Source organism: Prionailurus bengalensis, chromosome A2 (genome assembly GCF_016509475.1).
Source record: "Prionailurus bengalensis isolate Pbe53 chromosome A2, Fcat_Pben_1.1_paternal_pri, whole genome shotgun sequence".
NCBI lineage: Eukaryota > Metazoa > Chordata > Mammalia > Carnivora > Felidae > Prionailurus > Prionailurus bengalensis.
The window spans coordinates 162,621,557-162,672,678 of NC_057348.1; the positions used below are offsets into that span (position 1 = coordinate 162,621,557).

General features: G+C 58.3%; 1 protein-coding gene across 4 annotated transcripts; it reads right to left on the minus strand.

Annotated features, from left to right (window-relative positions):
* Window positions 1–6,889: 6,889 nt before the first annotated feature.
* Window positions 6,890–39,058, minus strand: KCNH2 (potassium voltage-gated channel subfamily H member 2). Of its 4 annotated transcripts, none has more exons than XM_043589914.1 (15): window positions 38,764–39,053; window positions 35,775–36,005; window positions 21,216–21,380; window positions 19,674–20,129; window positions 18,900–19,111; window positions 14,112–14,540; window positions 13,269–13,656; window positions 12,770–12,969; window positions 12,077–12,329; window positions 10,754–10,947; window positions 10,377–10,476; window positions 9,499–9,771; window positions 9,238–9,424; window positions 8,746–8,839; window positions 6,890–7,448 (listed from the first exon to the last, which is right to left on the minus strand). In XM_043589914.1, the coding sequence occupies exons 1-15, from the start codon at window positions 38,837–38,839 to the stop codon at window positions 7,299–7,301; spliced, it is 3,408 nt and encodes a 1,135-aa protein (XP_043445849.1). In that variant the 5' UTR covers window positions 38,840–39,053; the 3' UTR covers window positions 6,890–7,298. The 4 variants fall into 4 exon arrangements, with proteins under 4 accessions (XP_043445849.1, XP_043445848.1, XP_043445850.1 ...); XM_043589913.1 differs by having other exon boundaries at window positions 8,746–8,923; window positions 38,764–39,050; XM_043589915.1 differs by lacking the exons at window positions 12,077–12,329; window positions 12,770–12,969 and having other exon boundaries at window positions 8,746–8,923; window positions 38,764–39,058.
* Window positions 39,059–51,122: the final 12,064 nt, after the last annotated feature.

Genomic DNA, 51,122 nt, shown 5'->3' on the forward strand with positions numbered 1-51,122 from the left:
GAAGCGGGTGGAGGGAGTGTCCAGCTTGAGTCAGGGTGGCACGGAGGAGAGATGACAGCAGGCATTGGGGTCTACACCATGCTCACGAGACAGGTGCCTGCAGAGACACAAGTCACAGGGGGCTTAACCCAGAGCAGAAGCCTCACCCCTTGGACATCCACGGGGATGTGGCGAGGCATTGAGAAGGGTATCCTTCTCTCCATGGGATGCAGCATGACCCATTTCTCATCATTTTAAGGCCAGGGCTCCCCAAGGGCTGGAGAACAGAGGGCAGCTGGGTCGTGTCACTAAATTGTTGCTTAACCAATCCTCATTTCCCCACGCTCCCTGTGCCGGCCCTGAGAATAACTCTTCTTTATGGACACTCAGTGCCCCACATAAAACCAACTTCCCTCCCCGCAGGTTGGTCACAATTCCGAGACGCCTAGGGCAGTTTGACATTAAAATAAAGCACTCCACGGTCATTTTCCCATCTGCTAAGAGTTTTATTCCACTGAGGCTGCTTAAGACCACGAGAACAGCCTCATTTGACCTTCCTCGTGTCCCTAATCATCAAGTTCCCTCTGATTCTCCGGCTGTCAGCTGCTGGTGGGGCAGAAAGAGGAAACAAAGCCATTACATATGGTGGCTGGTTGCGGGAGCCCTCTCCAGACTGTTTCCCTAATGACTGATTTTCTTGCCAGTTAGCATCTAAGTCTTTTGCAGCCAGACCTTATGCTATTGCTAATTTTAAAATAATGGTAAGACAGTTGTGCTAAATTCTTCTGCTCTGGTTTCTTAGCAATGGCTCTTACAGACTTCCAACTCACTTATAAGGTATGATTATAAAATAATGAAGCTGATTATTTAAACAAATGCCTCAGAATATGTGCTCTTCTTTTTTTTTTTTTTTTGGAAGACAAAAGTTAACAACGACAACAACAACAAACACTTGAACTGCACTTGGATCAGAAAATAAAGTATCAAGTCTCGCTGTATTTGCCATGCTCCTGCGCTGATACATTGGGATAAACCGAGTTCTTGTTGGGTTTAATATCATGCACCATGCACCCTTAAGAAAACTATTACTATTCCATCTTTTACTAAAGCATTAATTTTCACACCAACCACTCACTTATGACATACAATTATCTAAAAGTGTCTCAAAATACCCATCTTAGAAGTGTCTGTGCTTCGAATTTGTTTCAGTGTGTTTGAGTACTTGAGATAGACTGACCCGCCATGTGTCCTGCTTACGGTCCCCATGGTGAGACCAGCAGGACGCCGATGAGGAAGTCACCTCATACCATACGAGCAGGGTGAAGTCTCACCTGAGCGGCCCAGCAGAGTACCTTTCAGTTCCCACTGGACTGTCCAGCCCCTGGGGGATATGTCCCACAGACCTGAAGCTGGAACTGAACAGCCCTAGGAGGACTCTCTCTCAGCCTTGACCATCACAAGACAAACGAACAGAAGGCAGTAGTGGGAACCCTCTATGCAGAGGCCAGGTGGAAACTGGACAGTGGGAAGCTGGAGACAGGCAGCAAGGCACGCTCCCAAAGTGCCTGCAAAGTCCCCCCAGGGCCACAGTGAAGGGCTCTTGGAGGAGAGGTAAAGATGACCAATACTCAGCCAGCACCCTTTCCGAAGACAGAGAAAACAACAGGTGGGGTGTGGCAGGGGTACTAACAAAGGTTTAAGGAGCGGGGTGCCTGGGGGGCTCAGTTGGTTGAGTATCTGACTCTTGACTTGGGCTCAAGTCATGATCTCACAGTTCATGGGCTCTGTGCTGATAGCGAGGAGTCTGCTTGGGGTTCTCTCTCTCTCTCTCTCTCTCTCTCTCCCCTCTCTCTGCCCCTCCCCAGCTTCCTCTCTCTCTCAGAATAAAAAAATAAAAATAAAAACTTAAAGCAAAAAAAGATCTGGGGAGAGTGGTATAAGGAGGTTTAGATCAACAGAGAAGCCCGGAGAGGTCCGACTCCATCTGAGCTAGGACTTGAAGGATAGATGGATTTCTCCAGACGAGGAATGACAGAGTTTGAACTCCAAGAAGAGGGGAAAATGGAGCAGATACAGGGAGAACACAAGCGCAGTTAACAGAACACGATCTCATGTGGCTGGCGTGTCGGGCACGTGGCAGAAGAAGTATAAACGCAGGCGAGTCCAAAAAGGAGGAAGAGAACCTTCCCTGTCACTCACACTGACACAAAGGGCTTTGTCCTGCAGGCAAAGAGAAGGCCGTCTCTCCCTTTAGGACGTGCTTATGCAGTGCGGGCAGGTGAATAGCAGAAAAGCCCTGGCACCAGACCTCCTTCCCCCGCACTGCAGAGACCAGAACCCAGAAAAGGCCAGGCTGAAGGGCTGCCTCTCAAATTTTGGCCCGGCTGGGGACATGGCATTTGAGAGGGTGGTGCTGGGAAGCAGGGCAGGGGTTCCTCAAAGCTCAGGTGAGCTGTGGCCACCACAGAATGTCCAGCTGTGCCCAGAGATGCCCACCAGCAGGGATTCCAGCCCCAGAGGGCACCAGACAAGGTCCCTAACTGTAACTCAGAGCGGGGACCCATCCCTATGTGCTGAGCTGAGCCAAGAGAATGGTATGGAAGATGTAAAGAATGTGGGCCCTTGGGGGCCATCTCCAAGGTACCAGACCCATGTCTACTAATCATCAAGAGAGACTCAGGGAGTGCCAGAAAGCCCGAGCTGCTTGCTCAACCCTCATGCCTCAAGCCTGGCTGCACAGGAAGACACAACCCCCAAAGTCAAGCACGCAGTCCCTTTTGATGTAAGAATTTTACTGCTAATCACTACCCAAATGCAGAAATGTTCCTTTAGTAAATTGCTGAGTGCCTACTCTGGGGGAACTGCTGTGCTTGGGGCTAGGGGACACAGACAGGGACACAGTGTGGCACAGAGGCAGTAAACCCCCATATCTGGCAATCCAGGGCAGGGAAAGCAGAGGGAGCACAAGGGGCTCCCAGCCCCCAGAGAGGGGGTGTTCCAAGTGTTTCCTGGAAACAAGAATCACCTGAGGACCAATAGGAATTCACCAAGCGAAGGGTCCTCCAGTCAAAGGAGCAGAAGGTACAAACGTCTGCAAGGCAGGGAAGGTTCTCGAAACCCAGACCCTTGCAAAGGTCTCCTAGTCACTGTCCCTAGAGCAAGGGCAGCAGTGTGCCCAAAAGTTAAGCCAGCAGCTGGAGGCTTGGCCCATCTGGATTTATACTCCCTGGAGCTGCGGATGTCTGGCAAGTTAATTCAGCCTCTTGGGCTTTGGTTTCAGGCAGTGGGAATAATGGTCACCACAGAGGATGTGCTGAATGAGTATCAGTTACTCTTATGTGTCGATGAAATGTGAGAGCGGCCCCTGTCTGCACTGAGCAGGGGTGAGAGTCCACGAAGGAACAGGTGCACCAGGACCGAGAACAGTGATTGAGTCACTAGGTGGGGACCAGAGAGGGCCTCACTCCGCTCCTGGACTGTCAGGTGCAGAGGTCAAGGTGGGGCGGGCCGCCTGGTTCTGTCCTGTCATGGGGTCCTATCCCCAAGCCCTGACCCAGCTCCGGGCTCAGCTCCCTGTCTTCCTGGGTGTCGGCAACTGCTCGGATCATTTTCCTTTTGCCCACCACAGCCTCCTCAGCCCCCGCCCCACCCTTCTGGCCCTCTGGGTTTGGGAGAACCCTCAACTCTGGACAACAAATCCCCAACACGTGAGTGCCCAGCTTGCAGGAGAGGAGGGGACCGCATCCTCACTTTTGCCTCCCCCTCCACCAAAGTCCTTGTGGCTCTGGGAGCCCAGGTGACAGGAGCGGCCAGGGAGCAGGTCTGGGGCAGTGAGCAATTGCCACAGAGCTGTGTAGAGCAGACATGAGGACTGGCATGGAGGAGAACTTGGTGACGGGGATGGGGGGGAGAGGGTGCGGCCAGGGAGAGGGGCTGAACCCTGGGAAGACGTCCTCTTTCTGCTTCCACCAGCCACATGAGACCTTCCCTGGCCCCTGCCTGTCCAACCCCAGGGTCTTTGTCCCAGCAGGGAGGGCAGTGTTTGTATCCATCCATCCGTCCGTCCGTCCAGGAAACACACCACATCCCAATGCCGGGCATTGTTCTAGGTCCCACAGAAACACCCCCATGGGGCCGTTACTCTCTTTTTTTTCTTAATTTTTGAGAGAGGGGAAGGGCAGAGAGAGAGAGGGACAGAGAATCCAAAGTGGGTTCTGTGCTGACAGCAGAGAGCCCGATGCAGGGCTCGAACTCACGAACCGTGAGATCATGACCTGAGCCAAAGTCAGACTCTTAACCGACCGAACCGCCTGGGTACCCCTGTTGCTCTGTATCTTACTGCCTCAAGCCAGTGAAGGAAACCCCATCAGGTGCAGGCACCCTGGGGCCTAGGGCCCACTATGAGTGTTCATGGCAGACTTGACCTTCATCAGCCCAACGGAGAGCTCGAAGGCTGTGGGCACAGCTATTCTTTATAGCGCCACTCATGTGTGCTAGGCAGAACATGACCCCAGACCGGCAGGAGGAAGGGGGCTGTCACCTGGCCAGGAGAGGGGAAGGCCAGAGCAGGCTAGGAATGGGAGCCGGGGGAGTCTCCATGCTGGATTCCCAGACCGGGCTGCACTCCCAAGTGCAGCACCCTACCTGCCTTTCAGGCCCGCAAGGCCCAGGCTCGAGCCTATGCCCTGCAGCCGGTGAGTGTCAGCCCCAGTGTCATGCCCTCAAGGTCACTATCACTCCTCCCATGCAGTCTGAAGCTTTGCACTGCCACCTGTGAGTAGTGTGACCACCGGCCAGTCACCTACCATCCTGAGCCTTAATCTGCCCACTTGGACTTACTACTTCTCCCCCTGAGGGTTAAATGATGCAGGTTCCGAGAACCTAGCTGCAGCTGTGCAGGCAAACTGATCCAGTAATTAAAGCCACGGTCACTGTTGTCTTCCACCCACCCTCAGCAGGTGGCTCTCGGCAAGGACCTGGCCCAGGGCATCCTGACCACACTGGCCACTCTCCCGCTACAGATTGAGCAACTGACCCCTGGGACACCCATGGGAGTCCGTCTCAGACAAACACCAGAGTCCCACTGGGCCAGTGACCGGCTGTGGGGGCTGGTATGGTGCCGCAGAGGGATGGCCGGCATCCACCTGATACAAAGCCTAGAGAGTGCAGGCAAAGGTTTCTTCTCCTTCCCCACCAGGTGCCCACCAACACCAGGCCCTGACTCACTGGGGTGGCCCCCAGCCCCTCCCCCAGCCTCCCCCAGCCCCCACGCTTGTGGGGCAGAGTAGTATGAACTGTGGCTGAGTCCCACGAGTATACTCTAAGGCCAAGGGCGGACAGTAACACGGATGCAGCGAGCATCAGACGGCAGGCACTTGGCCCAGCTCACACAGGCCCAGCGTGCCAGGTGCACTGAGCTGTCTGTATTTTACTTCTCCCCGCCAGCCTCACGGTCACCTCTGCCTGTGTCTGCCTCTGCCCTGTGCTGAGGGGCTCTGCTCACCACCTCCCCCCCTACATCACATACATCAACCCCCCAGGAAGTCGTGCGTGTGAACTCCCAAGTCACAAGCATATGCGGCAATCCTGGGAGGGGAGCCAGGGCCCTGGTGCAGAATCACGCGGACAGGAGAAATTCTCTCCCTTCTCTCCTACCTGCTCTGGGCATAGCAAGAACTCTCAAGAGAGCACGGTCTCCCGCCCCATCCGAGGCATGCGCCGTGAGAATAGCCACATTTGATTTCAAACCAATGTTGGGGCGCCTGAGCAGCTCAGTCAGTGGGCATCCGACTCCTGATTTCGGCTCAGGTCCTGATCTCATGGTTCGTGGGATCGAGCCCCATGCCCGGCTCTGTGCTGACAGCTCAGGGCCTGCTTGGGATTCTCTCTCCCTCTCTCTCTCTGCCCTACCCCCCAATCCCGCCTCTCTCTCAAAATAAACAAATGTTTTTTTAAAAGGCGAGGTTAACAAGCCCACTTCAAAGGGTCAGGGGTTGTGGGGATTCAGTGGGAAACTGCTCTGCCAGCTCTGGAGGCCTTGGGCAGCACTAGCTGGCTGCTGCCCATTGGCTCCTCCTGCTGGTCAGCAGGTGCCCTGCCACGGTCACTGCCAGCCACGGCTCCAGGGGGCCGTGTGTCCTCACAAGACCATATGCACACGCAGGCACACACAAGGGCACAACCCTTCCCTGGCCCCAGGATGTAGATTCTGACTCATTCCCCCAGTAACGAGAATGAGCCACCCAAAATCTCCCACTCTCTCTAGGCATTAACTCTGTGATCGAAGATCACAGGTGCTCAAGAGATCATAGTGACCGAGGCCCATCTGCAGCCACACACCTGAGGAGCTCTGGTCGAGACTGAGAAAACCAGTGTCCCCAGAGTCAGGTCACCATGGGGGCCCAACTGTACAGAGCCCAAGTGAGTCTGGGTTAGGGTCGAGGTAAGGCCAGGTCAGGGGGTTGGGGTACATGGGCCAGAATTAACCAACACAGCCCCAGGTTAGGGTCAGTGTGGGCTGGGTTCATGAAGCGTGTCATGGGACAAGCCAGTGTATGGTCAGCTCTGGGAGCCAGTATGCCACCCAGCGAAACACGACCCTGAGGGGCTGGACCCGGTCCTGGCATCGCATGAGCACTGCCTCTCTATTCACAACAGTCCAGGCAGTGCTTGGCTATCGGGAACTCCTTGTGGGAGTCAGGAGGCCTTGGAGATGCCCCAGGGCAGACCCCAGGGAACACCTCTTCTGCGCACGCTCCACCCCCAGGTATCAGGGCAGCCCCTGCAGACCCTGCCCACGCAGACAGATACGCCCAGAGTCCCACGGAGCCCGGCGCATGCACACATGTGTGAATGTGAACGCACGCTACAGCGGGCCCAGGGCCGCACGGTCCAGCACCCTGGAGCCTCCTCAGGATAATTATTTATTATTCATAGTCATCAGCATCTTCATTAATTATTCATATGATCCTTAATTATTATCCTTAACAATAAGAGCAGTAAATAGCAGAAAAGTCCTTGAGGTGCCTAAGGCCCAGGGCCGGGTGCCTCCGGGCAGTTAGACCAGCTAATGCCCCCAGGGCAGTGGGGAGACCACAGACCCCCGTCCACTGCCCGGCCCTGTCCCTGCCCCTGCCCCTCCTATTGGGGCCCAGGGGACTGCAGGAAGAGATGGGCCCAAGGGCTGGGGGAGGGAGCTGTGCCTTCATGTTCCTCTCCCCTTTCTTGGCCAGGGCCTCCCGGGCAGGGCCTCCGAGGGGAGGGGCCCAGGCAGTGCGCTGAACCCTGGGTGAGCCACGTGTCCACAATGGGCAGCCCCACTAACTGCCCGGGTCTGAGCCATGTCTGTGCAGGGGCTGGGAGGTGAGGGCCCCCAGCTGGCCCGGCAGGGAGAGGCGTCGAGTGGGGCCGTCTTGGGGGAGCTCTGGGGTCCCCGGGGGGAGCTCCTCCAACGCCATGAACTGGGAAACCTGCAGAAAGAACACAGTGTGAGCAGACGAGGAGCCTGTGGAAGGGGAGTGAGGGGACGGAGGGGGCTTTCGGGTGAATAGAGAGGAGGGTCAAATGATAGAGAGCGTCGGGAGAATTCGGTGACAGAGGACTGGGGAACAGAAGAGGGCTCAACGGGACAAGGACAAGGGCCGAGCCACACAGAGCGGGACCTGGAGCACAACAGGCAAGCGCTGAGGTTGGAAGAAGAGAAATGCACTCGCAGTGGGCAGGAGCCAAAGCGGGCAGCCGGGAGCCCTGGGAGTGGCCCCTGACACAGGGGGAGCCCAAGGCTGCAGCCACTCCCCTCTTCCCCCCAGGGAACATGGCAGACGAATCCAAACCCAACCCAGAATAAGGGGCCCTGAGTTGGGACAGGAAAAGAAACAAGGCTCCTTCCTCCAATCTAGAAGGAACTCAGGGACCTAGAAGCAGAGGCAGGCTGGCGGCCAGGCCCCGGAAGGCCAGGGAGAGTGCCAGGGCAGGCGGGAGGAGTTTGTGGATGCTGACGAGCATGCTGTGAGAGCTCCGCGGGGGAGGCCGTGAAGGGAGACTGGCACATTTGCTGACGTGGGCCCTGGTGTCTGCAAACAGGAGCAGGCAGCATATGGGAGGGGGAGCGGATGCCAGAGGAAGGGGGGAGCAGATCCCAGGCCACCTCTGGGAGCCAGAAGAACCCCCTTCTTGGGGCCCAGACGCAGCTGTCTTGTCAGGGGGCCGGGAGCACACAAGTCCACTCAGGAGAGGACGAAGGGCAACAGAGGCCCACTCCCGCGGGAGGGGAGAGATGCGGGCCAGAAGTGCCACCTTGGGGCTCGGCCAAGGCCATGGAGACAACCCTGCAGAGTGGCTACCGTGAGAGCCACGGGTGGGCAGCGGAGCCAGAGCCGAGCAGTGGCTGGTCACAGCAGGGACCCCGTGCCGGGGGTGGACTGGCACGCAGCACCCACCACCAGGCCTCGGAGACCCCTCCTGGCCATGACACAGTCCCCCTGAGTAGATCTAGCCGTTTAGGTGACCCCTCTCAGCCCGCTGGTTTCCTTTGTCCTGCTGTTTGGGGGCTCTGGTTTGGGGGCTCTCCTGCCTCGCCCTGTGCCTGCAGCTCCCGAGGCAGTCCTCCTCCAAAAGTCCAGTCCAGGACGAGGGCAGAAACGGGGGTGGGAGGAAGCTGAGGCCCCGCGTTTCAGGAAAAGGACAGCAAAGCAGGTTTGAGTGGGCCGGGGGCAGAAAAGGCAGGGGCTGGGGTGCCTTGGGCAGGCAGAGGGCTCTGGAACTTACCTGAGAAAGCGAGTCCAGGGTGAGGGTGGGGATGGGGCTGACGGGCAGCAGAGAGGAGGTGGAGGGGGGGCCGGGCCCCGGGGTGGTCACAGCACTGTAAGCAGGTGGGACCAGCGTCATCTGCCTCTGCAGCAGCTGCAGGACACTGGCCATGTCTGCACTCAGCCGGGTCTCCAGCCTGGGGCAAGAAGGAGGAGGATGCTCTGGCTCTCGGGGATGTGGAGACACCGGGTGATTTCGGAACCACCTTACGGACCAGCCAGCTGGTCCACCCCAGGCTCCCTCTCCATTCTATGTGTGCGGTCCCTCTCTCAGCAGTGAACGGGAGGAGGGGGTCAGGGTGTGGCCCACACGGACAAGCCCACACGGAGCAGACACCCTCCTTTCAGGCTATAATGCTACCAGAAACCCACAGATCTCACGCGCGCACACACACACACACACACACACACACACAGGCCCCGCCCCCTCAACACACAGAGCCGCCCTCACCTGTTGAGCTGCCTCTGAAGGGCATCCAGCCTGCTCTCCACATCGCCCCGGGGCCGCCGGCTGGGACTGGACAGGGGGATGTTCAGGAGGCTGGGGGTGGGGGCAGGGCAGCGAGGCAACTCCTGGTACTGGCGGCCCCGACTGTCCCCCCAGAAGCTGAAGATGTTGGACACTCCTGAGAAGGCGCCTGGAGCCAGAGAACTGGGTTGAGGCCAGGTCAGATGCCACGCCCCACCCACCTGAGCCGGGCCCTCACCCTACCTGACAGCGGGTTACAAGTGTCACTGCTCTTCTCCCCTTCCTCCGTCAGCGGCTCCCCACCCGGCGGCTCTCCGGGGGGCCTGGGGCTGGAGAAGGGCACCAGGCGGAGGGGGCTGGAGCTGCGGCCTGGGCCCTCATCCTCACTGCTCTCAGGGCTGGAGGGGCCGCTGGATGGGCTCTCCCCCCACGGTCCCCCTGGCCGGCCCCGGCTACTCGGCCCTGCCCCCGCCCGGCCCGGCCCCAAGGCCGACACCTCCCCTGGCTGTTCCGGGTCTGTAGGAAACAGAGAACGGGCCTCAGAGAAGGCAGGAGGCACGGAAGGGGAGAGGAGGGGAGGGGACCGAGTAGGCCTGGGAGAGGGCTGCGCCAGGACGTCCTGGTTTGTCCCCGGTTGTTTCCTCCGCTCTTCTTACCCCCGGCCCCCTCCAACCCCGCCCCCCCACCACCAGCCACGCTCAAGCGGAATGAGAACCCCCCGGGGGGCGGGACCAGGTCGACTCGGACCGCTGACTGCTGGGCGGGGCTCTCTGGGACCCCCTGCGCTGGCCCCCTCGCCCTCCTTTGTCTTTCTCTTCTGCCCTCGTGAGTTCAAGGCAGCGCCAAGCCGCCAGCCGCTTGAGGCCCAAAGAAGCTTAGGTCGGCACCCAGGAGGGTGGAAGAGGGCTTCCCGGAGGAGGTGCCAGTTCAAGTGGGCATTAAAGGGAAGTGAACAGCGTTGGGGCAGTAGGGGCGAGAGAATGGGGAACACTGAAGGTAGGGGCACGAGAGTCTGCAGAGCTACGTGCAGTTACCGCCCGCCCCCGCGCCCCGTCCCCCTCCCCTGGACCCTGCCCCCCCCCCCCCCCGCCCCGCCCCGCCCCGCCCCGCCCCCGCCTCACCCTTGTCGGTGCGCCGGCGGAAGGACAGCTTGCGCCTGCGTTGCCTGTTGAAGCCGCCCTCCAGCTCCGCGCTGCCGGGAGACCCAGGGATCATGTTGGTCTAGAACCAAAAGCGGTGTCAGGGCCCTTCCGCGCCCACCTGCCCTGCCAGGGTCAGCCCCAACCCCCTCGTTAACGTAGAGAACGTGGAGCCCGGGGCACCCGCCGCGAGGAAGCTTTCCCCGCGCAGATGCTCTGCTCCACCAAGAGAGCTGAGGCCGGGCCTTTGACCTCCTCCAGCTCCGATACCGTTTGACAGGCAGGGAAACAGGCCCAGCGAGGTCACCCCAGTCGGGGGCAGCCACCAGGGTACAGCCTCCTCAGGGCAGCCCACTCACGTCCCGCAGGTTGAAGGTGATTTCCAGGCTGGACCAGAAGTGGTCCGAGAACTCGGGGTACATGTCCAGCACCTCCAGTAGGTCATCCCGGTGGATCTTGTGCAGGTCGCAGTAGGTGAGGGCCCGCACGTCCCCATTGGACTTGCCGGGCCGAGCATACAGGTTTAAAGGCTCTCCAAAGATGTCATTCTTCCCTGTAGGAGGACACCAAGAGTAGGGGCTCAGCCCCTGCGCAGCAGTACAGGGAAAAGGCATCTGTCTTCCCCGCATTCTCAGCCTGGGCTGGGGGCTGGAGGCTGGGGGCCTCCCCTTGGGCTGGCCACCCACCCTCCAGCCCCAGCCCCCAGAGCCAGGGAGGCACTAGCCAGCCCCATCTCCCCGCTGCTCCCCAAAGCAGGATTTGTTCAGCATGGCCATCAGTGCCGTGGGGGCATAGAGGGCTTGGACCTCCTTGCCTTCCAACAACTGGAACCAGCCAGTGGGACCAGCCTGGATACACCCCTCTCTGCCCATGGCCCTGGCTTCCTTGGGTTCTAAGTCCACTTTTACCCCCCTCCAAACCCTATGCCCCAAACACCATCCTGGCCAATCACTGCACCCTCATAAACAGGGCCCTTCAAGCTATAGGTCATAACACGGCAGCGAAACAAGACCAGCATTTTTGTTTACCAAAAGAAAATAGGATAGCAAAGCTGATCACAGCACAGAAGACACCAGAATGTATCACACGCACTAAAGCTAAGTGTTACATAGTGAAACTTGGGTTGTCGTTGTGTTTGGGCTGTTTGTGGAGTATAGGTGTTGACTGAACTGAGAAATAAAAATCTAAAATGGCCCCCTGTGATGCATCTGCCCTGAGGCACATGGCCAAGGGAAGGACAGGCAGAGGACAGGAAGCCCCCTGCCCAGGCACAGCTGGGAGGGAAAGAGGGGTGAGACTCCCTTTGCTTTGAAGATGGTGAGGGCTGGGCTGGGCTGTATCACCTGAGGCCGCAGGGAACTGAGTAAATTTCCTTAGTAAAATCAGATGCATAACCTCCCTCCACTGCCCACTTTGGAGTATCTGGATTTGGTCCTGCTTTCAGGAAGCAAGAGCGTCCCTGCCTGTGGGGAGAGCCTGTAGGGAACAGAGTCTAAGAACCCTCAGAGTTCAGCAGCCCCGCCCCACGTGGGGCTCCTCTCCACTGCCCCCCCCCCCCGTGGAGGGTCTAAGCTTAGGTGAATTACTTGCAGGCAGGAGTGGGTCCACGGCCCCAACAACTGTGTCCTGAGAGCTCTCCAGGCCTCCACCTAGCACCCGGTCCCCCGCACCTAGCCCCGTACCCAGGATGGCCACGACAACGTCGCCCCGCAGGATCTCAATGGAGCCCCGGGAGATGAAGTAGAGGGCGGTGAGCAGGTCCCCAGCATGCACCAGCGTGTCCCCTGGCGGTGCATGTGTCGTCTTGAACTTCATGGCCAGGGCCCTCAGGCAGCCCTTGGTGGCCGCCCGGAAAGGCTTGCAGTGCTGTAGCAGCGAGCGGTTCAGGTGCAGACAGATGTCTGCCTGCAGGCACTCGGGGAAGCCTTTCAGCACCTGGGGGCGTTGGGCTGGCTCAGCACGCTGTCTTCAGGCACCGCACCCCCCACCCCGAGACCCTGAGAGGAGCATCAGAGAGTCCACCCCTTCTAGCTGGGCGCCCTCGCTCGCCCTCTGGGAACGATGCTTCCCTGCTCTCAGCCTCCATTCTCTAGTGTAAAGTGTAGAGACCAGCTCCTGCCTGGGGCTGTTGTAAGGATTAAATGCTTTGCCTGTACGGAAGGGCCTGGTTGGGCCCGCCCCACAGTGAGTTCTCCCAGTACACGATCTCCGCTATCAAAAGCAGAACGTACTTCTCAGGGTCCTTCTAGGCACTAGTACCGTGACCGCCTGAACCAAAGAACGTGACGCCGTTAGACGTGCTCACTGCATCCAGGGAAGTCTCACTGTGACCCTGCTCCCTCCAGCCCACCACCAGCGAAGCCGAGCGGCCTCACCGCGTTCATATCGATGCCGTTGGTGTAGGACCAGGCGTGCTGGAAATACTCCTCGAGACGCTGGCGGAGGGGGTTGGGGATTTGGTGGAAGCGGATGAACTCCCGCACCCGTAGCATCTGCGTGTGGTAGCGGGCAGTGCCGGAGTACAGCCGCTGGATGATGGCTGACACGTTGCCGAAGATGCTGGCGTACATGAGGGCTGGGGGCGGGGGTGAGTGGGGACATCAGCATCCGAGGGACCCCGCCCGCCCCTGCACCGGGTCGACGACACACACAGTCACATCTCAGTGGAAGCACACACGAGAGACGCACAAACACAGAAGCCCAGGTCCACGTGCCCTTGGGCTCTGCCTTGAGTCTCCGCCTGGTGTCCCAGCCCCCACACATGCTCTGCTGGTGGTCTCAGGGCTTCCCCCCCCCCCAACCCCCCGCCCTGCTCTGGCCCATCTCGGGCTCTTCCCAGACTCCGGGCCACCCCGCCCCCGAGGATACACTCACAGCCAATGAGCATGACACAGATGGAGAAGATCTTCTCCGAGTTGGTGTTGGGGGAGACATTGCCAAAGCCCACGCTGGTGAGGCTGCTGAAGGTGAAGTAGAGGGCCGTGACGTACTTGTCCTTGATGGAGGGGCCTCCCAGGCCGCTGCTGTTGTAGGGCTTGCCGATCTGGTCGCCCAGGTTGTGCAGCCAGCCGATGCGGGAGTCCACGTGTGGCTGCTCCATGTTGCCGATGGCGTACCAGATGCAGGCCAGCCAGTGCGCAATGAGCGCGAAAGTGCACATGAGCAGGAAGAGCACGGCTGCCCCGTACTCCGAGTAGCGGTCCAGCTTCCTCGCCACACGCACCAGCCGCAGCAGCCGCGCCGTCTTCAGCAGCCCGATCAGCTGCGGGGGGGGGGACAGACGTTCAGTGTGGGAACAAGTGAGGAGGGAGGGGGCACTGGAAGTAAAATCCCCAAAGACCTCCTCCCAGGACCTCCTAATGACGGAAGCTCCCATTCCCTAAGCCCGCCACAGAGTCCCATTAATCTTTGTCCTAGCTTTGTGACAAAAGGGGGGCTCACGGTCCCCCCCGGTGAGAATGGGGCTCTGGAAGATGCAACACCCACCCTTAGGCGCCCGCCTAGAACCCCCACGAGTTCCCAGGCCACTTCTGTGTGATTAGAACATGGCGGCCTCTTTGGATGGACAAAGACAAAAAGGCGGCCTCTCTGGCCCTCTGCCTGGGCAGTGGCTCACCTGGAGAGGGACAGTGGCCAAGGGGCAGCTACCCCCTGTACCCCCTCACCTTCTCTCCTTTTCCAGGTGCCCTCCCGGCCTCGGCCTCCTTGCCAACTTACCTCCTCAGAGCCAGAGCCAAAGATGAGCAGGTCGAAGGGGATGGCGGCCACCATGTCGATGAGGAACCAGCCCTTGAAGTAGTGGACGGCAATGCGGCCGGGATGGCTGACCACCTCCTCATTGGCATTCACGTACGTGGTGCGGAAGTTGATGAGGATGTCCACGATGAACATGATGTCCACAATGAAGTCCACCACGGCCAGCGGCTGGCAGGCATAGCCACAGTCAGGGGCCGTGGAGCCCTCTTCCGTCTCCTTCAGCAGGAAGGCGGCCGAGTAAGGTGTGAAGACGGCCGTGTAGATAACCAGCAGCAGGATGAGCCAGTCCCACACGGCCTTGAAGGGGCTGTAGTGCAGGATGGTCCAGCGGTGGATCCGCGGCGCCTGCAGCTTATACTCTGGCAGCACATCAGCCCCCAGGGACAGGACCTGGACCGGTAGGGAGGGTGGGAGGGCAGAGGTGAGGAGATGATGTCCCACTGGAGTCCGGGGCAGGGGAGGGCGTGAGATCTCCAGGGTGGGAGCAGATGACATCTCTGCTGGGCCTCCAGGGAAGAGACCAAGCAGGGGAAGGGGGAGAGCCGACAAGCTTCAGTCGGAATGCCCATCCCTTGGCCACGTGGCCACAGTCAGTGACCACCTCGTGACCCAGGCGCTCCACTTCCCCACGGGGCACGCGGACCTGCTGTCTGGATACCTGAATTCGGAGCACCATGCAGTGATACCCAGACATGCTACTCCCCACCAGCTATGCGCACCCATAGCTATGGTTAGAACTCTACCGCGTGACCTTGCCCACTGCCCCCAGACACCACATATACAACACACACACACACACACACACACACACACACATCACTCCCCAGACCCAGGGCAGCCCTCAAGCTCTGCCTTCCCACACACCTACAAAGGCCCACGGAAGACCTAACCCAGCCATACTCATGCCCACGCATACACAGAAAGACACACACACAGGCAAATGTTCAGAAGTGTCACACCCAGTCCTGCACAGGCTCACCTCACATCCTGCCCTCTCAGAGGCAGGCCTGCCATCCACACCAGGTGGCAGCAGCCGTGTCGTTCTCTTCTCAAGCCAAACTAGGAAGGACTGAGGCCAGCCTTCCCACAATGGGCCAGGAGCCTGTCTGTCCCCCGTTGCCCCCTCCTGCCCCCGAGAATCCTCTCTTACAGACATCCGACTCAACCCAAGAGCCCCCCCACTAGGCCCTCCAGCCTTGGCCCTGCCAACCCTAGGGAGCCAAACCCAAGGCCTCAGCCAGCCCCTTGAGAACCAAGGTTACTGGCCCTGTTCCAAGAAGCACTGAGTGCTGGGGCCCCACATCCTCAGGCCTCTGGGCTGGGGACAGTTGGGGTGGATGGAACCCCCAAAGATTCCCATTCATACTCAAGCTGGGGATCCCCTGGACCCACCATCACCAGATGGGCTGTTTGGAGACCATCTCCTTAGAGGAAGTAACTGGAAGGTAAGACGGGCCATGGGTAGGGGTTTGGCCACCCTAAAGTAGATATGGGCAGCTCCAGAGACGTATGATGTGGGCAGGGGGGAGCAGCTGGGGGCTGGGGGACGGGAAGAAGCATGTGTCTTGCCCTGCCTTCAGCCCTAGCTGCTTTGCTCCTTAAGGCAGAGAGCATGAAGCAGTGGCCTTTCATTGGTCACATGAGGATTGAAAAAATGGAACCAGCCAGGGCTCCCACAGACAACGGGTGGAAGAAGGTGCCTGCCCCTGGATGGGGCTCATCCCCAAGCCTCAGAGGCCAACAGCAGTGACCCTACCCCCACCCCAGAGTCCACACATAGCAAGGCCCAGTGCCCAACCGCACACACACGGGGCAAGCCTGGGACTCACGGCCTGGACCCACACCTTACAGGGGCCTGGCCTTGCCTTGCAACCACCAGCTTACCATACGGCCTTGGGCCAGGCATGTAACCCCCCCTTGACTCGTGGTCCCACAGAATACTGAAGCTTATTTAAGCCAAATCCCGGGTCCTCACCTGTGGGTGGGCTTCTTCCCACCCACACCTGCTCCCCTGCTGGGAGGAGTCCAGGAGCCAAAGCAGAGTCAGGTGCAGGTGGTGGGTGGGATTCTCAGCCTCACTCCTAAGCCGCCTCCCACTGCCCTGAGCCTGCTCCAGGCTGACAGAAGCCCCTGGGGGCAGAGAGGTGACTCCCAGGAGGTGCCTACAGAATCATCAACCTGGGGGAAGACAGCACGGCCACCAGCACCTCAGGCTGCCAGGGAAGAGGTGATCCAGGTGGTTGAGTTCCGGGTGCCCTCACTGCCATCCAGTGGCCTCTGACCCCCACCCTCCTCAGACCCTTGAAGCAGCCCAAGCCTCCCTCCCCCACCTCAGGGCCCACCCCGGCACACAGTGGGGAGCATTAGAGCCCCAGGGCCAGGCCGCGCCGGTGTCCCACCGTGCTCCTCTCCTCCTCCTCCCCCTTCGCCCACCGTCATCGTCTCTGGGCACCCATCTCATTCCTCTTCTCCCTCTCCTCCTTTTGCATGTGGAGTCAGGACTGTGGGCCAGGGAAGCCATGGCAGAGGGAAAGCCCTGGCAAGAGAAGCACTGTCCACCCGGGCACAGCCGGTCTGGAGGAGAGCGAGCGAGGGGCCAGCGGTGGGCTGAGCAGAGCAGCAGCCCCCACGGCTCCCCCGAACCATCCTGCTTCTCAGAAGCCCTCTTCCGGCCCGGCCCCGGAGCCAGAGCCTTCCAGGCCGCACCCAAATTGCCACCTCGCCACCGCCTGCCTCAGTGCCCCGGCCCAGGGAAGGGGGGGAGTGGCCGGGGGGAGGGGGGGAGGGTCACCTACCTCCTGGGCCACCAGGCTGGAGATGCGCACGGCCCGCCTCACCCGGCCTTTCTGGGCCCTGGGCTGCAGAGCCCCTGTCCCGCTCGCCTTCCCTGCTGGGGCCGCCATGGAGGACTTGGCTCCCCCCAGCCTGCCCGCCCTGGAGCCCGAGGGCCTGGCCAGCGCCCCACCTGCGCCCCAGCAGCAGTCCCAGCCCAGGCTGCACCCCAGAGGCTGGCGGCCTGGCGCCCAGGGCCGTCTCTGGCATGAAGCCAGGGTCGCTGGGGCTGGGCCCCGGGGCTGGGGTCACCCTGGCAGTGAGTGTGGACAGCAGCCTGCTTGGCTCGGGCCGCCCATGGCCCCCCGGTGCGGGGCCCCCGCTGCCAACGTGCTGCGCCCTGCCCGCCCGCCAGCCCAGCAGCAGCTCCGCGGTCGGAACCTCGGCTCCTCGGCCGGCCCCTCCTCCCAGGCCCCCACCCCCACCCCCGCCACACTGGGCTCCCCCGCCCTGCCTGGGCTGGCCAGCGGCCCCCTCCCCCGCGGCCCGATCCAGGGCTCCTGCTGCAGCCGCTCCCGCAGCCCGCGCCCCTCCCCCTCCCCCCGGCAGCCAGGCCTGTCACCGCAGATTAATGGTCTCCCCGACACCCCCGCCCCTCCGGTCCAGTGCCCAGCCAGCCAGACTCAGACCGACACCCAGAGATGGAGAGACCGCCCGGTGACAGGCAAAGCCAGGAACACACACACGCACGCTGCCACATATAGACCAAAAGCACAGACCACAACACGACAAGCACAGGCTGCGGGCGCAGGAGCAGGGCAGACAACAGGGGCTCCAGGTGGGAACAAGAGGCAGAGGCAGGAGGGGGAGAGGGGCAGGCAACCAGATATGGGGCCTGGGGTGAGGGGGAACATTCTGGAGTCAAGGCCAAGGGGCTGGAGACCTGGCAGGGACCCAGAGAGCCAGAGGCAGCGGGAGCAGGGCCAGGAGGAGGGCCGAGGAGGCTGGCAGCGACAACAGCGGGCCAAAGGGGGCAGCTCCCTCTCTCGGGCCAACTCAAGGAGCTGCCGAGGAAGGCGCAGGAGGGGGCAACAGAGACTGGGGCTCAGCAGGTGCGGCCCAGGAGCCCCCACCATCCCAGGCTCGTCACCTACTGCAGGCATCCCCACTCAGGACCCTCTCCCCCACCCCACCCCCAAGGCCAGAATATGAAGGAGTTGGCATGGACCGGGCGGTGGGGGGTGGTGCCAGCAACCTTGCTACCGGGGGACCAGGAGACCAGGCTGGTCCTGCCACCGGACGGTCTTGGGCAGTGCCCCCAAAGGCTGGTGGTCTTCTCTGGGACTTAATCCCTCTGTATCAGGGCACCCACCATCATACCCTCCCCTCCCCTGTCCCGTGGTTTGGGGACAGGGATGCATACCTCCAAGCCGTTCAAGCCCTAGCACGGGACCCCCCCACCTCCCTCTAGCTTATCACATCTGCCTAGAAGAATCAAGACCCCTGACCTTGACCTCCGTGGCCCCTTCTCATTTGAAGTCTCTTGTAAGTTTGCCCCTAGCCCACCCCATACCTCCTTCACCACACCCAGTGAGCAGACCCCATCGCATCCCTGTGGCTGCCTTCTCCAGCCCACCTTGTCTCAACTGCCTTGTCCTTCCCGTGCCCCATCAACCTGTTCTCTGTATCTGCCCTATCCCAAGGTCCCTTCCCTTCCTCTCTCTTTTCCTCCCCTTCTTTCCCCTCCCCTCTTCTCCCCTCCTCTCCCCTGAAGTCTCTCTTCCTCAGGACCTCTCAGACTTGTCTCTCACCCCAGCTCTGCAATCCCCCACCCCCACCCCCAGCCAGGGGGTCTGCCCACCCTCCAGAGGCCCTCACGGACCAGCCCCCTCCACCACCCCCCTTTGAACACAGCCCACTCCCACCCCCTCCAAGTTCCTCCAGGGTGAGAGGAGAGCCAGGGAGCTAGGCACGTACCTGGGTGACCTTCTCAGTGACATTGTGGGTCCTCTCCTTTATCTTGGGTGCTATGATCTCCCGGTCACTGGTGGGCGAAGCCAAGAAGGGGTCCCCCTTGAGGTCCACAAAGTTGAGGGTGATTTGGGGAATCTTGCTAATGGTACGGTAGCGCACGAGGTCGGAATCTGACGTGGAGTTAAGCAGGCCGCTGCGCAGGGGGTGCATGGCCCCTGGAGTGGAGGGGAGAGCCGGGTCAGGGTGGCAGGCAGGGGTGCATGGCCCCCGGAGTGGAGGGGAGAGCCGGGTCAGGGTGGCAGGCCAGGTGTGGACTAGGCCGCGGGGTACAGTGAGTCAGTGAGGCCAACTCAGGAGACAGGCAGTCACTGAGAACAAGGCCAGAGTCCTCGCCACTGTAAGGAAGCATGCCATGGCACAGCAGTGAGGTGATGGAGGAAGATGGTCCTCCGTAAACGTCTGTTCAGTGGGCCCTGGGCACCCGCCCAAGGGCCAGATGGTAGCTGGGACCCAGAGGCCTCTCCTGCCCTTCACACTCCCCATGGCCACCCCTGCTCCGGGCCATCCTGGGAGAGCGAGCTCCACCAGCCAGCAAAGGCTCTGCCAGTGGAAGAATGTAATGGGATGAATGGACATTTAATGGAGTAAAAGGCCACTTAATGGGATTAAGTAAGTGCTTAATGGGATTTCCATCTCCCAGGCGCACAGGACCAGGCTGAGAGGGAGGAAGCTGAGGGCCCCGAACGGGGCAGGCCCGGCGGGTGCTGCGGCCCTCACCGGTGCTGGCGTGGCGCGGCGGCGGGGGCAGCCCGGCGCGCATGGCCTCGATGTCGTCAGCGGAGGAGGCGCGGCGCACGCTGGCGCAGCTCTCCCGGGAGCGCGTCCGGGCCAGGCTGCAGCTGGAGCCGGAGGCGTCGGGGTTGAGGCTGTGTGCCCGGGGTGAGGGGTGCGTGTCGGGCGCGCAGGCAGGCGGTGAGCTAGGGCCCACCAGCGCGCGCCGCTCCTCCGCTGGCCCCAGCCCTGCCACGTGGTTGTCCATGGCCGTCACCTCGTCCAGGACGAGCGACTCGCGGCTGGGCGCCGCAGGCGTCAGGTCCACGTCCACCACCACGGCCCCCGGGGCGCCCGCGCCGCCCCCGCCGCCGCCGCCGCCGCCGCCGGGCCGCACCGATGACTCCCGGGCCGTCAAGGCCAGCAGCGCGGGCAGCTTCAGGCGGAAGGTCTTGGCTCGGCCTGCGGGGAGAAGAGAGGCGGGTGGCCACGGGGGATGGGGGGGGGGGGGGGGGGGGGTAGGGCAGCCGGGAGGCCTAGGAGCTGGCGCCACAGCCACAGAGGGGAGGGAGGTGGGGAGCCCCAGGCAGCCGGCACACCTTCGCCCCCACTCCCGCTGCACAGAACTCAAGTCTCAAACAGCTTGCGGCATAGGATCTTATCTAAGGCTCTGACAATAATAAACTACCGTTTCTTGAGCCTCACAGGTCACAGTGGGCTCCACATACACTTTGCCTGACTCTCACAATGCCGGTGGGTATCATTATCCCCCGTTTAGACTTGAGGAAATTTAGACATCCGTGAGTTGTGCAACTCACAAGTCAACGACAGAGCCTGCATTTGCATGGAGGAGCGATGCCTTCCGGCCATGCCCCGCCATCCTGCAGACAGTACCTGCAGAACAGGTAAAGCCAGGGTTATTAACACTGCCTTCCCAGCGCTTGAGAAGCCAAGAGGTAGAATCTTTTGCCAGGGGGAAAAATTAAAATGAAACCCAAAAAGGACATCATGGAGAAGCGGGGGAGCCTTTGTGTTACGGGAGCACGAGGTGAGGCCTCTGTGTCTCCAGCCATGGTGAACATTCCCTTCAAATCCTCAGTCAGCCAAGGCCAAGGCAGGGAGCTGGCCAGTCCAGGATCAAGGCCCAGGGGGCAGAAGCGACACAGAGAGGGAGTTGAATCCCTGAGAGACAGGGCCCTTCTGATGAGCAGGAGAGCTGCTCCAAGATGGTCAAGGCCATGTGGGAAGGGTGAATCCCTCATTCCTGGGGCTGAAGAGAGGACCACTCCCAGGAGACACTGTGGTAGGAACCCAAGCAGGTAAGGCTAGGAAACCAGGTACGTCCTGTCCCAAAGACCTGTGAATCTGGGCTCAGTCTGTCACCCCAGCCCTGTCTGTCCATCCTGAGCCAGATGGGCCTAGGCCAGATCCTTGGTGTTCTTTCCCCAACCTCTGAAAGGGGCACCCCAACACCACTTCCTGCAGAGCACTGACCTTGGGTAACCTCAAGGCCTCAGGAAAGGGACCTGAGAGTATGGTTACACTTACCCGGGGCCAACCAGCTGGTGGGGGGTCCACGGTGATTGGTGTCATGGGCCGGGGACCCCACCACGTCCTTTTCCATCACCACCTCAAAGTTGAGGATAAACATGATGACAGTTCCATCTTCATTCTTTACGGGCACCACGTCCACCAGGCACAGGAAGCAGCTCCCTGCAGAGTGGAGGACGTGGCCACTGTGACCCCAGGGCCCCTCAGGTGGACACAGCAGAGCGGGACCCAAAGGGGCCAGTCCATGCCTCCCCCACGGCCCTCAGCCACATTTCCCGGCCCGTCCTCTCCAGTGTCTCCTGCACCGACCCCTCCTTCTGCCCTGGGCCTGCCATCCTGAGCTCCCTCCCTCGATCTGTCCACTCCAGCTCACTGCTGCTTTTAAAATTTTTTTTTTAACATTTATTTATTTTTGAGAGACAGAGAGAGACAGAGCGTGAGTGGGGGAGGCAGAGCGAGAGAGGGGGACACAGAATCCGAAGCAGGCTCCAGGCTCTGAGCTGTCAGCACAGAGCCCCACTCGGGGCTCGAACCCATGAACCGTGAGATTACGACTCGAGCCGAAGTCGGATGCTTAACTGACTGAGCCACCCAGGCGCCCCGTGCTCGCCGCTTCTTGTGGAGCCTTCTCTCTGTCTCCCTCCCTATCCTCTCGATGTATCCTTGCCTTCCCTCGCCCAAGGCAGCCAGGCACAGCAGGTGAGCCCGCAGACTTCAGGCCCAGGATCTCTGCATCCAGCTTCCAGTTGTTTTGTTTTGTTTTGTTTTATCTTTACTTATGTAGCCTCCTTGTGCCTCATTTTCCTCACCTATGAAATGGGAATGATAGTAATTCCTTTCTCATGAGTTGTAAAGAGGAAGTAAGTCAACACGTGCCGAACACGGTGAGGGACTAACAGGTACTCTGACTCTGCTCTCCCTACATGAGTCCCCAAGTGCTATGCTGACCCACAAGCTGCGTTCACCAGTCGAGGGCAAGAGTTTCAAAACCATTACAGCAATGTGGGCTTCCCACAACGTCCACGCGTGTGATTTTGTAGTTCACAAAGGGGCTGGTCTGTGACTGTAGACATAAAGGAAAGTAACCCTTTGGCAGAGAGTTGAGAAGCGTGGCCTCCAGACCTTTCCTCTCTGCCTCTCCTTGTTCTCTCTGTCCCTTGACTTTTGTTTTCCCCTCCCAATCTCTGTCTCTCTGCCCACCAGAGCCCCTACACCAGGTGAGGTCAGTGCACCAGGCCCAGTGTACCCAGTCCTCCTCTGCTCTTTGTCCGGGGCACCACCCCTCACCCTTCTCTCTCGTCATTTCTGAGAGTGACCACTCTCAGCCTCTGAGGCCCAGCTCAGAACTCCCACCCACAGGAAGCGATCCTGGATGAAACAGGAAGGCACGTAAACACCCTGTTCCTCCTTCTTTATGGACCCAACAGGGACCAGACGCGTTCCTCATCTTCCTCTCGCTCTGGGTCAAACTTCTTTCCTTGCCTTGGCTCCCCCGTGATCATCTGTCTTCTCTGAACTGCAGGGGCCTACCTAACTCCCCACAGTCGGTCTTGGTCTCAGTTGTCCCCTCTGAAGGGCTAGCACCTAAAACAATGCACCAGAGAGCAGGCCCGGCAGCAGGTGTGAGGGGTGGGGGAGTGCTGATGGTGAGGGTGAGGTCAGGAAGGAGGAGGGTGGAGAGGAAGTGTGGGTGGTGAACTGAGTCGAGGAAGAAGCCAACAAACTTGCCCCCCCACCCCACCCCACCCCCACCCCCGCAGCCTCCAGACTTGGACTTGGGCTAGTGCTAGATGCCTGCCAACAAGGCCCTGAGGGCTGAGCCTCCGGCAGGCCGGGTACAAAGCGCCTAAGCCCTGGGAGATGCTCCCGGTGTGGGGAGGACTTGTTGGGGACAAGGCCGGGAGAGGGAGGCAGATCAGCACTCCTGACGCCATCCTCTGAAACCAACCGGAACAGGACAGCACTGGGATAAGGGGTTGGGGGGAGGGGGGGGAGAGCTGGGCCAGGGCAAGTGCTGGCCAGGAATTCTCCGCACCCCACCCCGAAGTCCTTCCACTCACCGCATCCTTGCCCTCACGGCTCAGCCTGGGAGACCTGAGCTGAGGGCTCTGTCTGGGTCTCCCTCCAGCAGCTGTCCCCTGACCCCTGGCCTCTGACATGGCCTGGCTGAAGCCCCACTGCGGTGTCACGAGCCGCAGGGGGCCGGGCCCAGCTGGAGACCGTTTGGCACCCAGGCAGCCCGGCTAGAGTTTATGCCCTAATATGGTGATGGCCGGCGGCCTGAACAGGGACTGGTCCTCATCAGGACTAAGGAGAGGCCAGAGACCAGGAAACCTGAGCCCTCAAGACCCCCAACACCCATCCCTGGGACCCCAGTAATCCAGGCCCCTGATTCTCATTCCTCGGTTCCTCCGGGGACACTCGTCTCAGAGAAGTCCAAAGTCTGAAATGGAGATGAGCCCAACCCTTCGAGAATGGCCTGGGGATTCTGCCCCCAACACAGAGCCTCGGGAGTCTGAACCCAAGGCCTCAATACCCCACGCCCACTCAGTTCAGGCTTCTCTGCAAGAGAGGCAGCCAGAACTGCATGCTGTCACTCAGGTAGCCCAGGACTGTGGCATCCCAAATCGCCACCCCACCGTCTGCCAGGCCGCTGAAACTCCAGATAGAAGCCCCTTCTCGGTACAGAGCCGCTCCCCACTCTAGACAGACATCGACATGCAGAGCCCCCTTGGCCCTCTCCCTTGGTCGACATTCAAGGAATTTTTCCTTTCAAATAACCCTGTCAAAGCCCTGGTTATTCCAAAAATGTGAACTGGAGCCCTGCCTGAGGGCTGCAGGGATGAGGGTGAGGAGGGAGGCTCCAGCTGCTATTTTCAAGGGGACAGGGAAGGAAGGAAAGCTAGTGGCCCCAAGTCAGCCAGGGCTCTCTGAGGCTCTACTTTCTTCCCACCACCCTGCTGGGCTGGCTGGGTCTCCCACGGGCTGTCAGGCCGCCCATTCCCCAGCTCTTCCGCCAGATCTGCCAGCGATCCCCATCCCATCACTGGCTGGGATTATGGCGAGTGTGCGTCCCTCAGGGCAGCTGAGGCTCAGACAGGTCAAGGGCTGGGCCCAGGGACAGCCCGAGCAAATTGCAGCCTGTGGGTGGTGGGGCTCTGACCTTCACACAACTTCCCAGCAAAGAAATGCAGAGAGTCCACGGCTCAGCTGCCTCCAGGGCTGGCACTGCACACACAGAAGAGCGCCTCACCCTCCCCTAGACCCACTCCTACCTACCCCTGGACCCTGCACTTCGCTCCTCCCCCACTTCCGACCTTGCCCTGCCCCCAGGGCAGCTCCCCCTGGAGCAGAGGCTGACTTGGGCCCAGAGCCGGGCCAGGCTGCAGTTCCGTGGAAAGCCACTCTGTGGCAGGCACAGCCAACTCTCCCGAGGCCACTAGCGCGGAGCGCTCCGGGAAGGGACAGCCTGGAGGGGAGCAGCAGGAACCCCACACTGCCCACAGAAAGGCTATGAGGTTCCCCAGTGCCAAGGAGGGGGGGGGGGGGTTGCAGGCTGTGCGGTCAGCTGGCCTTTGCTCACTGCTCCAGGATGACCTTGGGCAAATCACCTACCCTCCTGGAGCCTCAGGGTGCTCATGGGTAACACGGGGGGGGGGGGGGGGGGGAATCACGCCCACCCCGCAGGGCTTGAGGGATGAATGAATATCCCATTCACCACCACCACACCCCCCCACACACACACACAACCCCCAGCCCCAGCTGAAGATACTTGACTGCTGGGTGTCCAGCCTTTGCCTACCTCCCGGAGCTCGGGGCACCCCGGGCCCTGTGGGGATGGACACAATGAAAGCGGAGGCCACGGCTGATTAATAGCCATACACTGACAGGTTCCTCTGTGCCTCGGATCCTAATAGCCAACAGAGGTCATGCAGCTGATGGCAGGTCACTAAGGAGGGGAGAAGGGACAGGCAGGGGGCGGGGTCCTAGGGGGAGAATCAGGCCTGAACACATTCCAAGTTCAGCAGGTACAGCCCCTCCCGACCCCCTGCTGTCTTCCACCAAAACACATCGCCTGGCCCACTTTCATCTGGTGCCAACCACACCCAGCCGCGCAGCCAGAGGCAGGGTCCCTGCCTGGCACCCCAACCCAGCCAGGGACCTGGGACCCCACCCACAGCCCCAAACTGCATCTCCCACCTCTGGGCACCCCTGGCCTTGGCTGGGCTCCAGGCAGAAGCCATACTCAGCTTCAACAGGGACAGGCCTTATCTTTCAGGGCAGCCCCCAGCAGGCAGAGAAGGGGAGGGCTGAGGTGACCCGGAGTGTCCTTGGGCAAGCCCCTCAGGTCAGAGTCCCAGATGCTCATCCGTAAATGAGATGTCATCACTGCTCCTTTGAACGTGTCTCTTCATTCCCCCACGAACATTCACTGAGCACCCACATGATGTACTGGGGGCACCGTGCACAGGACAGGCCTGGCACCTGGCCTCACTGAGCCAAGGAGTCAAAAGGACCCCATTTCAGAGCCCAGCGTGAGGTGGAGGAAGAGAGAGTAACGCAGGCTGAGGGAAGAGCCTACAGGGCTGAGCTGACCTGCCCCAGTCAGCTGGAGAACTGGGCAATTGCTGTGTGGCTGCAGGCAGGCCGCCCACCTCTCTGGGCTTCGGTCTCCCTGTAAGTACTGCAGGGACAAGTGATTCCTGTCCTGGGTGCCAGATGAAATGACAGATGGCCTTGTGGAAGCATCCAGAGCTCTAACGAGGCAGGGTGCCGGGTCCCTGCAGGGAAGGTGACCTCGGGGAGGCAGCCATCCTCACCCAGATCACCTCCCTGCCTGGCTCTCGGCAGGAGGAGCTGGGCCCAAAGTCACACTGAGGGCAGGAGGCTGGGGCTCCAGTCCTCCCTGTCCGCCCCCAGGCAGAGAGGCTGTCTCTGTCGGCGGCAGCCCAGGGCTGTGCAGTGTCAGGTTATATTTAGCCTGGTGGCGGCGACAGGAAGGTGCAGCAGGAACTGCTCCTGGCCAGGGGCCACTGTGTCGCTAACACCGCTCTCATGGGCAGCTGGGGGCCCAGGGAAGGCCAGGGATATTGCAGGCTCAGGGGACAGAATAGGGAACCCTGAGAGGTCAGCCAGTGAGTGGGGTGGGGGTGGGGGGGAGGAGGGTCCTCTGCCCCTGACTCCCTCCAGGAGCTGAGCAATGCAGAATGACGGCTGTAGGGCAGGAGCTGGGAAGCCATGATCCGGCCCCCGACTCAGAAAGACCATCTCCCATCTCCAGACAGACGCCTCCACCAGCCTGACACCTTCCCAGGGATTTATAGGGTCATTTATAGGGCCCTCTGGGGCCCTCTGTGCTGCGAGCCAGACTACCACCCCTCCCCCGCAAACCCACTGCACGGCCAGCCTGTGCCACCTTTCCCCAGGGACAATGCAACAGCCTCAGGAGAAGAGTTCTTTCTAGACAAGCCCTGGGTCCAAGCCCCATCCACCTCCAGGGACACAGCCACGTGTCTATGTAATCTGGAAGCCACGACCTTGCCCTGTCCCCAGGAGCCTTGGGAAGGTGAAACAAGGCCATGTTCACGTGGGGAAGGCTGCTCTCCAGTTCCGTTCTCATTCCCCTCCTCCAAGCTTTCCCTTCCCCCTCCTACTTCCTGGAGTCTGCCCCCCCTTGGAATCCTCCGGAATCCCTGATCCCAACCACCTCAGACCTTTCAGCCCGCCCTCCCGGGTGGGCCTCCCAGCCTGCCGGGTCCCGGGTGCTCCCTCAGAGCCCCTTCAGGGCACCCCAGCTTCGCCTGGTACTCCAACTCCACAGCCCCCACCCCTCCTCCTGCCAGCTCCTGCCATCCCTCCAGGACCTGCAGGACTCCCCTCTACAAAGATGTTACTGACTGCTCCATCTGGCCCACGTGATATGTCTCTTTGAGAATTTCTAACGCTATATCCCTAATGCAGGAGGTAATTGTGCACTGGCTTCTGGGGTGAGCTTCCTTCTTTCCCCCCTACCCAAGCTGGAGCCCTGAGGCCAGGGCTGGGCTGGTTTCACAGGAAGTGCTGGGCAAGCAGGTGTCCAAGGACTGGTCGTCAGGGTGGTGACCTGCACTTAGGTGGGTGCGGACAGGGCCATCCCCCCTCCCATCTAAACTCCCTTTCAGATCCCAGGGGGCCAACTGGCCTTTCATGACAGAATTTGCCCATTTCAAACCCGTGCTGAGTCGAGACAGTTGTTGGAACCACCATGAGACTCAAGGTGTCTTTTCTTGAAGTGCTATTAAATCTAATCAACAGCGTGGAACATAAAGGCCGGCAGCCCAGGAACCAGGGCAGAGGACCAGAGCAAGAGCCGCAAAGGCACGGAGTTTCTGAGCCTCAGACCCCTACCAGTGCTCTTTCCTGTGACTCCCGCACAGCCTGCCACTGGGCAGCGAGGGCAAACAGCCACAGTCCACCAGGAAACAACCTGGGGTCCCTACCTGCCTCCAACTGTCTTCAAGCCCCAGAACTACATGCCCACCTTAGCTCCCAGCATACCCCAGAGAGCCAGGGGATGCCTTGAGAACACCCACCCCAATTCCAGCACTCTCATCGATCGCCCAGGCGGCCACAGCTTCTCAATCATTAAAGCAAGAGCTGTATTCCCTCCAGGACTCTCCCAGTTCACAGGACGCTGGGACGCTCCAAAGAACAAATGCAGGTACAAATGCAGACACCCGTGAAGCCTCCTGAGGAGTCAGATGGACCTCTGACCATCAAAACACATGGCAATGACCCAAACAAAGACATAGAAAACCGGCATTGTCTGCAGATGATAGGATCATCTCCCCACGGAACCAGCAAAATCAACAGAGAAACAATTAGAACTAATAAGAAAGCAAGCTCACTGAGGCTGCCAGATACAAGATCAGCCCCAAAATGGACAATATTTCTCTCCACCAGCACAAAACTATTCGAACAGGTAGTCAAAAACAAGGTCTCTTTCGTAATAGCAACAAAAACTATAAAGTAACTAGGAATTGATCAAAAATGCACAAGACCTCTGTGGGGAGGCGGGGGCGGCGGGGGGGGGGGGATACTTAAAACTAATCAAGAGTACAGAAACAATCTGATAAATGGAGAGATAGTCCAGCCTCTCGGATGGGACAGATATTATACAGATGTCAATTCTCCCCAAATTGATCTGTAAAACTAATCTAATTCCAATCAAGATTCTAGTATGGGTTTTCTTTCCAGGAACTCGAGAAACTTTCTCTAAAGTTCATAAAGAAGAAGAGAGGTCCACAAATACCCGAGTCAATCTTTAAAAAGAAGAAGACGGAATATGCGCCTTTCCAGATACTAAGACATACTAAATGCCACAGTTGTTTTAGTGTGGTTTTGATGCAAGAAGAGACAAATAAATGTTTGGAACAGAACAGGGAGCTCCAAGACAGACCCATGGATAGATGGGAAATTAGCTTACGATCAAGGTGGCCCCACAAATGCTGGAAAAGAACAGGCTGTTTACTAGGTGTGTGGGGAAAATTGGCTCACTACACGGAAAAAAATATAACTTGATCCCCACTTGACACCACAGAGGGAGGCTCAGGATGGATGAAAGCCAACCGAGAGAGGTAAAACAATTAAATTAATAGAAGAAAATGGAGCCCTCTGCAACCTCAGGGTGGTGAACAATTTCTTAAACAAAACTTCAAAAGCACAAACAAAGCTAAAAGTCAGTTAATTCGTATCAACAGAAAGTGTCTTTGTTGGATAAAGTTGAGAAATAATTGAACGGGAGAAGATATTTGCAATATCTCCATCCAACAGGAATGAATGTCTGGAACCCATATATTGAGTATTTAACTGTAAGCATGTGTATTTCTAGAATACCCAAGCAACTCCTGCAAATCACTAAGAACAAAAGACAGTACCTTCATGAGAAAAGTGAGCAAAGATGGGCGCCTGGGTGGCTCAGTTGGTTGAGCATCCGACTTCAGCTCAGGTCATGATCTGAAGGTTCTTGGATTCAAGCCCCGCGTCAGGCTCTGTGCTGACAGCTTGGAGCCTGGAGCCTGCTTTGGATTCTGTGTCTTTCTCTCTGCCCCTCCCCCGCTCGTGTTCCGTGTGTGTGTGTGTGTGTGTGTGTGTGTGTGTGTGTGTGTCTCTCTCTCTCTCTCTCTCTCTCTGCCTCTCTCTCTCAAAAATAAATAAACATTAAAAAAAGAGAGAGAGAGAGAAAGAAAACTGAGCAAGGATATGAACAGGCAACTCACAGGAAAATCGACACAAAACGCAATGGAGCCTAAGACATGCCAGGACTCACACAATATCAAACAAATGCAAATTTAAGGCAGCCAGTTATCACTTTCACCTATTAGGTTGGCAAAAATTATAAACGTGGATGACGCCAAGTGTGGCAGAGATATGAGGGACTAGAAATCTGGTACCCTGTTTAGGCAAGTGGTGATGGGGGTAGCTATGCTGGGGTACGGTCTGACAGTGCTTAGTTGAATTAAGTGTCCACAAACCTGTGATCCAGCAATCCCACCCCTGCAGATACACCCCAAAGACATCCTCACCCGAGTCCAGAAGGGACCATGGCTGAGGATGTTCACTGCGGCATTATTTATGCGGGAAATCTGGAGATGGCTGCCCAGGAGGGCGAGCAGGTAAACTGAGGTGGGTACACACCACAAAATACAAAGCTACAGACTAGATGTTAAGTAGCAACCTGGATGGACTGAAAGGCATACTCCTGTGCAAGTCAAGTGAACACCAGAATATAATATATAGCACATATCATTTACATAAATTAAGCCTGTGTGTATCCAGACAAAATACACATTTTGCAAGAACATATGCAAGCAACACATTCACAGTAAGTACATCTGAATGGTTGCCTAAGGGGAGGGTAATGGGGCTGGAGAGTGAGATGAAAAGGAAAATGAAATGAAAGAGAAAGAAAAAAAAAAAAAGAAACATGAACACAAATACGGTTTCAGTGATTTGAGGGAGAGGCAGAAGCCTGGGGAAGGAGGGGGAGAGGTGAGCAGGGGTTGCGAGCAGGGCACAAGGCCAGGAGGGGAGCACCGTAGGGGACAGAGATGCTGAGGCCCTGGGTCAGCTCACTTCCCCCGGCTGGCCAGGACCTGGGGACACATGGCCGATGGCCAAGCAGGTGCAAGTCTAGCTGAGCCAGAAATTGTTCCAAGTCATTGACTCCGAGGATAGGGCTTCTACAATACAGCACACTGCCCAGCCCTTCATTCATTCATTCATTCATTCATTCATTCATGCATTTGTACCAAGCTCCAGTGTGGACTAGACACAGACACCACAGAGAACAAAACAGACAGGCTGCTCTCTGCCCTTGTGGAGCTTATGATCTAGCAGGGGAGGTCAGACACGGCAATCTCATCCAGAACTGGGAAGGAGGGAGAATATGGGCCAAGGAGAAGACACTTCTTGTCTGGTGGACAGATGACCAAACCAGAGAGAGGCCTGTGTGAGGCCACCCACAGTCCACAGCATGGAGAGCTTTATGGCCCCTAGGTTAAAGCCTGCAGGGGATTTTGGGGGGCAGCGGTTCATCCAGAGCCTCTCCCATTCTTTTTTTTTTTAAGTTTATGTACCTATTTTGAGAGAAAGCAGGGGGGAGGGACAGAGAGAGAGAGAGAGAGAGAGAGAGAGGGCAGAAGAGAATCCCAAGCAGGCTCCATGCTATCAGCACAGAGCCCGATGCGGGGCTCAATCCCATGAACCGTGAGACCATGACCTGGGCTGAGATCGAGAGTCGGATGCCTAAGTGACTGAGCCACCCAGGTGCCCCGAATCACCCATTCTCGTCTCGTGTCCCAGGTGTCCCACCATGACCACCTCTTCTAGCCCTGCTCCCATATCAGGGAGGAAAGTTTCTGTCAAAGTCCATCGCACTAAGGGGCTGATATTTCCACATTCCCCCCTACATGCAGGGGCAGGTGATGAGAGAGAACATGTTTTTCAAAAGCAAGGCTCATTCTCCACCCAAGCAAAACTTTCCCTAGTGGAGGCATCTGGGGCATCCTCAGAGGGGATATTTAAGTGCAAAAGGGCTTTCTTGGAACCTCTCAAGTCACATCGCCCTGGAAGCCACTCTAGGCAGCAAAGAGGCTGAGTCTCACCCCATCTCACACACCCATGCCGGCCCTCCTGATGCCCACAGCCCCCCTCCCCGGAGCCCAAGGCCACCGTCAAACTCTGCTCTCATTGTGGACGAAGCTTCTGCACAAATATTTACATAGCTCCTCTCCGGGGGCTACAGCAGACACAACACGGAGGAGCCGCCCTCTCAACACTCTCCAGACCCCAGAGCGGGCCAGAAGTGGCTGACACCCTCAGTCTTGGCAGGCTACCTCACCCCTGGGTGGTGCTGGGACAGGAAGCTCCGAAGCAGGCCAGGGAACCCTACTCTAGCTCAGGAATGACCCTTCCCTAGCGGCCTTGCAGAAGAAATGCTGGCTGGGGGCAGCAGGGCCCCCCAGGCCCCTGGGCCCTGCTCCTGGCTACCGTGCAGGGGCACGTGCATGTGCTCTCACATGCCACGTATCCGAGCCACCCAGGCCCTGACTGGAGGCCCAAGGTGGAGGGAGCCCCTGTGAGGCTTCCGCCCTTGAGACAGGTGCTGCCTGCGTCTAAACTCATTCCTCCAGGAATCGCTCTGGTGTGCTCCCATCTCAGGGACACAGGACACACCTGGACCCCCACCTCTGTCTCACCTGCCTGCCTGGCCTCAGTATACCCAGGGGCTCCTTCACCAGCAGCCCAATTGATGAGGGTCTGGGCGCCTGAGGATCGCGACCTGGGCAGGGGCACAGGAGGTGGGCGTCTGAGCTTGGGCAGAGGTCGGCCACGATGGAAAAGGGAGGAGTCTCAGAGTGTCACAGTGAGGAGTCTGATCAGAGGACAAGGAGGAAACAGGGAAGTGGCCCGGTATATATGGAGGGTTGCTGGGGCCCGAAGTGTCTGCCCAAGCACCTGAGACGCTGTAGTCTGAGTCTGGGAACCACCCAGCAGTGGGTGTGAGGCCACCACTGGGGCTCTGGCTCCCCGTGGGCACTAGGGACACCGGGGAGCAGGCTGGCCCCATGGTCCCCACCCCTCCCCCAGCCCACAGCTCAGCTGTTGCAGTGGGGGCCCTCTGACCCTGTCGCCATGGCAACCAGCCTGCAGCTGGAGTGGAGAAGCCGACTGACTCTTCTCTAGAGACACCCCCATCCCCCACCCACGCACAGGCCCCCGGGGACACAGGGACGTGGAGACCAGGCCAGAACAGGCAGAGGTATGGGGAGCCAGAGAGACAGACTTCCAGATAGAGCCCAGAGGGGCAGAGGAAGAGAGGCGAGGAGGAAGGCTCAGGGGTGCTGGAAGGAGGGAAGAAGGGAGACAGGTGTAAGGAGGAGGAGATAAAGACCAAGGGGACAGGAGTCGGCAGAGAGGCCACCTTGGGAGAGAAGAGGAGCAGAGTCCCTGAGCAGAGGCTGAACTCGGTGGGAGGCGGGGCGCAGACAGATGAAAACAGAGAGCAAAGAACAAAAGGGACAGAGAGCAGGGGGCCTCCCTGAGGCCTGGCAGAGGACAGAGCAAGTGAGGAAGAGCTGCCAAAGGACCCACAACCCACCCCTCCAACCGTGGAGGGACACAGGTGTGCACCAGCAGCACCTGCTGCCAAGACGTGGCCCCAGGGCCCCCCAGGCTGCTACTGCCTGCCGACCCCAAGCTGCTGGCTCTACTCCCAGGTCCGTCTTAATCCTGGGCTTCGTGTTAAGGGGCACGGACACAGGGCCGGCGAGCCCTGGCACCTCGTGTCTCTCCCTCCAGCCCGCACCCACCCCCCGCCCCAAGTCTGGCCTCCCCACCTCCCAGAAGTCCCAGCACCTAAATAATGGGGCTGTCTGGCTCCAGGCCCTGACACTGCACAGAGCTAGGCTTGAGGCACCGACACAGCACAGCTGTCCGCAGTGGCGCCTGCCAGCAAAAGGCCCCGCCTCCTTCCCAGCCACCCACCTCCCTGGAGCTGAAGCCCGGGGACCCACTCTCCGGTGGCTGGCCCAGGCAGAGACCCAGAAAAGGGCCTGGACAGAAGCGAGCGGTGGCACTGCCCTTCCTCACCTCTGCCTCCCTATTCATACACAGACACGGCATACACAGCACGGGGCAGGCCACAGGCATTTGCCCGAGGGACTAAGCATTTCAAGGCAGAGAGAAGGGAGGCAGAGGAGATCTGTCTGCATCCTGGGCCTCAAGTGCCAGGACAAATGGGGACCCATAGGACCCGAGGGTCAAGGCCAGCCTGTTGGCCAACAGGAGAAACTAGGTGAGAGCAGACAAGAGGGCAGGCAGAGAGGACTGGCACACGATTTTCTGGATGGCATCCCCATTTGGAGAGTAGCCGGAGGGAGGAAAGAACGTGCACTTGGGCAGGGGGCCTGGGTTCTAGTCCCACTTCATCCGCTGGTTAACTAGTAACTGGACCTCTGCTTCTCAGCTTCTCCATCTGTAACTCAAGTGGGCTGGATGAAGTGATCCTCAAGGTCACCAAGATTTCCCGATAGCACCTCGGAAGAAGGGGTCCCATGGCCATCTTCTCCCAAAGGAGCCATCTTGGGACGAGAGGGAGGGCCAGTTCCCCGAGCACCACGGGGAAGATGGAAGCACCCAGGCCCCCGTTGCCAAGGGGCTGCGTGAGCACCTTACCCTGGAAGCAGAAACAGGCTCAAGGCAGGAACCAAGTTCTCAAACTACCTAATTTCTGGTGTTAGACCTGATCCCAGGACTTTCGTATCAACATTCCTTTCATCACACCAATGGTTTGCAAACTTTCAGAATCAAATTGTACACAAAGTCACGTGCAGGATACAGATATGCCTGTACCTATGTGGGGCCATTTTTAATAGGTGACAGCAAAGCAGGACGGGTCGGGCTCGGATCAGACAGACAGAGCTCCGTTCCCAGCTCTGCCACTTTCTAGCTGTGCGACTTTGGTGCAATTTCTTAATTTCCCTGAACTTCAGTTTCCTCATCCATAAAATGGAGATACAAATAGTGTCTACCTCCCAGGGCTGTTGTGAAGATTCCATGAGATAAGCTAAGTGAAGCATTTAGCCCAGCGTCCAGCACATAGAAGCCACCCACCAATGCGTGCTAGCACTAGATGGCCCGGCAGATAGAAAAACAGATCTGCTCTGATTCAGGTTCTGGGGAGACTTCAGCGAAAAAACAGAAGACTTCAGAGTTTGCATCTACTCTCCTGGCCCCTGCCTCCCAGCCAGAACCCCATTTTCTATAAGCAAACTCCCTTCCACAGGACCCCAGTGAGAGCGCCCCTTCTAACGTGGTCCAGTGATCTCACAGGCTGTGCACGCCTGCAAAAGCGGGGCCATCGAGAGATGCAAGGCAGCTTCGCTAGACTCTGAGCATGCAGGGGATATTCCAGGGACAGCGCCAGGTGCACACAGGACCGCTGGCTCACTCTGCCTACCCACAGGGGAAAGCGGAGAGTGCTATCTACAGCAGGTAAGCTCCCATCTGGCAGTAACCTCATCTGTCTTGTTCACTGAGCTATCTACAGGACCCTAGCTCTGCACCTGGCTCACAGGGGTTCAGTAAATGCTCATCAGATACACACTAGTGAGTAGCAGAGTTTGGGCATCCATGGCCAGTCCAGTGGCACCTTCTGGAGCCACCTCCCCAGCCGTCCAATACCTGCAGGCCTGCCAAAGCCCTGTTTCACTGCCCTCCTTGAGCAGAGCCCAGCCCACCAGGGCAGGCACAGTGCGAGAGCAGCCCCGCCCAGGGTTCTGTTTATCCACTGTCCGGAAGCCCAGAGCAGCTGGGCTGGGAGGCGGTGGCTGAGCAGAGACACCTGGCGAAGGAAGGGGTGATGGGTGATGGGCGGGCACTCAAACCATGAGACAAAGGGAACGGAGGTTGTGGGGAGAGGCACGCACCTCCTGCCAGGTGCAGCCTAAGTACAGGAGAGAGAGGAGCAGGAGAAGGACAGCAGAGAGCCAGAGTCCTGCAGCCCCCCTGCCTCACCCTCAGTGACATCTCCCCAGACCAACCACCTGGCAGGGGCTGCCCTAGGGGAGCTAGAGGCCTGGGCCGGAAGTCAGTGCCCAGCCACCAACCTGACCTTCTGTCAACTCCTTCCACTCACCTGCCATCCCGGCCCCGTCAAACTCCAGCCCATCTACCTCAACCTGCCCACGTTAGCCCAGGGAAAGAAGAAACCAAAGGCGCCATACCCACAGCCAAACAGCCCCTTGGTCACCCCGAAAACCATCCCGCCGGAATGAATGAGGTGAAGAGACCCACTCCGTCCGGCAGCCCCAATGCCCAGCCGGCGCCTGCCACCTGACCCACAGCAGTGGCCCCAGTTGGGGGTCACACACCGCAGGGCACTCGCCGGGTCTCCCGCCACGCTCCGGCCTCGCCCGATCCAACCGTCCCTACCCCCACCCCAGTCCCTCGCGGCCCCGCCCCCTCGTCGCGACCACGCCCCCTCGTCGCGGCCCCGCCCCGGCCCGCGCCTACCATCCTTCCGGTAGAAGGCGATCTCCACTTTGCGCTCCTCCGCGCCCAGCAGGGCCTGCGCGATCTGCGCGGCCGCGCGGCGCTGCGTGCGCGGCCCGTGCAGGAAGTCGCAGGTGCAGGGCCGCTGCATCACCTCGGCCCGCGAGTAGCCACACAGCTCGCAGAAGCCGTCGTTGCAGTAGATGACGGCGCAGTTCTCCACCCGAGCGTTGGCGATGATGAACTTGCGGCCTGGGGGGGCGGGGATGAGCAGGCACGTGAGCAGGGACCCCTGCCTCGGGGGCTCCCAGCCCTTCCGCGCATTCTCCTGTCACACGCAGCCACCCGCCGGGGGACTCCCCGCTCCAGGCAGCACAGCGGCGACTGGGGTCCCTAGCAGGGGGCGAATGCAGCTGTGTGGCCCGACACAGGTGCCTCCGCCGGCCCTGCCTGGCGACGCGCCCCCTCCCCCGCCCGGCCCGCGGGCTGGCTGCATGGCTTCCCCCGGGCAGGCTGCCAGCGGCCCCCGCCCCCTCCGCGCCCGGGGCCGAGGCCAGCCTGGGCGGGTGTCAGCAACGCGTGTCAGCAGCCGCGGCGGAGGGATAAACACTGGGCCTGGAGAGGGAGCCTGGGAAGGGCCAGAGATGGCGGCTAGCCTTCCCTTTGCATCAGGTCGTCCGGCTTCTCTTCCTGACCTCTGCTCTCTAGACTGGGGGCGGGGGTGGGGGGGGCCGCACACTGGGCACTCCTTACCCCGGGATCCTTAGGATATCACTCCCCCAAGTACCTGGGGACCCTACCAGGTCAGTACTTCCCGGGACTTACGCGCCCCTTAAGGGCAGTCAGGGGCTGGACAGTGGGCACTCTAAAGGGGACGAGGGAAGTACCACGTGAACACCTACGATGCCCTCTCTCATTTAATACTCTGACAACCCCATAAGATAGGCATCATTAGCTTTGTTTTATAGATGAAGAAACTGAGGCTCAAAAGAAGTTCAGAGCCATGCCCACATCTTGCAGCTTGTAAAAGAGCTAGCTTTTGAACTTAGGTCTGACAGAAGAAGGAATAAAAGGAGGATCACAGGCAGAAGCCCAAGGTCATAGGGAGCAAGGAAAGGGACCTGAGGCTTCAATCCCGGAAAATACCGGGAGCCAGGGATGGACCTGAGACAGTGGCCCGCTTGTAAGAAGACAGACCCAGGGAAGGGAGGCCTTCTTCAGTTTGACCCCGTCAAGCTGAGGTGCCCCAATGGACCCATTTCAGCTGGACGTGGGTCACCCGCTCCACACCTGCCCCCAAGGCCCAGCTAGCCGGCAGGTGAGCAGCAGGCAGGCGGCAGACCCAGCTGGTGCCAGGGAAGATACTCGGGGATAAGAGCTTTTTATAAACACAGAAGTTTCCGGCCACTTTGGCCTTTAATGCTGGGGCTTTGGGTAGCAGTTGGAACTCTGCCCCCTCGCCTTCCAGCAGGCACAGCCCTCTCAGTCTGCAGCTCTGGGCAATCCCATGGACAAGGCCCAGGCTGCTGCAGCAAGGGCTCCCCGACACAGGCTGCCTAAAGCCATCCCTTATCCTGTCTCCGGGAAGTTAGTTTTTGAAGTTGGGTCATCTTTAGGTCAGTTCACCAGGCCTCCACAACTCCCAGGCAGCCATCAGGAGTCAGGGTTCCTTGTCACACGAAAAGACCCCTGACTTGGCCTCCACCTCTACCTAAGCCCAAGGCAGTCCAGAGTGCCAGCCACACACACCAGCTTTGGAGAAGAGAAACCAGCTCCCAGGCCGAGAGAGAGAAGAGCGAGTTTCTTCGAAGGCAGGCCCTACCCCCACCCCTTCCGAGCTCCTGGAATACACCACAGAAGGGATCTGAAAGGCTCCTTTGGCCACCCCCTCCTTTCCAGATGTGGAAACTGATATTCGGAGAAGGAAGAGTCACTCAAGGTCACGTGGCAGTCAGTGGCAGAGGTGGGGCCAGAAGCTGAGCCCCCAGATCCTAGCCCAGGTTCTTTCCATGCAGACACAGCCTCCGGGAGCTTTTGAAAAGGAAAGACCCCACCTTGTGGCCCTCCACCGTGTCAGTCTCCTCCCCCTCAGGATCATCTTGTTCCTCGGCTTCAGACAATGCTGCCCGTCAAACTGATCCCTCCCTCCCCCCCACCACAGTTACAAGCACACGTTGTCCTGTGCTCACAGGGTCATGGGCAAGGAATGTCACCCGCTCCCTGCTCCCAGGGCCCTTGGCAGTCACACCCACCATGGCACATGCAGCCTTGGAGAGAGACGCACACATGCTGGGAGGATAAAACACCCACACCAGAACATTCACCTAGCCTGGGACACTTCTGGAAGCCTCCCCTACTGGACCAGGCTTAGGGGTGCTGTAGTCCCCATAAAGGGGCTCAGGGCAGGAAAATCAACAATACGAGGGCACTGCATTGAGCCTGTTAGACCCTTAGAGCCCAGTCTCAGGCCATGACACCCTGTCACCTGGGAGCCCACAGTTTGCAGCTCTGTCCAAAATACCTCCCCACTGCCCAAGCAGGGCCGAACTCATGGGTGACACACACACCCCAGGAGCAGGTTAGGCACTGACTCTAAGTGCTTGGCTCTCAGTCTCTCAAAAACACAGTCAAGACGACTGAGACAGAGTACTTAGTGTCTCACAGTTTGGACCATACATGTTCTGTCCCTGCCCCCACACAGCCCCATCCACATCCAGGCACCGGAGTTAGGGATACCTGCACACTTGAGATGTCACACACACTCCGGATCCTGGAAGCCTGAGCTGAGCCTCCAGCCCTGCGCCCCAATACAGCCCCCTTGGCTCCAAACCCACGGCCCCCAGCACCAAGCCTTGCCCTCGAGACCCCTGGCCAGCGCCTTGAGGCCACCAGCCCCCATTGATTCGCACCAGCCCGAAGCACACGGCCGGGGCACGCCCCTCCATTCACACTCGGGAGCGCTCGGCCCGCCCCCAGAGCCCCCTCCCCGCCGGCCCCCTCCCCCACTCACTCTGGCCCTCAAACTTGCGGATGATGGTGTCCAGGAAGGTGTTCTGCGGCGCGACATGGCCCCTCCGCACCGGCATCCTGAGCCCATGGGCGGGCCGGGCGGGCCCCCACCCACCCCGGCCCGGCCCGGCCCGACACAGGCTTCGGGTGGCCCGGCCCGGCCGTGATCCCCGCACCCCGCGGCCAAGCAGACCACGGGCGGGGCCGGGACTCGGTTGCGGGCGCGGGGTCCCCGCTCGGCTCCCGGCTCCTGACCGCGGGCCGGGCCTGGAGCCGCCTGAGCTCGGGCCGCCCGGCCGCCCGCACACCTGTCTGCCGGCCCCCTCCGAGCCACGGGCCCCGCTCCGCCGCGTCCCCGCGCTGCGCTCCGCCCGCCCGAGCGCCGGGCTCCCGGCTCCCGCCCGCCGCGCCGACAGCCGCTCCGGCGCCCGCGGCTCCGGCTGCGCCTGCGGCTCGGCCCGGCGGCGGAAGGGTTAACGCGGCGCGCGCCCCTCGGGCTCCGGCCCCCGCCTCCCGGCCCCCTCCCGCCCGCCGCGCGCCCGCAGCACCGCCCTCTTCCCCCCCCCCCACACCCCGCGCGCCCGCCCTTCCCATTGGCTGAGCAGCGTCAAGGGCTCCCCCACCCCAGCCCCTCGCTCAGCCCAGGAGCCCCCGGGACTCGCGCGCCCCAAAGAGGGGGAAGGGGCCCCTAGGTAGGGGAACAGTGAGGGTAGGTGTGATGACCGGCCTTCAGACGGCCAGGGAGGGGCCTGGGGACTCCACCCCCGACCCCCGGACTGGAAGGACTGAGAAACCTGACTTGGAGAGGTCTGGTCCCTTATGCCCTTGTCGCCCACCACTCCAAGCACAGGCTGGATACACACAACAAGCGCCCAAAGCCCGCTGTAGGTGACACGGCTGAGGCCTGGGCCCTGGGAGGATGAACCCAGGGTCAGGGGAGGCACGGGAAACGTGAAGGGCAAGATGATCTGCAGGCCCCGGGTGGGACGCGATTTGGAATAAGGGTGGGTGAGATTTAGGAGGGGCACGCACCCAGAGCAGGGGCGACCCCCCCAACACACACACACACACACACGCGCGCACACACACACACACACACACACACGCACGGCCCTCTCTGGGGTTATTCGGGGCTCTCCTGAACAGAGAGGTAGAAAGGTACATTTTGACACGGCCTCCTAGCTGCGGGATCAAAGATAGGCCCCTGAGCGCGAGTTTCCAGCCTGGGGATCCCCTTGTGCGAGTGGCCCTCCCTCCCTCTGCAGCGCGGGCCAGCCTTGCAGGCCCAATCCGCGGAGGGCTCGGGGCCCTGCGGCGCTGCGGCGGCCCAGCCCCTCGGAAAACCCTGGCCTAGCCGCAGGCCCCTCCCCCCCGGGCCAGCTGGCTCGCTCCAGCTGCAGCTCCCTTATTTAGGCAAGGAGGCCCGAGGATGCTCAAGGGCAGGCAGGGTGTCTGCCCGCCGCCTGCCCACCGCCTGCCTGGGTCTCAGTGAGGGTCTCTGGGGCACGGTGTCCCCGGTCTTCGCAGCCAGGCGGGGCCCTGCGAAGGCCAGGGCAGGGAGGCCGAGTGTTGACAGCTGAGCTGGCCGGTGGGGAGGAGTCGCCAGCTGAGCAGCCAGCCTCGGGTCGCCTCCCCTGCAGCCCAGATCTGAGGCTCCGCTAGATGGATGGGGCCATGTGGGGGCCCCTGAGGGCTTGCAGCTGCCTCTGTCCTTGGAGCAAGGGGGTGGGTCTTGCCACCGGGGAGAACCATCATGGGATGTAGGGGGAGGGGAGGAACAAAGGGCAAAGAAGGAAGCGGAGTCTGGAAGGAGAAAGGCCCAGAGGAAGAGGTCTTGGTGAGACCACCCTACCCAGACTCGCACCTTCCACCCAGGAGCAAAAAAGATGCACACACCGGGGCCAGATGGGGCCACTGGCCAGCAGATGACACCTCTTTTTTATTTGCTGGTGGGTGGGCAGTGACTCAGGGAGGCAGCCAGTGGGAGAGAAGGAGGTGGCTCCACCAGCTGATGCTAAAAAAGACCAGAGGCTCTTGCCTGTACAGTCATTCCTTCGGCCCTCTCCACCTCCGGCAGCTTCCTCGCTCGCACTCCAAGACGCCTGGGGCCTTCCTTAGCACAACTCCCCTTCTTTTGTGACCTGGTGTCAGGCACAACAGCCCATCTGGGTACTACTGCCCAGCCCCTCCTCCACACCACCACCACCACTACCTACCCCCTGCCTCCCCGACACTGGGTTGCCTCCCCTAAGTCCAGGCTGATTCAAGTTGGAGCTGGGTGGCTTCCCCTCCAGACTGGGGGGTTGAGAGAGTCAGGAAGGGTTCACAGTGTGGACAGGCACCAGGAGAGAGGATATGGAGGAGGACATCTGCGGCGTTCCCTTCTCTCCAGAACCAAGGCCAAAGGGGAGGGAGCTGGTCACTTGGCCTGGCCAGCTGTTCCCGCTGTGGTACCCGTGTTCCCGGGACAGGCCTGTGCTCTCATCCCATGGGAGGATGAAGAAATCAGAGGGACCCTTGATCCTCCCAAAAGAGAAAAGACCAGGCACAGAGTAGCCTTCCTCCTGGGCACAGATACAGGTGTGAAGAGAGCTAGCTGTTCCCTCAGGCTAAGGAGAGGCAAATCTCTCTCTCTCTCTCTCTCTCTCTCTCTCTCTCTCTCTCTCTGAAGTCAAGCAGAATGCAGGTTTCTGACTTCCTGGAGGTTGAGAGGAGAGTCTGAAGGCAGTCCCACTAAGCCACCCCCACAGCCAAGGATGGGGATGAGGAAGGGGAGCTGTGAAATGGGGGTGAGGTGTCTCCAAAGACATCCTTCTTGGGGCCACAGGTACCAAGGCATGTAGAGGTATAGGGCAACAGAGAAGCTGATGAACATGCCTGCCCCACCTTCCCACCCCCATTACCCCCAGATTAAGGAGCAAGAGGAATGTGCCCAACCTTAAAACCCAGAGTAACCAGAATCTACCCATCCTACTTTGGGCTCACAGAGCCATTTGCAAAGAGGTTCCAGGGAAGACCTCTCCCCGAAATCTGCCTGTGACTGAGGGAAGGGAGAGGCTGTATTGACAGTGGGACACATAGGCTCCTCCCAGCTCCCAGAAAGAGACAATTTAGGGAGAAAAGTCTATGGAGAAAATATCCTGCCCATCCCACTTTGAGCTCCTGCTCAGTTTGAGGGAGTCAAGCCAGGGCATCCTGGAAGGAGGCAAGAAATTGAAGTCTATGCTTACTGGTGGACCCCCAAGGAGCAGGCCAGGCAAGACAGAGACAAAATAGGACCCAAGAGAGCAAGTGACAATCACAGGGGACTGGGAAGCAGTTCCAGTCAGATGGGCGCAGGCAAGACAGCTTATGGAGGAATGATTCCTCAGAACCCCCCCCCCCGGGAGGGGGGGGTGCAGGGAAGAACACAGTGAGGTCCCTCGCTGTGCAAGGGGAAGTTCAGGCTGCATTGTGTGGTCTTATTTTTCTGTACAACTGAGTCCTGAGAAACGGGATGTTTTCAAATATGAACTGGGGTTGGAGGGGAATAAGGTCAAAAAAGCCCCTCCAGAACTGGGGCTCAGGGCTTGCTGAAAGCAAGGAAGGAAGGGAAGGGAGAGTCGAAGGAGGGGAGGGAGGGCAACCCACCTCAGCCCCATAGCAAAGGAGCAAAGGAGCCAGAGCTCCCTCCAGTCATTGCCATCTACAAATCCCCCTGTCAACCCCGCCCCATAATCGAGGTCTCCCACCAACCTGCTACCAGCTGTCGGTGGGACTTTTCCACTGCCATGGGGGTATCAAAAGAAGCAACGAAGGTGCTGGACACTAGGATTCAGGAAACCTGACTTCTGATTCTGGTTCTACCAATCACATCCATACATGTCCACTGGGGGCTTCTGACAAACTGGGCCCTAGGTGCCAGACACTGTTGGGGGGGGGGGGGGGGGGAAAGAAGGGATAAGCCAGGATCCCTCATCCAGGGAGTTACAGTCTACTGAGGCTTGAGAAAGGCAGAGGGCAGAAAGAAACAGTGCAGTCTGCGTTAAGTGCTGTGGGATTACAAGGAGGTGTGTTCACCTTCAACTGGGGGAGTCTGGGAGGGAGGATCCTGCAAGGGAAGGAGGTTTCAGAGCAGGTCTTTGAAGATCGAGATGGGGCAGGGCAGGAGCACTGCAGGTGGAAGAGACAACAATGAGCAAAGGCATCGAGACTGGAGAATAAAGATTAGGTCTGGGGACAAAACAGTTTGGCGTGGTGTCATTGGAGCATTAGACGAGAGCCGTTAGCACTAGACTGAGGAGTCTGGATGTCATTCTATGTGCACAAGAACAATGATGGCAGCTGAAATGTATGGCCCACAAATATAGAAGTCATATCTGATAAAGGTCTGTTGGATTAATGAAATGTGTATAACAGTTTGGAGAAACTGAGGCAAACATGAGGTGTTTCAATTACTGATTGCTGCCTAAGAGCCATCCCAAACTCCAGGACTTAAATCAATGACAGTGTTTATTTTGTCCATGTCTCTGCCATTTGGGCAGGTTCAGCCAGGACCACTTGGTCTGCGCCACTCATATCGGGACTAAAAAGCTCATTTGCTCACATTTGGTGGTGATGCTGGCCGTCAGCTAGGGTTGGGGCCAGAACACCCAAAAGCCTTTCCTTGTGGCTGCCTGGCTTCCTCACACCATGATGGCTGGGTTGAAGGGTAAGTGTCCCAAGAGCGGTTCAGGCAACAGTTGTACCACCTTTAATAACGTAGCCTCAAAATTCACATAAAAGAACTTCTGCCATAATCGTGGCTCATCAGATTCAAAGAGAGGAAAAAGACCCGCACTTCTCAATGGAGGAGTGTGACTGACATAAGAAAAACATGTGCGATGGTATTATTGGCACCACCATCTTGAAAAAATATAACCCTCCCCAGCAAGGTACGCACTAGTCCGGGGGAGGGATGTCAAAGACTTGAACCAGGTCAGAGGTGATGGAAAGAGGCCTGTTTGCTGTGTAACTTTAGGAGGATCACTAAATCTCACTTTCCTTACCTGTAAAATGAGGAGACCAAACAATCTGATCTCTGAGATCCTTTCCAGCCCCAACAGTGAGTGATTCCCTTAATTCTACACAACTGCACTCCCCACCCATCAACAATTCCTTTATTTTCCCCCAGCACCCAACTCCAGCTCCACCTCCTGCCTTTGCTTTCTGATCCAAGCTCCCTTGAGTCCAATGATGACCCCACAGATAGCACCCTGGTCCATCCTACGTATTTATTTCAAACCAAAAATAAGTGCAGTGGGGGACCCACAAGGGTAGGTGAGAAGACGCTCAAACCCATCAGTCTCCCACTGCACCCTGCTGTGTGCTCATCGCTGTAGGGTCTCTTGAAAACAAATAGACCTATGGTACAGACTCCACCTGCAAGGAGTTCATAATCTAACTGGGGAGGACTAATGAGCATGAATGTCATGAAAACAATCTGGTGTGACACTGTATTACTGATAATAGGTGCAGGGGAGTTCAGAGGAGGGAGGGCTCTGACTGGGTTAGGGCACCAGGAGGACTCCCTCGGAAGGCTGGGTCCTCCTGGACGGGCAGGGTTTTCTTGGGTACCCAGAGGGAGGGAGCGAACATTTTCATTAAGCAAAATTCCAATAGGAGTCAGATGTGGAGTCCTCCCACCGATCTACCTACTCCCAAATGACAAAGAGGGGAGGTCAGCTTAAATTTCCTCTGCCTGAGAACCTAATAACCATCTGTATTTTTTATTTAGGGATGGAGCTCAGCCTCCTTAGACACAAGAAGGGGCTTAAGCAAGGCTCCAGAACTTATCGAATAGTAGAAGCTCCAGAATTATGATATAGGAGGCACTGATGGGGAGAGAGAACCTGATTATAAAGAGGGCACTAAGATACTGGTCTAGAGGCTTAAATTTGCACGTATTCCTTTAAAATAATTATTTGCTAAGCACCTATTATGTACCTGACACTGTTCTAGGATATAATTGTTGTTGTTTTAAAGTTTATTTATTTATTTTGAGAGAGAGAGAGAGAGAGAGAGAGAGAGAGAGAGAGAATCTCAAGCAGACTTGGCCCTGTCAGTGCAAGCCAACGCAGGGCTCAAACTCACGAACCATGAGATCATGATCTGAGCCGAAATCAAGAGTTGGACGCTTAACCAACTGAGCCACCCAAGCATCTCATTGTTGTTGTTTTTAAATAATGCCCTCAGAGTTTGCAGAACCAGTGCACTGTTTGACATAGATTGGGGGGTTATTTTTGGGCGTTCTGAAGGACTAAAAAATATTAAGGAGCATATCACGCTTTGATGCCACCCTGCCAGGGAAGCTGGCCTGGCAAGAGATCCCAAGCTCTCTTGGCTGCACAGGTCCAGCGGGGCGGGAGCTCTGTCTCTGTCCAAGGTGCTGAAAGCCTTCCTTGCCAGATTCAGCAGGAAACCAGGGAGGGCAGCTCAGGTGAGCAAAAGAGGGGCCCTTCTACGGACACAGTGAATAAGACAGTCACCCCAAACCATAAAAATGCTTCAGTAACTTGCCAGTAGTTCCAGGAGGCAGCATACGGTGAAGCAAGAGCTGGCTTTGCCAATTGGTGCTAAGAAGCACCACTTCCGGTCTCACTTACATATGTCCAGAAAGTGCCTTCCTCCCTCATCTCCACCCAAGTCATCAAGGAAAACATATGAATCCTCCCCTGAACTTTACATTTGAAATTCCTTGGCTTTCCCTTGGGGTTTGTGTTGCTTTATGAAATATTAGAGCCAGAAGGGAACACTTTCATACTTTAGATGAGAAAACAGATTCAGAGCAGTGCAGCTTTTTTCTCAGGAATGTGCCACAAGTTAGAAACAGAGCTGTACAAGAAGCAGCTCTCCTCGTTCTTAGTTAAGTGATTTCCCACCCCCGACACCGGACCAGGTCAGGGATTATACACCACATATAACAAGAGCTGAAAGAAATCAAGAATTCAAGATGTCTTTGTGTGGGTGGGAGGGTGTGCGTTGGGGGGGTATGTGTATGAGAGAGACAGACAGAGAAGATACAAGACCCAAACAACTCTAGATACAGAGGTGGCTTTGTCAGTTCTTCATAACTATTCCCTGTTCATTCTGCCAATCTCATCAGGCATAATTCAGAGCCTACCCCAGCTTGGGTGGGAGAATGAGCATGAGAATGCTAACCCCAAACTAACTCCACATCCTGAAGGGTAGCTACCCCATCCCATGAGTCATCAACCAACATGAAGGACTAGAAAAGAGAACTCAGGTCCCACCAGGTCTTCCACTCCATCATCTCCCCAGTCTACTCACAAATAATTACCCCTCACTTTTCATGTGCTCTGTGCTGTGAGAAAGCCCTAGAGAAATGCAGAACATACAACCCAGCCCCTGGATCCTGAAAAGTTTGCAATTAGTTGGGAAGAAAACATGCTCACATGTGAATAGATTATATATTACAGGAACTAAATACAATTAATGGCATCCAACAAGAGAACTCACATGGTCCTAGATCCCATGTGGCAAGAAGTGGTACAAACAACGAATGCTTTGACTTCAGAGTAAGGAGATATGGTTTTAAGGCTAGAAAGGGAAGGGAAGGGAAGGCTTTACAAAGCAGGGGTTAGGGAGAATTTGACTTAGGGCTCAGGACACCTCATAGCTGTCCCTCTGGGTAATTAGCAGTCCAGAGTGGGACCTTGTTGTAGGAAGATAGAGCTGATGAGGGTGTGAAGGTGATAGCAGAGGCCGATTATGCGCGGGGGGCCCCAAACGTCCAGCAAGAGAGGATTCAGTTTTTCTCCCCTGAAAAAGAAAGGGATCAGGTGCTCCCTCTTCTGGATGCTCAGGGCAGAACAATATCTAAATTCGGATCCTCCAGGAACTGAGGTTGGCCAGTTCCTATAGCAGCCTAGGCTGGAATTTAGGAAGCCAGACAACAGAATGGGAACCCTAAGAAAGGACTAGATCATCATCAACAGCAGGAATGTCTAGTTCTATAATTATTGGGAGTCAAGGGGCTTATAATCCAGTTGGGAGGGCAGGAAGACAACATAATGTCTAAAGAAAGGAGTATCAGGGTTTGGGATCAGGGTCTCTGTATTTCACAAATCAGGCTACAGGATCCATAAGCTTCTCGTCTCATCCTGGGTTGGAGAGAGGGCCTGGTCCCTCCCTAGAGCACCTTAGAGGCAGGGAGAAGGGGTTCCACCTAGCCAATCCTCGTGATGGTTGCTACGGAATTTCCATGCTGGGCACACTTGATGTTCAAAGCCACAGTTCCCAAGAGACCCAGCACCACAGCAACCACACCAGGAAACTGGGCCAGGCTGAAGGATTGGAGGAGACAGAGAGGAGGAGGGTGGGGGCAAGGGGGCAGGCCTGTCAGACCAGTCCCTGACAACTGTGGCCTCCTATGTGGAGGCCCTATGGCCTGAATCAGGGGCCCCCATGATCGTCATTCAGCATTCCTCAGCTTGACCCTTAAAAACTCTTCATTTTCACTCTGGATCCCAGGAACAAAGGGCAATTTCAAGTCCCCATGGATGTGAAAACATTCATATTCATCTTGATGTTCTTAGTCCAAATTAGCGTTGAAGGGGCAAGGACCAGAAGAGGAGGCAGGTCAAGGAGGAAGTTCCAGGAAACACTTGCCCAAGGGCACATGCATATGTGTGTTTACACATATACACACATACACATACACATACACATACATATACACATTCACGTACATACACACTCCTGTTTACACACATGCACACACACACACACAAACACACACACACAATCTTTTCAGGTCTGTGGTTCAGAAGAAACTGTCTAAACCTCAGAGAGAATCAAAGCCTGGAGATACCCAGGTTTCCCTCACAAAGATAGTGCCAACTCCCCAGGAGCTCCCAAAAGCTGACCATCACGGGTCACTCCCAGAGTAAGGTCTTAGGAGTCTCAAAGGTCTCTCCACCCCCTGATTTTCCTATTAGTCTGAAAGCCAAGAGACAGAGGAGTATCCAGAACAGGGTCAATGTGCCCTAGGGAGCCCACCTGTGCAACTGAGGCAGCATCTACAAGCGTCTACGAAGGGAGGCCCCAAACTCCTTCCCCCAACTCTCACAGCTGCTAGAATTGCCTCCTCTCTCAGGAGCCCTGGCACCTGATGTTCATGCCTCCAGTTGTGCTAAACGTGGCTCCCTGCACCTTCAGTTCCCCGTACTGGGATGACCTGTGCAGAAGGAGGGAGGTTTCCCAAGAGAAGATACCCCTGTTCTCCCAGGGTGGGCTGGTCACAGAGCCGTCATCAGGAACTTCAGGCTTTATGCAAACAAACCACTTCAAGGTTCCAGAAGATTGATGTGGACGTGCACCCCAGATGGGCCCAGAGGTGTGTGCCCCTGGCCCTTTCTCATCCTGGGTATCATAGACCAGGGGTGCCTGAGCCCAGGCGTTTTCTCCAACCTCTTCTCTTCAGCTCTCTGCTGCCCTCATGTGGCTCCCTCAAGAAGGGCTGGGGCGGCACGATGGCTCCACAGTGCCAGCACAGGAGCCCCCTTTAGACAGGCAACATCTCCCACTGCCTGAGCCCTAAGCACCCCAGACCCGGCCCAAAGCCCCTCCGCCAAGCATCCAGACTCCACCGTATCATCTGGAAGCTGAGCAAACCTCTCTGCTCCCAACCCAGCCAGCATGAGTTACATCAAACGGAGGCTCCTAGACGAAGAAGGGTGCTCCCCTCCCTCTGCTGGGTTGCCCCCCTTCCCTTCCCTTCCCTCCTTTCCCCTCTGTTCCCCACCCAGGCCTTGCCAGCAGGCAGGAAGGAAGCTGCTCATAGTGGGGAGGGTGGGGCACTTCCAGCTCACACTGAACAACTCCGGGTTGGGCTATAAAGAGTCAGGGCCTTCCGCTCCCGTCACCCGCCACCCTCAACAGCCCCCACAGCTCTACGCACCCGCCCCCCTTCAAGGCCAGAGCCTTCCCTCCCCCAAGGTCAGGGCATCCCATCTCAAGCCCTGCCCATTGCTCTGCTCTGAAGGGAAGGCAAGAACAAGGTTTGCATCCTTCTCAGGGAGCAGGAGGAGCCACAGGCCTGGCTACCTACCTAAGAAGGGTCTGTCACCTGCACGGACCAGGGCAGATGGGGGTGGGGTCTGGACCAGCCTTCCCACTGCCAGGGACCCAGGGGTTGGGCTCCCAAATGGATTCTCTTCAAAGACCTTCCAGCTTAAAGTCCCACAATCCAAAATTAAAAACTTTCCTATCAGTGGAACTTCAAGTCTGCAGGTCTTGAAATTGTTGTCTTTTCAGAAATTACTCTTTAAAATGCACCTGCTAATAAGAGCAATGGTCCACTGAGCCGCATAAGCCTTAATGCCCTAGCAGGGATGACTGACAAAGAGCAAAGTGGAAAAAGACATGACTGGGCAAGGCCCTGAAGAGGGAAGAGAAAGGCCTCAGCCCACAGGTGGAAAATTCGGGAAGGCCAGAGTCCCTCACCGGAAGTTAGGACCCACAGGCCAGTACTGGCCACAGCCCCAGGAAGAGTGGGAGAGGAAAAACTTCCCTGTGGTGAAAGATAAAGCCTTTCTCTGTCTTTCCTTTGACGCTTTCTCCTCTTCCTAAAACCTCTGCCACGGCTCCCTCTGCCCAGATCAACGTCAATATAGCCATCAGCGCCACCACGCCTCGTGACCAGAAAATGCCCCTCCTTGGGACCCATCACCTTTCACAAGACTGACGCTTTATTTCGGTTCATCCAAACCTGTCCCGCCTCAGCCGACCCCTTTCTCGGTGGCCCCTCTCCCCTGCCTCCGGAACACAGCTTCCAGTCTCTAGATGGCTGCACATGCTCACAGCTAAACAACCAATGTTCATGAAGCATATACCTGGTACAGTGCACTCAAGCCCAACAGGATCCCAGATGAGAAGAACTTGACCTGGGTCTTCCGGAGCACACACGTTCATGGGGGAGAGAAGTCAAAGACAGACGGCAAAGCTGCCCAAGAGTCACCCCTGGGAGGAACCAGAGCAAGAGATATTCCCAGGGCCTGGAGGCAGGGGAGACAAAGAGTGGCCTGGGGGGTGGGGCAGCATAGAGAGAGGGGGTGCTGAAGGAGGCCTCACAGAGGAAACATACTGGGGCTGTGTGGTGGTCAGGTCCTTCAGGAAGTACGCCAAGAAGGAGCCAGAAGCCAAAGACATCCATTGGGAGTCATGTCTGTGAAAGATAAAGGGAAGGCAATGGAAGCTTCCAGAACAAGATGCAGGTCTGATATCTGTGAATGGAGAGAACGAACAAGGATCAGCCAGGAAGAGGCTCAGACCACAGTGAGCTCTGGGAGGCTCTCTGCCAGGCCAGCGGGGGCTCTGCATAGTGAAGACCCAGCAGAATGGGAACCAGAAGTGGAAAGGGGCCTGAACCCACCTCCTGCCTTGCTGGGAGAAGGGGGCGAGTGGGGTGGCGCCTCGGGCTCCGGGGGCCCTCAGGGGCAGGTCTGGATTGGGCTTGGACCTTGTGTGTCTGCCTCCCACTTGCCGCTTTGCAAGAGAATGGGAGCAAACCCTCCAGGTGTTCAGGAGCTGAGGCCACTTTGTGTTTACAAGGTCCCCTCACCCACCTCCCCCCAGGGCTGGCAGACCCTACCTTCCTGGTGTGACCCCAGAGCTCACGGTACAGCCTGTTCCTTCCGGCTGATCCGCCTGCCCGGCCCCCACCCAGGCCCACCCCAACCTTACCCTCCACTGCTTTTCAGAGGAGCCCGGCCAACACAAATCTCCGTGTTTGTTTGTCTGCCTGTCTGCCTCTCCCAGTCTCTGCCTCTCCCAGTCTCTCACCTTCCGTTTCTTTCTCACAGCTTCTGTGAGTCTCTGTGGTCTCATAGCCACGAGGCTCTGACCCCTAGACCGGAGTGCCCCAGCTCAAACCCTCTCTCTAGCCCCCCGCCAACCCCGTGGCTTAGAACTACAAACCCCAGTTTGCACGACGGCCCGAGGTGCCTGAAGAGGGCTGCTGTGCACCTCCTGCACCCTGGGTATTGTAGTTTCCCCGTCCCTGCACTCTGGCGAGATCTTCCCGGTGGGCAGGCCCTGCCTCAGCACTGACCGCTGGGCCTATCCGCTGACCTACCACCCCCGGGGAAGCGTGCGTCACTGGATGACAGCGTGGGGGTGGAGGCCCTGGATGGCAGCTTCCTGCTCTTTTGTGTCCCCCATTTGAGTCATGGGGGGCGGGGGTTCCAGGAAATTGGGGCTGGGAGGGGAAGGGATACCCTAATGCCAGACTCAAGGACAAAGGGTCACTGAATCCTTGTTGAGCCTGTATCCCCAAGAAGCCAAAGGCACTCAAAGGTGGGGGTCCAGGAGGGCTTAGCT

Bases quoted from the DNA above. Each gene is read 5' to 3' on its own strand.
- KCNH2 (XM_043589913.1), bottom strand. From the start codon at position 38,839: ATGCCGGTGCGGAGGGGCCATGTCGCGCCGCAGAACACCTTCCTGGAC. The intron at 21,381-35,774 runs GTAGGCGCGGGC...TCCACTCTGCAG, and splicing joins CGCCTTCTACCGGAAGGATG to GGAGCTGCTTCCTGTGCCTG. The intron at 19,112-19,673 runs GTGAGGGCCGCA...CCTCCACTCCAG, and splicing joins GCCGCGCCACGCCAGCACCG to GGGCCATGCACCCCCTGCGC.